Below are 72,089 nucleotides of genomic sequence, written 5' to 3' on the forward strand. Positions count from 1 at the left end.
ACATATGAATCAAGCAGCTCACGACTTCCGGTCTTTGACCAAGTATCCTCTGGGTGTCCTAAGAACATCCTTTTGAAGGCGAGCTAAAGTGAGAAGGCGAAACATCCCCTCCGCAGGCTTTCGCGCTGGGTTTGGGACGCGCTACGAAGGAAGATGAAGACCTCCACTCCGTTGGAAGGACTAAGTGGAGAAGGACCTGGCTCCGCTTGGGATATCCAATTGGCGTCACGTAGCGAAAAGAAGAAACGACTGGCGCGCTGTTGTTAACTCGACCATAATCGCGTAAGCGGTGTCTACGTCAGTAAAGAAGAAGAAATATATTATAAATACATAAATACATATAAACACATTATTTAGTCATTTATTCGTTAACAGATCTAGGGAATTATATTACCCTACACAATAAGCTTAAAATTCATTCTCAAAACTGATCTCCAGTGTTTAAGCTGTTTTCCAAGAATTTTTGCTCTTTCCTTTGATTCCTTATACACATTACACACACTATACTACTGTGGGTATCACAAAAAGCCGGAAAATAAAGCGTGAAAAATACCGTTATACACCGCTTAGATCCGGTTAAATGTTAAAGTTAGAGGATTTCTCATTCTCTGCTTACCTTGGCAGCTTGAAATTGCTGCATGGATGTCTGAGTAAGGCACAACGGCACTCTTCGAGTCTAACGTTACCAACCGGTGTGTATTATACTGAAATGGCCGCAAATGTTGCCAGTCGCTGGCACTCTGCCGCGTTTGTTTAATTGCCGCGAGCCCGGAAGTGAGCGAGCGCTCCACTTTTTTTCTTTCTTTCGGCGTTTATTCAGCTCAAAGTTACCACTTGCGCTCACATGAAAGCAGCTGCAGAAAAATGAAAATAACGGGTACATAAGTTTTTGTTTCCATACCCTGAACAGGGTATATTGAGCTCTCCCCGAAGTTTGTAACACCCACAAGGAAATGACGGATGCTCTATAACATAGTTAAGGGGTGATCCAAAGAAAGGTATTCTTTTTTTGACAGATCACGCGTGAGACGTGTCAAGCTGTCATGTTATTTTTATTCAGATTTGTTTGCCATTTCATCATAAAAAGACTTTCGCCTGAACAACTTTTCATATTGTTCAATTTTATTATGAAAATTCACGTTCTTTAACCCTTTCAGCCCCGAAGTTGCTTATAAGCAACTTCTATATATGTTTGACATCGTTTAAAAAGTCCTTTGGGGCTGAAAGGGTTAATAAATGAGTTTCGCTCGACTTATGGCAACATAATCGCCTTATTGCGCGTACTATTCTAAATATCATTACCTATCTTGAGACCAAGCATTCATTATTGGATAATATTCGACCGAATAGACCACGTTGCAGCCGTAGCTGAGAGCTGTACGCGAAGACTGACTCCATTTGGCGCCGTTCGCAGCAACTCGGACTGACGTACGAGTATGTCAAGCTCTTAAATTGAAAGCGACAAAATACAGCTTGCGCAAGACCTGAAGCCGCTCAACCTTCCCAAGCTCTGAAACGAAGAAGATACGACGTTTTCGAGCCAAATTTTGTTCAGCGATGAGGCCCATTTCTGTCTCAATCTGTACGAGGTTTGACAATTAAGTAATGAGACTGATTTTATTGCCGCGCTTGTGGTAAACTTGTGACCTTGAAATTCCCTTTCTTTATCTTTTTTAGTTTGCCTGCTGCGTCAAGTTGAGTAGACGTGTGTTTGTAGTGCTCGTCCCGAAAATGGAAAACCGAAATCAAGAGCAACGCGACGCGATAAAATTTTGCGCCAGATTGGGCGAAACAGCTTCGGAAACGTACGCTAAAAATGTAAAAGGGTATGGTGAACCTGAACTATAAAACGCCAAAGCTCACAATGGTTGTCCCCGCGCGCCCCCCGCCCGAAAAAAGCTCGCATGAGCAAGTCGAAGGCGAAAACGATGATTATTGCCTTTTTTGATAGCCGTGGAATCGTCCACAAAGAATTCGTTCCACCGGGGAAAACTGTGAATCCAGTCTATTATTGTCAAGTACTCGAAAGATTGCAAAAACGAGTCAACAGGATGCGCTCAGACATTGCTCGTAACTAGATCCTTCATCACGACAACGCGCCGTGCCACACCGCTCTTAGCGTGACCCAGTATTTGGCCTCTAAAGGGATGGCCGTGTTGCAACAGCCGCCTTATTCGCCCGACATGTCACCCTGTGACTTTTTTGTTTCCTAAAACAAAATCGGTGTTCAAGGGAACCCATTTTGAGTCGATTACGGACATTCAGGCGGCCGTGACGAGGGTGCTCGCGGACATCCCAGTCGAAGCGTTCCAGAAATGTTACGAAGCATGGAAAACGCGCTGAAATCGCTGTATAGCTGTCCAAGGGGACTACTTTGAAGGGGATGGCAGAGTTGTAGAATCATTTTCAAATATACGTTTTTTATGGAATCAGTCTCATTACTTAATTGTCAGACCTCGTATATATGCGAACTGTTCCCAGTTCTGTTCATTTGTCGGAACAGTTGATATCGGCTTACTATAGCGTATAGTTGCCATACAAACGAACATGGAACGATCGAAATAAACTTTTATGAAAATATTTGTAAATGTGAAGGGTATTATAGCGTGCTTCTTGTACTTTTTTTATTTCTGAGCTGCGGCATAACCACCCCCATCACCGTTAATTTTTAAAGAAACACGTCAATCTGCTCGGCAATTGCTTGACTTTGCTTAATATAGAACAATAGGCGTAATACATACACCGGTGAGTAGTTGGTGTAGGTGGCGGCAAATTGAGTTTGGGTGTGTATCGGTGGCGCGCTTGAGGTGCGTTCTTCTTTGGAGATGGTGGTAAACGTCTCAGTGAGGCAGAAATAAAGAAAATACAAAACCCACTGCCATTGCCATTGTCATGGTAAATCAAAAGGCGTTTGTTGTTCTTGTTGCTGTTGTTTTGTTATTGCTCTTTCTCCAACTGCCACACTTTTTTTTAACTTTCTATACTGTTTTGTTGTTTTGCAACGCTCACCTTGTTTTCAGTTTTTTTGAATGGTGTTGTTATTGTTGTTTGTGTTATATATGTTTTTGTTGTTTCATGTGTTTTTGTTGTTTCATGTGTTTTTGTTGTTTCATGTGTTTTTGTTGTTTGCGGAATGTCTCCCCAAGGATAATTCAAGCGTGAAATTACAATCGAAGTACCATCTAACAGCTGCCAAAGCGGCAGACAGCCAGCCAGCGCAGCATATGAAGCTCATAACCCTCCCCTCGCCCGCTTGCTCACTACAGGGGTTGTAGCAGGTTGCACGCCTTCTCATAAAAAAGCGCCAGCGCCAACACCAGCATGATAGCAGCATCACACCTTTTCATCAACACCAAAAGCGAAACTAAATACGGTGCAATACCTGTGAATGTAGTTGGTATATGTATGTGTATGTGTATATATATGCATATATTAATATCTGTGTGTGTGCTGTGCAAATAGTATATCATTTCCACCTTTTATTATTGCGCTCTCGGAAAATTGCGCTGCTGTGAAAACTCATCGTTCGAAAGAAATAACCGAATGACTCCTTCCAGTTGGGCGCGCCATTGAGGAGATGAAAAACTTCCGGAAGCAAAGTTTGCGTGTACAACAACAACAACAATGGTAGTAAAAACAGCACATTCAGAGTAAGAACAAAAATAATTTATGTGCATATTTGCATGCTACACATATGCGATGGGAATTTTATAATAATTTAAAGCAGTGGGTTTCCTTAGCACACATATGGCAGCACACACATGCATACAGTCATACACATACACGCGTATAAAATGTTATACATTTTTTTGTTGTTTATTTAGCATATTCTTGTGATTTCTATTTTATGCTGCACTTGGTAGCACTAAATTAATTAATTTTTTAAACCGAAATTTTTCATAGCAACTGGCAACGCCGTTAACTTTTTGCCGAATATTATCGTTTTCGCTTTTCCCTATTTCTGGTTTTTAGCGATCGCTATGAATTCATGAAAAATTTAATATAATCAATGAAGATATGGTAGAGCATATTGAAAATGTCTCAAAATATTCAATATATGTATGTATGTATGTATGAAACATAGGAAAGAACTTCGAATTAGAATTTCGAAAAACCATAAACCTTGCCTTGTAATGTATCTAAAGAAACAATTTGTTCAAAAATTGCAATAAAAATAATAAAACAAGCCTGTTCTGTATCCATAAATTAATTATAATTTTGAAATATGTGGCAACACTGTCACAACAATTTTATTTTTACTATACATTCGTAACCAGCACTCGTAACTCATCCCACATTGCATATATGGCCTTAAAAAAATTTTAAAATTTAATTAAGGTGGCAACCTTTTTTTTAAAAAGATTATTTTAATAGTTTATTTCAAAGATGCCATAAAAATAATAAAACAATCCTTTTTTATTTTCATTAAATTAATTATTATTTCGAAATATGTGGCAACACTGTCAAAATATTTTTAGTTTTACTATGCATGATTAACCAGTTTTAATAGCTCATCTCATATTGCATATTTTTGCTTAAAAAATATTTTTAAATTTAATAAAGGTGGCAACCTTTTTAAAAATTATTATTTTCATAGTTTATTTCAAAAATGCAATTAAAATAATAAAACAAGTCTTCTTCATTTTCAGTAAACTAATTATTATTTCGAAATATGTGGCAACACTGTCAAAATATTTTTAGTTTTACTATACATGCTTAACCAGCTTTAATAACTCATCTCATATTGCATATTTCGTCTTAAAAATAATTTTTAATTTAATAAAGGTGGCAACCTTTTTAAAAATAGACTCAAAAAAACGTGCTTAAACATTGTATGTAACTGTGTTGTACAAATATGCTCTCTGTACATAACGGAAGTGCCTTTTTTGTATTGTTTTTATATATGTACAAGAAGTGTGGCAACCCTTTAAAAAAAATGAATACAATTGCACGCAAGCTCTAGTATGCGTACATGATATATATATGTACTTCTTAGAATTTAGCTGCATTAAAAATTTTGGGTCTCTCTGTCTGTGGTATATTTATAAAAAAAATATTAATGTCCGAATGGCAACCCTGTAAAATACGTATACATATATAATCCTTATTAAAATAAATTTGTTTTGAATAGTTTTATTGAATTCTTTTTTATTATTAAAGTTTTTTATAAATTTATTTTCGAACGATGTGGCAACCTTTCGAAAACATTTTCATTTTCAGAATAAATTTTAAATTAGTATATATCTATATATATGTGTATCTAGCATTTTTCATGTTAAAATTTAATATGTTTACTGCTTTAAAAGAGTGGCAACACTAACTATATTTTTAAAAAATTTATTAAAATTCGAATAGAAACCATATACTTGTAAAATATATTTTGATAAACGCTTTTAAAAAAACTATGTTTTGAGAATTGAACTCTTGTCATCTCCGCCAGCTGGAAAGAATTTAACAGCAAAAGCAAAAACGTCCGAATTGAACCCCACTATTTAAGGGGTAGACTACTGCATTCTCGAACTCTAAGCCGAACTCGAAACCTAAGCTAGACAGAAAACACTGAATACAGAGCTTCCAAAGTATTTCGAATCTGGAACTTCTGTAGAAGAGTTTATTGTGTATCATCACATGGGTATATCATTAAATTCAGTTATTTTCAAACTTTCAATGTTTATTAAAAAATATGCGCCATAGGACTATTCAAAAGTATTTTTTATCTGAACAATAATATTTTCCAATTTTTCTGGCAACTTGCGAACTTCAACTCAAAAGTACTGCGCCGGCTTTTCGGCTAAGAATGAATCAAGCCAATTTTTAATACTTGGTACTGATGTGAACCGTATTCCAGTAACGCTGTTCCTCTTCACCCTGAACAAATGTTAGTCATAAGGGGCAAGGCCTGGACTATATGGCGGATTTAACAAAACTTCCCAGCCGCTATTTTCCAAAAAGTTTCTCGACGGTCTTGCAATATGAGATGGGATGTTGTCATGGAGTAAAGTTATTTGTTCGTGTCTAATCGCAAAATCTGGACACTTTTCGATAAACGCTCGATTCAATATAACAAGCTATTTTCAGGAGCATTTTCCAATTATGGTTTGACCCAGTTTAAGAAGCTCGAAATACAGCGGATCCTTCTGATCCCACCAAATACAGAATATTACCTTAGCGGTATAGGTATACGGCTTTGGTCATGTTTTGTATGGTTTCAAAAATGATATTTTTCGTATAGGATTATCGTAATGAATCCATTTTTCAACACCAGTCAAAATCGGAAGAAAAAACGATAAATGTTCGTGACGAGAAAACCAAACTGGAGAGTCTGTGACTTCTTGGATACCAATTTATTGCTATCAGGTGTCTCATCTTGCTCAATGCATCTCTGCATTCCGCCGAATCCACTAATCCAATTTTCTGTAGATGTAATCTTAAGGGCTGAAACCCCTTCTGTGTATAGATTACTACAGATGAACTCCACTCCTGTTCGAACATATATATCCGTGTTCTCTGGCTTTCAGCGGAAGCATGTGTGATTGAGGCCTTGGGAGAATGGGATTGTTACGAAATAAATAACAATAGAATATATTTATCTGTTCTCCAGTTTCTACATAGTAAGCTTCGAAAATCAAAAGTTGTATAACCACTAAACTAATTTATTAACTGCAAATAAGTTTATTGTCTATACATTCCAAATTCCTATCTATTTCCAACTTATAATTACACTTTAACACAAATTCTTGAATTTACCTAACCTCGAAGTCAAAATCAGCTTTTAAGGGTGGAAAAATGTAATTACCCAAACTGTTTTTTTGAACTATCAAAGGAATTTTGTGGTTATTGTTTTGTCGAACGCCCCAGGAAATCCTTAAGTAAATCTGCAATTATTTGGCTTGGCTTCAGAGCAGCAACAACTGTAGACACCTCAACAGCCGCTCAGGCGCATAATAATACCTTCCTACTTGCAGTGGGACACACAAGCACGAAATGTAATCTTACTTTTACACTCCTGCGCTCCCGGTGAGTGAGTCAACTGGCAAATAATATCCTCTTCTGTGCAACCGAGTTGCCAATGAGCTGTTTTGGCTTTTTGTGCCGCCTTTAATTAGCTGAACCCAACGAAGCGTCTAAACTCGTCGAACAAGCAGCAGTCGAACAGCTGCGCAACAACACTTACCGCCGCTTGGACGGGCAAGCGCTTTGAAAAAGTCGGTGATTTTTCATTAATTGCTACAAAGTATTTTCCACGCAGAAATGCCAACACGCTGTTTGAAGTGAAATCGGAAGTGCGGTGGAGAGCGACAGTAATGAGTTGGTGTCACGTGACAAGCTACAAGCTTGTGTGCAACAACTTGACAGTTTTGTCAAACACTTCATGCGAAGCTTTGACGTTCTGCGCAACTTTGCTTTTCTTTTTGAAGCACAGAAGTGTGCGGTCGCTGTGTAAGAATGTTGTTCAATGAAGATAGGAATGCTAGAGGCGAAAGCAAGGTAGTGACAGTGGGAAACTCGAGCGACAGTTGGAATTCGTTTGCATGACAATTAGCGACCGCAGTGGAATGTTCCAAATTAAAGCTTGACATGCCGTGGCTGTCTAAATGTAAAGAAGTGAAAGGTGTTTGCAAAGCTGTTTCTTAAAATTTAATGTACTAATGGCTTTTCTACGTGGATGTACTAAGCGTATTAGTTAAGATTCGCGGGAAAGAAGAAAGGGATCAAGATAATTTCAAGCCACCTCGCTTATTTTCTGTCATGCTGTTGGTAAGGCTAATCAGCTGCGGAACCTGCACAACTCTCCAAATGGTAGTAAATCACTCAATCGCCTAGTAGAAAAGCTTTCTACAGACTCAGCTTTTTTAAGAATACTACAATATAATTTAGTTACAAATTTTACAAAAAACCCTATTTCCTCATATGTTTGCAGTCAAATTTGAAGCATAAGCGCTATGAGGACTATACAGACCAAACTCTGTCTATTAGAATTCAGAGTTGGTGAAGAAATGGTTTGAAACGTTTTTTCCTCCACGGACAGCTAATTGAAGAGAAAGATTTTGATGCATGGAGAATCCTGTTTGGACTTTAATTTTGTGGCCGCAATATATACTTTGAAAAAGTAAGAGGCTATAGAAATAGATTGCTTTCGGGAACTTCTACTACCGTCTAATCGGATATCGACATCATCCTCGTATAACAGAACGACTGTCTTTTATTCAATTTTCAAGCATTAAATTGGAGAAATCAATCGGCTTGATGGCTTGAAGAAGTCATTCCCAATTTTGACTGCGCTTCTAGTATTGTTTAAAGTAGAAGTTTGGTTAGGTTACCGAATTCAGGCATGGCTGCATAGATGCAGCTCCTTTTCGTGATATCGAAGGCAGCGTTAAAATCGATCAAGGGGTGATATTTATCGATTCTTTTCTCCCGGGTATTTTACAAATTTGGCGCATGGCGAATATATGGTTAAAGATGGATTTACCCACACTGATAAGGTCCAATCAGTACGTAGACAGTGATCGGATGTTAAGAACTTTATCCCACAATAATTGGTACAAGCTGGTTTTCCTTTTTAAAAGTTTTTAGAGCACACATAAGTACCAATCGTTGGACATACGAGGTTTGACAATTAAGTAATGAGACTGATTTTATTGCCGCGTTTGTGGTAAACTTGTGACCTTGAAAATCCCTTTTCTTTTCCGGCATCTCTCGCCGATAAATTTTGAGCCAGATTGGACGAAGCAGCTTCGGAAACGTAAGCTAAAATTGTAAGAGTGTAAGGTGATAGTTCTTAGTCGTGTCCAGGCTCAGAATGGTTGTCTCCGCGCGCCCCCCGCCAGAAAAAAGCTCACATGAGCAAGTCGAAGGTGAAAACGATGATTATTGCCTTTTTTGATAGCCGTGGAATAGTCCACAAAGAATTTGCTCCACCGGGGAAAACTGTGAATCAAGTCTACTATTGCCAAGTACTCGAAAGATTGCGAAAACGAGTCAACAGGGTGCGCCCAGACATCGCTCGTAACTGGATCCTTCATCACGACAACGCGCCGTGCCACACCGCCCTCAGCGTGTCCCAGTATTTGGCCTCTAAAGAGATCGCCGTGTTGCAACAGCCGCCTTGTTCGCCCGACATGTCACCCTGTGACTTTTTTTGTTTCCTAAAACAAAATCGGTGGTCAAAGGAACCCATTTTGAGTCGATTACGGACATCCAGGCGGCCGTGACGAGGGTACTCGCGGACATCCCAGTCGAAGCGTTCCAGAAATGTTACGAAGCACGGAAAACGCAGTGGAATCGCTGCAGCTGCCCAAGGGAAGTATTTTGAAGTGGATGGCGGAGTTGTGGAATAATTTTCAAATATACGGTTTTTATGGAATCAGTCTCATTACTTAATTGTCATACCTCATACATTCTTCTACCATATTCTGTAAAGACGCTGATGCATACATTTTACCAGTTCTTCGAACAGTTTCTTCTTTGAATAGCTCGGTCGTGCCTACCGCCGCTTTGCTACTTGTTAAGTGGCCAATCTCGTTGCGGACTTCACATCGTCGTGTATTGGAATGCCTCGCTCATAATCGCTTAATATATTAATTGAAGATCAGCTCTTTTCACTGGACATTCCACAATTTGCAGAATTTTGCATAGCTTAAACAGTTTTGATTCGTCTGAGTCAGACATTTAGTGGGTTTTTCTCAGAAATTTAATTCGGTCTTGGAAACTTACAGTTTTTGTGAACTATTTGCAATGGTCATTCAAAGCCACAAACGCAATAAAAGGAACACGATAAAGCTCTTGAAGTTCGAACTGCGACAATTTTTCTTGTCTGTGCCTGTACTCAATTGGAGCATACTTTCCTCTTTATTACTTGTTTTTCCTTATGTGTCCCCAACTATACTTGCTAAAATACAAAACCGCCGTTAATGAATATTTCAATGCATTTTTAATTCCGCTTTTCAATAAACTTGACATGTAATAGTCCTTTTACAACTCAAAAGCCACAAACGCGCTACCCAAAAGAAGTCCATGTAATGCAAAGAACTCGACAATAAGCTGACATGTGTCCACTACGTGCACGGCATGCAAAAATATAGGTCGGACGCAGAAAAATATACTAAGTGACAAGCAGCGAATGTCACTTCATTAGTACCAAACAGCGGCTTGGGTGGGTCGACGCATTCTAAAAATCAAATTCACTTAACGCAAGGGTGTCAAAGGCCTATACTACCAACATCCAAAATGTCACTCGATTAAGTCTTTTGTGAGCGTCTGTGAGTGAAATTTTCAATGAATTTAGTTGCAAGAAAATTTAAAAAAATATTTCCTCGAGCAACAACAAAGTCCAGAGATCAATAGACGCCAATGAAGTAGGCAAACCCAAAGACGCACACACCCACATCATTAGAGGGTATGTGTGTGCACCACTTGCCACTAATCCACGCCACTTCGTTCTAATTTTACTCCAGACCATTTCATTTCGGTATGCAAACAGTATTTTCTCTATTTCGTAGGCACTGAAGTGTAGCAACTTGAGATTTGTAAATTTCATTCGTCAAGATTTCATTGCGAAACGCTTGTCCACACCCTCCTCAGCCTCTGAGCATTAGCATTGAGTAATTTTCTATTTGTGTCCACAGCCATGCGTTAGTGACGCCTATTTCTTTCCACATGCTTTCGTATGCAAATTCTAAGTTGTTTCCCTTTTTTCAATTTATTTGTAGCGCAAATCTCAGGCCGTGGGGTAAGTCGCTAAGCCAGTTTATTGAAATTAAGTGGTGAATTGTGTGTTGTCAAAGAAATATTGCACTTATTTCGTGAGTTCATTTGTGGCCTATTCTTTTCCAAAAATTTATTGAGCCAAAATGGGCCATGATACTTTGATATTGTTCGCAAGAAAGTAGAGCGCGTTGCATCAACCACTTAAAATTTTGCTAAAAATACTATATGTGGCCCTAAATTTTAGTGAAAGGGACCAAAGATTTGATTTGAAGAGATATTTTATACTTTCAGATTTCCAAGAAGTCTTCTTCTTTTGCTCTTTTCTCTCTTCATTGTGTATAAAGACTCAGCGGGTCCAACTACCACGTCTTTTAAGGGTCCACTAAACACGCAAGTAAGCCGCTTCCTAGTTCCGCTAATTTACTCCCCAAATAAGCATTTGGTCAATCAATACGCTAAGTCTTTAGTCCTAAAACTAATGTAGAACGAGCTCCACTGCGCCTACAAAGACCAACTCTCAAATATACAATAATCCTCTGTTGTTGTTTGGGTTGATCGTTTTACTACAGTTCAAACCAGTTTTGCCAGCCAATGCTTTCACTTTCCTAGGTTTTCTTAAGTGCCTACAATTTATAGTTTCATCTCATGCCGAACACCCTCCTAACCGCATACTCCAATCACCAATACGTCCGCGTTATATCAGATGGTGACTTTAAGACTGAAGTAGAACAATTTTTCATCGGTTGATTTGGACTCCGAGTTGATTGGGTTTTCAGTGTGGCAAGAAAGATGAGGCTCATAAACGTCAAGATTTGTTCCGTCATTCTGCATCTTCAATACTCACATTCTTTTCGATGCTGGATTAATAAAATCTCAGGAACAACCGTGAACGACTAAAAAACTTTAGGTTCGCGGAAGCTGACGATGTGGCACTCATGGTCTAGGGAAAGTTTCTGAGTATACGTACGAGTTGACGAAAGTCTATCTCAGGGTGGTAACTAATCAGGCTGGTGAAAACATCCTTTCTATTAAACCAAATAAAACTGAGTTGGTTTTTTTTATTAAAAGATACAACATCCCGGAGGCATCACTGTCCCGAATGGAAAGCATGACTCTGCTGCCAGCAGAGTCTACAATATTTAGGTCTCACGCTTGATAGAAAGCTTCATATCGAGAAGAGAGCAAGAAAGGCATTAATTGTCCTTTAATGCTGCAGAAGAACCATTGGCAAATATCGCTCTACGGCACCATAATTGAAACCATTATATTCTATGCAAGGAAGCTCGAAAGCGTTCAACAAGCCGCACTCTTCAGCATGATTAGCAAATTTCCCACCGCTTAACGAATACCATATAGCCGAAAGATGTATGGTCGCGAAAGTTGTTGTCAAACACAGAGAAACTTTCTAAATGAATATGTGTTTGAATATTTGAAAAACCTCGCATGCTTAGATTTTATAACAGATCATCTAGGTAATGGCGATGACCAACAAAACTCTAGCGGCATTTTCTTTGTCTTTATAGCTGCGAATATATGTAGACGAGTACAGGTTCTTCGAGGAGAGTGACAGTGAGCTTCTTTACAGATGCATCAAAGATTGAGGGAAAGGTTGATGAAGGGATATATTGTTAGTAAATTTCCATCAACTTCAGTTTCTTGCTTGGGGTTGCTGCTGTTAAGGCAGTGGTATACTTGATGCTCTTCCAACCTACAACCTCCATCAGAGAAGTATCTATCGAATCTGATGTCAATATAATTGGCCTATCGACCTCCATACTGTAAGGTTGAGAATCTTGCTGGGTGCCAGTGGCAGAAGCTATATGAATAAAGCCAACGCAGAAACATCTCAACACTTTCTTATTAACTTCCAACTGTTCCGCCTTTGCGAGTTCAAAGTTTAAACGCTTGGGAGCTTACCTCTCTCGACGAACAAAAGCCAAACTCTATAAGTCGCTCATAATTTCCGTCCTGCTATATGTTGCAGAGGCTTGGATGATGTCAACAACTGATGAGTCGACGTTGAGAGTTTTCGAAATAAAAGTTCTGCGAAAGATTTATGGTCCTTTCCGCATTGGCCACGGCGAATATCGCATTCGATGGAATGGTGAACTGTACGAGATATACGACGACATTGACATAGTTCAGCGAATTAAAAGACAGCGGCTACGCTGGCTAGGTCATGTTGTCCGGATGGACGAAAACACTCCAGCTCTGAAAGTATTCGACGCAGTACCCGCCGGATGAAGCAGAGGAAGACCTCCACTCCGTTGGAAGGACCAAGTGGAGAAGGACCAGGATCCCGCTTGGAATATCCAATTGCCGCCGAGTAGCGAAAAGAAGAAACGACTGGCGTAAAGTTGATAACTCGACTATAATCGCGTAAGCGGTGTCTACGCCAGTAAAGAAGAAGATGAACTAATTTTAAGCTAAGATTGAACCATGAATGAATTCCGAGAGCAAGTCCCATATATTCAACAAGACGTGATGAGAAAAACAGATTCGTTTCTATTCATATTTTGATTTACTCGTGACGCGCTTATTTCTACGTACCATAACTTTTATATTCAATACAATTTAATACTGTTCACAATTAAATGTGAAAATAAATACTTATGCAGGTATTTTTAGCACAAGCCTTAATAGCCACTATTATGTATGAACTATCCATCTCCATTAACCTTAGAATTACCTCAACTATTAGTGTATACATATCTTCTTATATGTGTATGCGGTGATTCCCTACCATTTGCACTACATTCAAAGTACATTTGCGGTTTTTATGCTTAATCATCTTAAGAGTAAATAAAATATGAACCCAAGCCACGAAGATTGTAAGACATGTAATGGAGGGCACACATGCATGTACGAATACAACTACCGTTGAATATAACTGTACAAATGCATGCATAAAAGCAGCAGACATCTTTACCCCACCACTACTCACGTACTGCTGCAATTTATATGTCTAATATAGATGAACATATAATATATATGAAAGGCTCTCTAAGAAATGTGCAGTATGTTAGTTAAAATATATAAAGTAATGGTAATGGTAATGGTAATGGTATTGAAAAGGTAATGATGGTAATAAAAAAATATTAGTAAATGTAAAAATAATGTAAAACATAATAGTAATAGAAATATTAATAATAACGATATTGGTAATGGTAATGGTAGTGGTAATGGTATTGGTAATGCTAAGATTGTTGGTATTTGTAATCGCAATTCATGTAGGAAGAAAATAATTGTAATGGTAATAATGATATTGGTACTGGTATTCTTAAAGATAAAAATATTGGTAATTGTAATGATAACAGTGTTGGTATTTGTAATGGTAATAAAATAAAGGATAGTTATAGTAATGCTAATGATTGTCTGATTATACTATTATCAAGTAAGTATTATTATCAATAAAAATAGTACCGTTGATTTTTTGGAGAGCGCAAATGGTAATGATAATAGTAATGGTAGTGGTAATGCTATTATTTTATTAATAAAAATGTATTATTAATAATAAAAACAACGGTTATTTCTTGAAAAGCGCAAAGAGTAATGATAATAGTATTGGTAATGGTAATGCTAATGATTACTTGAATATTTTATTATTAAATAAGTATTATTAATAATAGAAGCAATGGCAGTTATTTTTTGAAGAGCGCATAGAGTAATCATAATAGTATTGGTAATGATAATGCTAATGATTACTTGACTATTTTATTATTAATCAATAAAAAGGATCGTTTATCTCTTAGAGTGCACAGAGAGTATTAATAGTAGTAATGGTGCATGTAATGGTAATGGTAATGCTAATTATTCTGTTATACAATATTAATTATCAATGAAAACAACATTTTTATTTCTTACAGGGCACAAAGTAACACTCTTGCAACAATTTGTACGCGAAAATTTGTTGCATGCCACACCCCATATATGGAAAAGCATTTACGCATGCCACACACGTCAACTTTTTTCATAAAATTGCATTACAACACATTATTTTGGTCACAAAAGGAAAATAACAAAAAAAAAGCAACCACGTACGACATTGAGACAATGGATGCAAGGCACAGGCGTAACGGTTTGTTGGTAAATAAAAATAAAATAAAAGCACCCACAAGTCCATTTCCCAAATGCGCATAAATTGTAACTCATAACGGTTAGATACAAGTGCTGCCAACTGCCGTTGCTGCTGGAGTATTTCACTGTTATTTAACGTATATTTCATTTTATAGTATATTCAGTTTACAGCTACATGCATGCATTGCACGAGTAGCGCGTTATGCGCGCCAGCGCCTAAAAGCGTGCTTTCACTTTCTTAAGCCTGCTGACTCTGTGGCGTTGGTTGATGGTTTCATTTAAAAATTCACTGCACGTACACTTTCGTTGCAAGGAATACAAATAGTACAACAAAAAAAAATAAAAATTGCTATAAAGCAGCGATAGCAGCTAAAAATAGAGCGTAGCAACAGCTGGCGCAAAAACATTGAAAACAACAACAATATTTGTGTCGCCTCTTCAGCGCTTCTCATAAAAATGTTGCTGGGCGATGTATTCGCTATCTTACATTGACTGCGCCAGTGCATAGAAAAAAAGTCATTGCGCCCTTAAGTATGCATTACTACCGTAGCTGTAAATCAGTTGCCATTTTGTACATAGTATTTCTGACTGAAGTTAAGTACTGAACTTATTTTAACAATACTCGAGCGTCAATTTTACTACTAACTTAATAGATATTACTAATATAAGCATGATTTAGGTATGAATATATTGAGTGTCTAAAACTAGGATAATATCGTACTACATTATTTCGAATAGAAGTTGTTAAGAGGTCTATTGAGAGACAGACAACCTCAATAGTAAATACCATAAGTAAAACAAATCTCTATAGAGAAAGTTAATTCATCTAAACTTTTCAAGACTGCCACAGTTATGCTTGGTTCGCTCGAACCTTAGCCCTAGTCGCTAGATTGTGAGACAGATTGCAGTAACGCAACTTTACCTCTAACTCCGCAGAGGTAGAGAGTTTCAATGGAAGCCAGACGCGAACGATTGGCAATAGGGAAATATTCGCTTTTGCCAAAGTCTCTAGTCTAGCTCCCTTCCACACACCCTACCCTAGGCACCGCTTCATTATACTTTTGGATAGACAGTCCGGACCCGCACTCTTATACCTAGAAGGTAGTCCAAGATGATAACCACGGATATAGTTACCACGACCCGCTTCTACTCCTCTTTGGGAATGGTCATATCTTCCTTACTACGATCAGACACCCTTAGCTAAGACAGTGAGCTTGTTTAGCGATCTCGCTGTACATTAGTGCTGCTCTCAAGCGAGGCTTCTTACCGAGGGACGATTGCCCTACATACGACCTCTGCCGCTTAACTATAAGTTGGGACTCAATTGAGCCTGCTATTCCACCGCCCTTAACGCTCCAGTCTGCCGGCTACCGTACTGAGCTACATATTGTTTTTGCTGTCATGTCTGACTTCTACATAATTGCTGCCGTCTCCTTCTTTGTACCGGGGCTTTTAACATTGCCTGTGGTCCACGAACCTTTAATGAACCTTCTTTTTATTTTCAATTTTCATAACTATTGTCTCACTCAGAGCTGTTGTCTAACTTTTGGGAGAGAGGCCGCCCTGTTAAGAGGCCACAGCAAAGTCTGAACCAAGCCTTTATGAGAAAATCCCGACCACCACAAAATTTAGTTCTCTCAACCTACGTATACCGAGACCTATCAAGGTGGTAAGTAGTTTCAGAATTAAACCTCCAGCCATTCCTTCAGAGTGTCACTCTTATACACTCAGGTGACATAATATCCAGGTTTCCATCCAAACAAGCTTCTATCCTTCAATCATAGTCCGAGTCAAATCCGAGGTGAAGTTCTTTTTCGAAGCCATTGTTATATTTTTTATGCATTCATATATGGATTTAATAATGCTCAAAGAAATTGGAAAATAATCATTCCAACCCAACTTTCTAAAATTATCAACAGTAAATAAAGATTTTCTAAACATTGCTATTCCCTTTGCGGTGTTCCAAAGCAGCTCATAACCAATTCATAAAAAAATGAATATATTTTCATCACATCTGAACTTTCGCCATCAAGGGGTTAGACTTGCTCAAAGATAAGAAAATTTATACTTAAACAAAAAACAAAACAAACAGCGCACCGGCCGAACACTCTGGTACAATTTATTTATACCTAATCCAATAAAAGCAACCCTGAAGTAACCTTACATATTTAAAATTCAACCCAACGCGCTGCAGACGGGGCAACAAATTAACGCAGAGGTAATTAAAGAAAAACTTAACAACAATAAAAAGCATATCAAATTTATATTAAAGAGGAGAATGAAAAAGAAGCACGGCAGAAGAGAGTGTACTTTAAGTCTGGGGAAACGTTGAGCGCTCTTGAGAGAAGACGGTGCGGGCAGTTAATCGGAAAAGTTTTCAGCTCCAGGCGACTGTCAAACGAAAAACCCAAAATGACATTGGAATACAAAACACGCGCTAACACAAAAAACTCTGACAAGCAGGTGGACAGGCAAACGTTGTTGAAGTTGTTAAGAGCAGCAGGCGGGTTGACAGGTGCTCCCGCGCTGTGTCGGGCTGTTATTATCACCCAGCTGAGTAATTGAACTACATAATTCAACGTGGTATATGAAATTTGGTAATGAGTACAATAAGCGTAAAAAAGAGCGTGCGTACTACAAGCAAATGAAAGTGAAGTCAACGACCGGTAAATTGCTTGGTGTAAATAAAAATATAATAAAAGTGAACGTAAAGCAAAATAAGAAATAGTTTATGAGTCCGCTATACATCATTTTGCCTTCACTCTGTATGAAATTTTGTGCTTTTTCGTTGCCCCATATTTGCGGAAATGGTGTTTACCAGCTGTAACTGATGACTGTTGGTGCAAGTAAATGAAAAAAATCGAATTCGCATTTAAAGTCTTGCAGGGGTGGGAGTAATTAAATAAATACAAGCAACAGAGAGCGTCTTGGTGGAGCTTTCAAATTTTCAAATTATATGAGATTTCGCATAAATGTGGATGGCGCCACGATTTTGAACCGATTCGTATGCAAATATTTGTGCTAACTGAGTTGGCACAGAACAACAAAAACCAACATACATAGTTGGAGAGAACACCTTGAGAGCAGGGCTTCCAATACGCTTCGAATACATATTCAACTGAAGTTTGATGCAATGCTTACTGCCAGCCGGTTCATGATTTTAGGTATTTGAATAAGCTATGGTCTATAAATCTGCAAAAGATATAGTACCTTGGAAAATGACAATCCACCGAAGAGCTCCTGTATTTAAAGCGGACTTGGTTTAATATTACTAACGACTTTACCAAACATGCTTTAAAAACTATTTATTCTTTGATTGCATCAACAAACAAGAGTTTTTATTGCTTACTGAACATATAGATTCGAGACCACTAATACTTCTTTGAAAACCAGTTTCTTTCTTCGGCCTCTTCGGTTACTTAAATAATTATACTCGTAAATTCTAGATGTAAGTGAGGTTACGTAGATCTTGGGGCAAACAAACTGAACTGTGGCAGCTGCAACGGTAAAATATTTGTTTGCGTGGGCATGAGGCTAGGCACAGATCCAATGGAAAGCGGCAACACTGCTTGTTGCGATAAAATGTTAGATTGAACGGGTATTATGCTCGACATAGAACCAAAGGAAAATGGTAGCACTGCTTGTTGCGGTAAAATATTTGGTTGTATGGGCATCATAATCGGTGCAGAAGCAAAAGAAAATGGTGCAGTTTGTTGTGCCGATGAAAGAATTGATTGCGCTGATATCATGCCTGCTTGAAGTCCACAATTCTGGCTTTGAGGAGCCACAGGAATAGGAAACAAATATGGGATGGGCTGGAAAGGCATATACGGCATACTTGGATAGTATGGAGAACAGTTTTGTTGAGTAGTTGGTGGATTAGGTAAGCAAAGTGGTGTGGTTGTCGGAAGGTTGCAACAATTACATGCTGGTGGTGGGCAAGTGGGAGAACTTGGAGCGGGGGTATCAGGCAAAGTTGGCGGCAATGTTGTAACAGTAATTGGAGACATCGTTGTCGGCTGCGTCGTAGTTAGTGTTGTTGGCAAATTGTCTATAATTATATTCGCTGGTACTATAGGTTGCGTTGTTGGTAGTGTCGTTGGAACTGTTGGTGGATCAGTTGTTGTAGACTGTGTTGTTGGTACAGTCGTTGGATCTGTTGGTGATACGGTCGTTGTTGTTACAGTTGTTGTGGGTTGTGTTGTTGGTACAGTCGTTGGATCCGTTGGTGAATCAGTCGTTGGTGCTAAAGTTGTTGTTGGCTGTGTTGTTGGTACAGTCGTTGGATCTGTTGGTGATCCAGTCGTTGGTGCTAAAGTTGTTGTGGGTTGTGGTGTTGGTACAGTCGTTGGCTCTGTTGGTGATCCAGTCGTTGGTGCTACAGTTATGGTAGGCTGTGTTGTTGGTACAGTCGTTGGATCTGTTGGTGAATCAGTCGTTGGTGCTAAAGTTGTTGTGGGCTGTGCTGTTGGTACAGTCGTTGGATTTGTTGGTGCTACAGTCGTTGGTGCTAAAGTTGTTGTGGGCTGTGTTGTTGGTTCAGTCGTTGGATCTGTTAGTGCTGAAGTTGTTGTGGGCTGTGTTGTTGGCACAGTCGTTGGATCCGTTGGTGCTACAGTTGTGGGAGGCTGTGTTGTTGGTACAGTCGTTGGATCTGTTGGTGCTACAGTCGTTGATGCTACAGTTGTTGTGGGCTGTGTTGTTGGTACAGTCGTTGGATCTGTTGGTGATCCAGTCGTTGGTGCTACAGTTGTTGTGGGCTGTGTTGTTGATACAGTCGTTGGATCTGTTGGTGATCCAGTCGTTGGTGCTACAGTTGTTGTGGGCTGTGTTGTTGGCACAGTCGTTGGATCCGTTGGTGCTACAGTTGTGGGAGGCTGTGTTGTTGGTACAGTCGTTGGATCTGTGGGTGCTAAAGTTGTTGTGGGCTGTGTTGTTGTTACAGTCGTTGGATCTGTGGGTGCTACAGTCGTTGGTGCTACAGTTGTTGTAGTCTGTGTTGTTGGCACAGTCGTTGGATCTGTGGGTGCTACAGTCGTTGTTGCTAAAGTTGTGGTAGGCTGTGTTGTTGGCACAGTCGTTGGATCTGTAGGTGCTACAGTCGTTGGTGCTACAGTTGTTGTGGGCTGTGTTGTTGATACAGTCGTTGGATCTGTTGGTGATCCAGTCGTTGGTGCTACAGTTGTGGTAGGCTGTGTTGTTGGCACAGTCGTTGGATCTGTGGGTGCTAAAGTTGTTGTGGGCTGTGTTGTTGGTACAGTCGTTGGATCTGTTGGTGATCCAGTCGTTGGTGCTAAAGTTGTTGTGGGCTGTGTTGTTGGTATCGTCGTTGGATCTGTAGGTGCTACAGTCGTTGGTGCTAAAGTTGTTGTGGGCTGTGTTGTTGGTACAGTCGTTGGATCTGTTGGTGCTACAGTTGTTGTGGGCTGTGTTGTTGGCACAGTCGTTGGATCTGTGGGTGCTACAGTCGTTGGTGCTAAAGTTGTTGTGGGTTGTGGTGTTGGATCTGTTGGTGCTACAGTTGTTGTGGGCTGTGTTGTTGGCACAGTCGTTGGATCTGTTGGTGCTACAGTCGTTGATTCTACAGTTGTTGTGGGCTGTGTTGTTGGTACAGTCGTTGGATCTGTTGGTGCTACAGTCGTTGGTGCTAAAGTTGTGGTAGGCTGTGTCGTTGGTGCCGTTGGTGCTACTGTCGTTGGATCTGTTGGTGTTCCAGTCGTTGGTGCTACAGTTGTTGCTGGCTGTGTTGTTGGTAGAGTCGTTGGATCTGTTGGTGATACAGTTGTTGTTGGCTGTGTTGTTGGCACAGTAGTTGGATCTGTTGGTGCTACAGTCGTTGATGGTTGTTGTGGGTTTGTTGGTTCAGTCGTTGGATCTGTGGGTGATCCAGTCGTTGGTGCTACAGTTGTTGTGGGCTGTGTTGTTGATACAGTCGTTGGATCTGTTGGTGATCCAGTCGTTGGTGCTACAGTTGTTGTGGGCTGTGTTGTTGATACAGTCGTTGGATCTGTTGGTGATCCAGTCGTTGGTGCTACAGTTGTTGTGGGCTGTGTTGTTGATACAGTCGTTGGATCTGTTGGTGATCCAGTCGTTGGTGCTAAAGTTGTTGTAGGCTGTGTTGTTGGTACAGTAGTTGGATCCGTTGGTGCTACTGTCGTTGGATCTGTTGGTGCTAAAGTTGTTGTGGGCTGTGTTGTTGAAGCTGTCGTTGGATCTGTTGGTGCTACAGTCGTTGGTGCTACAGTTGTTGTAGGCAGTGTTGTTGGCACAGTCGTTGGATCTGTTGGTGATCCAGTCGTTGGTGCTACAGTTGTTGTGGGCTGTGTTGTTGGCACAGTCGTTGGATCTGTTGGTGCTACAGTCGTTGGTGCTACAGTTGTTGTAGGCAGTGTTGTTGGCACAGTCGTTGGATCTGTTGGTGATCCAGTCGTTGGTGCTACAGTTGTTGTGGGCTGTGTTGTTGATACAGTCGTTGGATCTGTTGGTGATCCAGTCGTTGGTGCTACAGTTGTTGTGGGCTGTGTTGTTGATACAGTCGTTGGATCTGTTGGTGATCCAGTCGTTGGTGCTACAGTTGTTGTGGGCTGTGTTGTTGGTACAGTCGTTCGATCTGTTGGTGATACAGTCGTTGGTGCTACAGTTGTTGTGGGCTGTGTTGTTGGTTCAGTCGTTGGATCTGTTGGTGATCCAGTCGTTGGTGCTACAGTTGTTGTGGGCTGTGTTGTTGGCACAGTCGTTGGATCTGTGGGTGCTACAGTCGTTGGTGCTAAAGTTGTTGTGGGCTGTGTTGTTGGTACAGTCGTTGGATCTGTTGGTGCTACAGTCGTTGGTGCTAAAGTTGTTGTGGGCTGTGTTGTTGGTTCAGTCGTTGGATCCGTTGGTGCTACAGTCGTTGGATGTGTTGGTGCTAAAGTTGTTGTGGGCTGTGTTGTTGGAGCTGTCGTTGGATCTGTTGGTGATCCAGTCGTTGGATCTGTGGGTGCTACAGTCGTTGTTGTAGGCTGTGTTGTTGGTACAGTCGTTGGATCCGTTGGTGCTACTGTCGTTGGATCTGTTGGTGCTAAAGTTGTTGTGGGCTGTGTTGTTGGAGCTGTCGTTGGATCTGTGGGTGCTACAGTCGTTGATGCTACAGTTGTTGTGGGCTGTGTTGTTGGTACAGTCGTTGGATCCGTTGGTGAATCAGTCGTTGGTGCTAAAGTTGTTGTGGGCTGTGTTGTTGAAGCTGTCGTTGGATCTGTTGGTGCTATAGTCGTTGGTGCTACAGTTGTTGTAGGCAGTGTTGTTGGCACAGTCGTTGGATCTGTTGGTGCTACAGTCGTTGGTGCTAAAGTTGTTGTGGGCTGTGTTATTGGTACAGTCGTTGGATCTGTTGGTGCTACAGTCGTTCGTGCTAAAGTTGTTGTGGGCTGTGTTGTTGGAGCTGTCGTTGGATCTGTTGGTGATCCAGTCGTTGGTGCTAAGGTTGTGGTAGGCTGTGTTGTTGGCACAGTCGTTGGATCTGTTGGTGCTACAGTCGTTGGTGCTAAAGTTGTGGTAGGCTGTGTTGTTGGTGCAGTCGTTGGATCCGTTGGTGCTACAGTCGTTGTTGCTAAAGTTGTTGTTGGCTGTGTTGTTGGTACAGTCGTTGGATCCGTTGGTGCTACTGTCGTTGGATCTGTTGGTGCTAAAGTTGTTGTGGGCTGTGTTGTTGGAGCTGTCGTTGGATCTATTGGTGCTACAGTCGTTGGTGCTAAAGTTGTTGTAGGCTGTGTTGTTGGTACAGTAGTTGGATCCGTTGGTGCTACTGTCGTTGGATCTGTTGGTGCTAAAGTTGTTGTGGGCTGTGTTGTTGGAGCTGTCGTTGGATCTGTTGGTGATCCAGTCGTGGGTGCTACAGTTGTGGTAGGCTGTGTTGTTGGCACAGTCGTTGGATCTGTAGGTGCTACAGTCGTTGGTGCTAAAGTTGTTGTTGGCTGTGTTGTTGGAGCTGTCGTTGGATCTGTTGGTGCTACAGTCGTTGGCGCTAAAGTTGTTGTGGGTTGTGTTGGTGCTACTGTCGTTGGATCTGTTGTTGCTACAGTCGTCGTTGTTGTTGGATCTGTGATTCCTAAATCCGCATCCGGAGCCACCGAAGGTATAACGAATATCTGAACTTTATTTCCTTTAATACATAATTTGTGTTTGAGAAAATATAAAATTAGAATAATTATTTCTGGGTTGTTTAAGTTCTGTTTTTACTTACGTCCACTAGTAGCTCTTGCTCTGCGTATAGCATTTCCAGCTTGTGTCAATGACTGTAAAGAACTCCAGAAAGGACTGAGGTGCAAGAAACTTTTGTCGCTTCCGACATCTCCTGAAGAATTATAGATAGCGCTTGTGGTATTACCATAATAACTAACAAATTAGTGTATAACGTAATACGTACTGACATTTTTCCTGACACTGGTTTGCAGCATTCTGCTCAAGGGCCGATTAGGTTTGACATCAAATTCACTGGTAGCCAAATTTTTACTGCTGGTGACATGAGGTTCATAAAGCGCTGAAAAATTGTTTTTTGATTTATAAATTAATAATTTATGAAACTAAAATTGAGGAGTATATGATCTTCACGCTTACAAATCTGCTTTGTTCGGAATGGATGTGCTTCACTGGAATGTAAAAGGGCGAATGTTGCCACCAACAGTCTTGCAGTGGCGGATGCCATCACAGTTCTTACTTTTTAGAAGTGATATGTCTGAAAATATATGAAAACAGCTTGATATGAAAAGTATTTATGCTTGCTTGAAACACTAGATTTTAGAAACCTCAGGACTATCGTGTAAATAAGATAACTATCGTGCACTGAGTGGATAATTTTGTTCCTATACTGGTCCCAATACTGGACTTAGTTCATATACTTGTATTACTGGTTTTTCTGCTTCGATCCTTTGCTGTCACAAATGACGCCTTCAAACTTGGATCAAACTTGGAAGCGCTCTATATTTTAGCCTCTATTATTTAAACTAGCTCCACCAAATATTAACTGCCAGTGAGACGATTTAACCGTCTGTATTTATAGATGAGCGTACCCCTGCAAAGCTTTGAAATATGTGCGTACGTGCGACGTACGTGCTTATATTGTTACACATAACTGTGGAATAATAAAAGCCCGTGCGCTAAACTATTTTATTAAACAATTAACAAACAAATTACATGTGTTAAGTGGAGAAAACACATTTTTTGGTGAAACTCGAAATTTATAAAGAAACACTCATACTTATGAAGATACAAGTATGAAAAATTCTTGACGAGAACTTAATTGTTTATACTATTAATTTATTAATATATATATCCACCTTCCACTCCCCAAAATATTACAGTTCTAGGGTAGGTTCATTTTTCTGAAGGGTGATCCATTTCGAGGGTGCCTTCATTTTTAAAGGAAAAACACATAAATTTCATATTTAATGGGGTATATTTATTATCATTCGAAAGAAGATACTTTGGCATTTATTTTTTCAAGATTATCTCTTTCAGAAGTTGGACACGGGTGTGTCTCAGATGTTCCATCCATTGAGCCCAATTTTCCATGACTCGTTCGAGCATTTCGACTGGTAACTGACGAATGTTACATATGTGTTTTGCTTGAATCGAAGCGGGCTTGTCCGCTTAGACTTTAGATCCCCACAGTAAGAGCCTAACAGTGTGATATTATACGATCTTGGTGGCCAATCGATCGTCCCAAAATGGGAAATTATCTGCTCACTGTAAGAGTTTCTCAATAAATCCATAGATTGATGTGATGTGTGAGAAATGGCGCGGCCTTTTTGAAATCAAATGTCGGGAGATCACGAGCTGCACTTTCAGGCATCAAATATTCGGCTAGCATGACGCGATAGCGGTCGCCATTGACGGTTACGTTCTCACCGGTATCATTTTTGAAGAAATACGTCCCACAAACCACACCAAACCGTTTTTTTCTGGAAGAAATGGGAATTTTTGAATCTTTTCAGGTTGTTCTTTGATCCAATCCAGTAATTCTGTTTGTTTACATACACAATGAACCAGAAATGTGCCTCAGCGCTGGGAAAAAATATGTTCGAAGTCGTAGGATCTTCTTGGAACTATTCCAAAGCCAATAGATCAATCGCTTGGGAAGATCGAATGGATTCAGTTCTTGCACAAGCTGTATTTTGTAACCTTTCAATTTAAGATCTCGACGTAAAATACGTAGGATCTCCTTGGAATTGTTCAAAGCCCTTAGATCAATCGCTTGGGAAGTTCGAGGGGCTTCAGTTCTTTCACAAACTGTATTTTGTACGCTTTCAATTTAAAATCTCGACGTAAAATACGCCAAGTCGTTCCATACGTCAGTCCGAGTTTACTGCGAACGTCGCCGAATCGACTCTCCACGGTCTTCGTGTACACTCTCAGCTACGGCTGCTATAATTTCTTTACTGCCTGCTGGACGTGGTCTATTCTGTTGAATATTATCCAATACTGAATTCTGGATCTCAAGATGGTTGATGGTGTTGCGAATTGTATGCTCAGCAGGCCGATTATATTGACCACAAGTTGGGCGAAGGCTGCGAAACATATTACTAAGAGATCTAGAATTTTCGTAATAAAGTTAAACGATTTGTAAACGTTTACATGCGCAAGACTTTCCGTGATAAAATGCCAAGCAATACTGAAGAAAAATAACATGACAGCTAGACACGAATATTCTGTTCGACGACGTCAATCGTCCTGGGCTTGTCAGTGTAGAAAAGCGACTTCACATAACCCCCCAAAAATATGGTCTTGGATGTTACGCCATATGCCCACGACACGATATGATGCAGTCACCGAATGTTTCCTTTGATACATAAATTAATCAGAGACTGTTTTCTTCTTTTCAATAGGAGTATCTTTTACGTGGAGGGTGCCACTTCTTCTGACTTTAGCTGGCCTTCAAACGTTCTCACTTCAACTCGCCTTCAAACGGATGTTTTTTTTGGATACCCAGAAGATGCTTTGTCTAAGACCGGAAGTCGTAAGCCGCTTGAGCCATATGCAAGAGAATCGTTTCTGGCCACCTCCAAGTAAATGGCGCTAAGAGAACTTTCCTCAGCTGTCCATAGAGCACGATGGCGTCTCAGCAATGGCTTCTAGGTTATCTTTACTCTAAATGAAACATTTGTTTATTAATATACCCATGTCATCAAAGGTGAGCTTAATCGGTTAACTCCAGCTTCAGGAGCTTCAACTGTTGCGCGCGATGGCGGATGGACTCATTAGGGTCTTCTTCGCTACTCTGCTTGACAGCAGCAATAGCGTCTTCGTTGCGCACTTGCGGCACCTCTGAGGATGAGCACTATCCACTTGAGTAAACTCAGTGCTAAACCGATCCATAACTACCCGAATTACAGCCTCTGCTGGCCAGTTATGTCCACCGAATATGGAACGCAACGTGCAATGAGTCGCAGGAACTGAAACTTTAATTTGTTAATAACTTTGCACGATTTGCAAAAGTTCTTCCGAATTTAGTCTATTCATAATAATAAAATGGACACCAAGCCGAGTATCTGGAGCATATTAAAGTTTTACATATCCAGGCATGCGACTGAGAAACCAGGAGCGGACAATACTCGACAGATTTTAATATACAAATATTTTCGAGACCACTAAAGAATTAAACAGTGTATGTGTTGCTGTTTTGTGGGTTCTGTGTTTACAGAAAAATAAATTCTTTTCCAATATACATGGGAATATGGTCGGCAACTTTTTTTGTGAATATTTTACTTTTGATACTGTCTAATGGGACGGCCGACGATTGAAAAAACTTTCTCGACACATGCATTACCCGAAGGTGAGCACATATTAGCGATATAATCATTTCGTAATAATACTATATATCGGTAGAGAGGTAAATATTCAGGATCAATAGGGCTATGAAGCCGAAACTCTGTGCTGATCTAAGTTATATATATTAAGAAGTCCGGTAACTCGTTAAATATTTCCGAATTTTTGTAAGTTATGAGCGGATGTGATCTAAACCTGAACAATGTTTTGAGTTTTGCTGTCAATCGTTCTATCTGAAGTGAGTTCTAAGTTCCCATCAAAATCTAAAATGTGGTTTCTTATAACTGTACTCCTCGTCATGAGACAGTCCAACGTTATTCTTTAAATCTAACAGATACCTTAAAAATTCTCAGTTCAGAAAAGGGGTAAGGAAGTTTAAAAAATATCTAGAAAATTTTCTAAAGATTTTGATAAATTAATATCTTTATTTTTATTTAAAAAATACACTTAAAATTCACTAAAAGAAATTAAACTTATTTACTATAAAATACGTTATAATAAGCCGTGATGAAGGTACCCAATTATCCATAGTTTATTGGCCGTCTAACTGGTGCACGCGATAAGAATCTTCGGCTTGGTGCTGGATAATACACTGGCTTTCTGGCATAAACATTACTTCCAATGCAGCAACCATTTCGTTGAGGTGTTTCTCCTCTATTGCAACGACGACCATTGCAACGCCGCGCTGCGTAAGGTACTGGAAGTGGTTGCGGGGGCTGAACTATTCGCGGTCTTACAATCCTTGCGGGCGCTGCTTGCAGCGGAAAGCAGACAATCCGAGTACTTCCTCTTCTTCCAGCTGGCCCATTATCGGTTATTCTCATACAATTACTAGGTGCTGAAGCTCTGGGGTAATTTCGCACCGATGGATAACTATGAGGAACTTTAGGTCGGGAGTAAACATACGAAGAACGTAGAGGAGCAGGACGATATGGAGGGATCTTTACGTAGGGTGAGTGAGGTGGACATGGAACAGCAGTTGGGCGTACAGTTGGCGGCAAAGTAGGTACAGCAGTAGGAGCAGAGGTTGGTGCTGCTGTAGGTGGCACAGTAGTTGGTGGTACAGTAGTTGGTGGTACAGTAGTTGGTGGTACAGTAGTTGGTGGCACAGTAGTTGGTGGTACAGTAGTTGGTGGTACAGTTGTTGGTTCAGTAGGTGCTGAAGTTGGTGCTGCAGTAGATGCAGCGGTTGGTGCCGCAGTAGGTGGTACAGTAGTTGGTGGTACAGTAGTTGGTGGTACAGTAGTTGGTGGCACAGTCGTTGGTGGTACAGTTGTTGGTTCAGTAGGTGCTGAAGTTGGTGCTGCAGTAGATGCAGCGGTTGGTGCCGCAGTAGGTGGCACAGTAGTTGGTGGTACAGTAGTTGGTGGTACAGTAGTTGGTGGTACAGTAGTTGGTGGTACAGTCGTTGGTGGTACAGTAGTTGGTGGTACAGTTGTTGGTTCAGTAGGTGCCGAAGTTGGTGCTGCAGTAGATGCAGCGGTTGGTGCCGCAGTAGGTGGTACAGTAGTTGGTGGTACAGTAGTTGGTGGTACAGTTGTTGGTTCAGTAGGTGCCGAAGTTGGTGCTGCAGTAGGTGCAGCGGTTGGTGCCGCAGTAGGTGGCACAGTAGTTGGTGGTACAGTTGTTGGTTCAGTAGGGGCTGAAGTTGGTGCTGCAGTAGATGCAGCGGTTGGTGCCGCAGTAGGTGGTACAGTAGTTGATGGTACAGTAGTTGGTGGTACAGTTGTTGGTTCAGTAGGTGCCGAAGTTGGTGCTGCAGTAGATGCAGCGGTTGGTGCCGCAGTAGGTGGTACAGTAGTTGGTGGTACAGTTGTTGGTGGTACAGTCGTTGGTGGTACAGTTGTTGGTTCAGTAGGTGCCGAAGTTGGTGCTGCAGTAGATGCAGCGGTTGGTGTCGCAGTAGGTGGTACAGTAGTTGGTGGTACAGTAGTTGGAGGTACAGTCGTTGGTTCAGTAGGGGCTGAAGTTGGTGCCGCAGTAGATGCCGCGGTTGGTGCCGAAGTAGGTGGTACAGTAGTTGGTGGTACAGTAGGGGCTGAAGTTGGTGCTGCAGTAGATGCAGCGGTTGGTGCCGCAGTAGGTGGTACAGTAGTTGGTGGTACAGTTGTTGGTTCAGTAGGTGCCGAAGTTGGTGCTGCAGTAGATGCAGCGGTTGGTGCCGCAGTAGGTGGTACAGTAGTTGGTGGTACAGTTGTTGGTTCAGTAGGTGCCGAAGTTGGTGCTGCAGTAGATGCAGCGGTTGGTGCCGCAGTAGGTGGTACAGTAGTTGGTGGTACAGTAGTTGGTGGTACAGTTGTTGGTGGTACAGTAGGGGCTGAAGTTGGTGCTGCAGTAGATGCAGGGGTTGGTGCCGCAGTAGGTGGTACAGTAGTTGGTGGTACAGTAGTTGGTGGTACAGTTGTTGGTGGAACAGTCGTTGGTGGTACAGTTGTTGGTTCAGTAGGTGCCGAAGTTGGTGCTGCAGTAGATGCAGGGGTTGGTGCCGCAGTAGGTGGTACAGTAGTTGGTGGTACAGTAGTTGGAGGTACAGTCGTTGGTGGTACAGTAGTTGGTGGTACAGTAGTTGGTGGTACAGTTGTTGGTGGTACGGTTGTTGGTTCAGTAGGTGCCGAAGTTGGTGCTGCAGTAGATGCAGCGGTTGGTGCCGCAGTAGGTGGTACAGTAGTTGGTGGTACAGTTGTTGGTAGTACAGTCGTTGGTGGTACAGTCGTTGGTGGTACAGTAGTTGGTGGTACAGTTGTTGGTTCAGTAGGTGCCGAAGTTGGTGCTGCAGTAGATGCAGCGGTTGGTGCCGCAGTAGGTGGTACAGTAGTTGGTGGTACAGTTGTTGGTAGTACAGTCGTTGGTGGTACAGTAGTTGGTGGTACAGTTGTTGGTTCAGTAGGTGCCGAAGTTGGTGCTGCAGTAGATGCAGCGGTTGGTGCCGCAGTAGGTGGCACAGTAGTTGGTGGTACAGTAGTTGGTGGTACAGTAGTTGGTGGTACAGTAGTTGGTGGTACAGTAGTTGGTGGTACAGTAGTTGGTGGTACAGTTGTTGGTTCAGTAGGTGCCGAAGTTGGTGCTGCAGTAGATGCAGCGGTTGGTGCCGCAGTAGGTGGTACAGTAGTTGGTGGTACAGTTGTTGGTAGTACAGTCGTTGGTGGTACAGTAGTTGGTGGTACAGTAGTTGGTGGTACAGTAGTTGGTGGTACAGTTGTTGGTTCAGTAGGTGCTGAAGTTGGTGCTGCAGTAGATGCAGCGGTTGGTGCCGCAGTAGGTGGCACAGTAGTTGGTGGTACAGTAGTTGGTGGTACAGTTGTTGGTTCAGTAGGTGCCGAAGTTGGTGCTGCAGTAGGTGCAGCGGTTGGTGCCGCAGTAGGTGGCACAGTAGTTGGTGGTACAGTCGTTAGTGTTACAGTCGTTGGTGGTACAGTAGTTGGTGGTAGAGTAGTTGGTGGTATAGTTGTTGGTTCAGTAGATGCAGCGGTTGGTGCCGCAGTAGGTGGCACAGTAGTTGGTGGTACAGTAGTTGGTGGTACAGTAGTTGGTGGCGCAGTCGTTGGTGGTACAGTCGTTGGTGGTACAGTTGTTGGTTCAGTAGGTGCTGAAGTTGGTGCTGCAGTAGATGCAGCGGTTGGTGCCGCAGTAGGTGGTACAGTAGTTGGTGGTACAGTTGTTGGTGGAAAAGTCGTTGGTGGTACAGTAGTTGGTGGTACAGTAAGTGGAGGTACAGTCGTTGGTGGCACAGTAGTTGGTGGTACAGTAGTTGGTGGTACAGTAGTTGGTGGCACAGTAGTTGGTGGTACAGTTGTTGGTTCAGTAGGTGCCGAAGTTGGTGCTGCAGTAGATGCAGCGGTTGGCGCCGCAGTAGGTGGCACAGTAGTTGGTGGTACAGTAGTTGGTGGTACAGTCGTTGGTGGTACAGTAGTTGGTGGTAGAGTAGTTGGTGGTATAGTTGTTGGTTCAGTAGGTGCAGCGGTTGGAGCCGCAGTAGTTGGCACAGTAGTTGGTGGTACAGTAGTTGTTGGTACAGTCGTTGGTGGAACAGTCGTTGGTGGTACAGTAGTTGGTGGTACAGTATTTGGTGGTACAGTTGTTGGTTCAGTAGGTGCAGCGGTTGGTGCCGCATTAGGTGACACAGTAGTTGGTGGCACAGTCGTTGGTGGTACAGTAGTTGGTGGCACAGTCGTTGCTGGTACAGTCGTTGGTGGTACAGTAGTTGGTGGTACAGTAGTTGGTGGTACAGTTGTTGGTTCAGTAGGTGCAGCGGTTGGTGCCGCAGTAGGTGGCACAGTAGTTGGTGGTACAGTAGTTGGTGGTACAGTAGGGGCTGAAGTTGGTGCTGCAGTAGATGCAGCGGTTGGTGCCGCAGTAGGTGGTACAGTAGTTGGTGGCACAGTCGTTGGTGTTACAGTCGTTGGTGGTACAGTAGTTGGTGGTACAGTAGTTGGTGGTAAGTTGGTGGTACAGTTGTAGGTGCTGAAATTGGTGCTGCATTAGGTGGCACAGTAGTTGGTGGCACAGTCGTTGGTGGTTCAGTCGTTGGTGGTACAGTAGTTGGTGGTACAGTTGTTGGTACAGTTGTAGGTGCTGAAGTTGGTGCTGCAGTAGATGCAGCGGTTGGTGCCGCAGTAGGTGGCACAGTAGTTGGTGGTACAGTTGTTGATTCAGTATGTGCTGAAGTTGGTGCTGCAGTAGAGGCAGCGGTTGGTACAGTAGTTGGTGGTACAGTAGTTGGTGGTACAGTCGTTGATGGTACAGTAGTTGGTGGTACAGTAGTTTGTGGTAAAGTAGTTGGTGGTACAGTTGTAGGTGCTGCAATTGGTGCTGCATTAGGTGGTACAGTAGTTGGTGGCACAGTAGTTGGTGGTACAGTAGTTGGTGGTACAGTCGTTGATTCAGTAGGTGCTGAAGTTGGTGGTGAAGTAGCCGTTGATGTTAGTGATTCAGGTATTGGTTGAATAGCTGGTGCAGTTGGTGCTGCAGTAGGTGTCACAGTAGTTGTAATTATCGGTGATGTGTTAGATGATGCAGTTGACGATACCGTTTGTGGTGCACATGGTGGCATAGTTGGGGGAGTCGCGGTTGTTGCGGTGGTCGTCGTTTCATATGGTAATATAGCTTCTTCAGTGGGCGCCTCAGGAATAATGAAGATTTGACCGTCTCTTCTTCTTGTCTGATGGCCTTTGTAGTGAGGAGGAAGTTGACGATATCTTTAATCAAAACTCGTTATGTAATGTAAATTTTCAAATACCGACCTATTTGTGGAATTTCCGTACCATTTGCTATATCATTTACAGATCTTATCGTTCGTTTGCCAGTTAAAGGCTGGAATGCTACCTTTATATGAGACTTATATGTCTCGAGTTTAGGAATAATACTGGGAAAGTGTTCGAAAAGGTCGCTTCTATCTTTTGTCAATTTAAGTACTGCAAATTTTATACAAACAATTATTTGTAGCCTTGAGGTTTCAATAATTACTTCGGTTTGATATATTATACTTACGTCTCTGGATTATGCGGCTTTTACTGGTTTTGAATCGAAGTGCTGTAAAATTCGTTTTATTTTGTAATCTTTTACCAAAAATATCATTATTTGATTTAGTTTTAATTGTCAATTTTGGCAATCTTTCTTCAGCTTCAACGAGTTTGCTGCCATACCAGACCAATACCGCTATGACCATTAGCCGCCAACAGGCTACGGACCTCATAGTTTTGTTGTTTAATTTCTGATTTTACGCTTAACGCTATAATTTTATAGAAAAACGATATCAAAACTTTTAAAATATGTCTAGGCCTTATTAGTTAGAAAATATTAGTTTTCAATTTTTCTCTTCCCGCTCCTTATATACAGGAAATGTCGCTGTTCGTCTTTTCCTTAATAGCTACCTTCGGTGTTGGTTAATTTTTACTAATATTTTTAAATAGCCTTGGCGTGTTTTGGTATTAGTAGCTCTTGTAGTAGATCTAAAACTACCTTACTAAATTGATCAGGGTTCCACTTAATTCTAGCACTCTTTGATTCAACTAATTATGTGTGTCCAATCGAAAGATCAACTAGTACAATGCAACCAATTTGACATATTGAAATGTAGTTATTATAGAATGAATTATGATGTACCCAGCTAATTTTAATAATGAATGATCTGGATTACTAACTATTGCTTTCTCTGTTGAGAAAAGTGTTGCACTCAGATGCCACCTGGTTCCATGTGATACCAAGAAAAACCTAACAAGGAACCAAACCCTCAAGTGTCAACAAAACGGCTTGAGAATGTCACAAGTCACTAAGCTGAGGTGACTAGTTTCGATGACAGCTAGTTCGTCTGGTTGATTGAAGCTCCAAGATAATCCTAGGTACGATACAATACGTGACCAAAAATGTCTTAAGGATGTCTCCTTCTTCGACAGGAAATTTTCACCACAAGAAGACACGACAAATATAGAAGAAATACCTTTATTTTTCAAAAATTCTACACAATCCTCTAAGGACCAAAAAAAAACTAGTTTCGAATGCCACTTAACATCTCATTTGAGCTACTATTTCTTATTATTTTTGTAGTCATAGATCGTTAAAGAATTGTGTTAGAAAACTTGGTTCTTTCAACACTAAAATTCTGTGATTTAAAGTATTGTATTGGAAAACCTGGATCGTTGGACACTGAAATTTTGTGATTTTGTTCTCTGTAAAAAGTCCTAGATATGTCTTGTTCTACAAAATCATTTTTTTACACTTTTTGATTATTTTTTTTTATTCGAAATCATGCTTTCTATCACTAAAACCTCGTTTGTACCAAATATCTGCCAGACGTGCCGCCTAGCAATTCTCGCTTTGTTTGCTCGGTTCAAAAGTATCACTTCAACTTTATTTCGGCACAAAGAAAACATCAGCGCGTTTTCAAAAGTGTTCGCTTCTAATACTTTTTAGTCACTTACGTGTGTACACCGCTCGACTGCGTGCATAACTGTTAACTGAATTTTCATAATTTCAAATAAATGTTTATATTTGCTATCGTGCGTTTTTTGTTTCTTTATTTTTATTTTTATTTTTAATTTTATTTTTAATTTTTTTTTTGCGATTCGAAATATTTGCGTATTTGTGAGCTGCGAACGTGCTATTGAAAAAATATTTTTGCATATTTTACAAAGTCTATAAAGCATCGCATGCGTTATTAAATAATAGAAAGCAAATAACAGTATAAAATGTAGGCAACACATAGAATTTGTTTAGCTTGAATTTGAGTCTAGCGTAGGTGAAGCAGGTGTTTATTTTTGAAAATTTTTCGTTCGTGTGAGCAAAATAATATATTTTTTTTTAAGTAGTTTTTTGACGTCTAATAATAAAAAAAATCTGAAAGTGTCTCGAGCCTGGAGAAGACTTGGACTAATTATCCTTCTATATATTTTCAGCAGATTTTTATTTTAGTAGGATATATACCGAAAACAGCTTCAAAGTCTCAATATATCTTACCTAAATCATGTATTCTTCATAGAAGAACTTGAAATTATAGAAAAACTTCTTACTAACTCTAAACGTTTCTAGTTAGATAACACCAATACAAAAAAATATCATGAAAGACGCAATACTGTGAAGATCTCTGATAAAAACCTTTTCAGAAATAGCTATGTACGTTTTCTTTGCTAAATAGATTATCTCAAACAAAATTTAATAACTTTTTTCGCAGATTGTATTTTGATATATTTTTATCTCTTTCTATTAGGTCTACAACTTTACTTCCGCCGTTTTCCAATAGATGTCTCTAGGGTCAAGAACTAGTAAAGGGTGATTTTTTAAGAGCTTGATAACTTTTTAAAAAAAAAAACGCATAAAATTTGCAAAATCTCATCGGTTCTTTATTTGAAACGTTAGATTGGTTCATGACATTTACTTTTTGAAGATAATTTCATTTAAATGTTGACCGCGGCTGCGTCTTAGGTGGTCCATTCGGAAAGTCCAATTTTGGGCAACTTTTTCGAGCATTTCGGCCGGAATAGCCCGAATTTCTTCGGAAATGTTGTCTTCCAAAGCTGGAATAGTTGCTGGCTTATTTCTGTAGACTTTAGACTTGACGTAGCCCCACAAAAAATAGTCTAAAGGCGTTAAATCGCATGATCTTGCTGGCCAACTTACGGGTCCATTTCTTGAGATGAATTGTTGTCCGAAGTTTTCCCTCAAAATGGCCATAGAATCGCGAGCTGTGTGGCATGTAGCGCCATCTTGTTGAAACCACATGTCAACCAAGTTCAGTTCTTCCATTTTTGGCAACAAAAAGTTTGTTAGCATCGAACGATAGCGATCGCCATTCACCGTAACGTTGCGTCCAACAGCATCTTTGAAAAAATACGGTCCAATGATTCCACCAGCGTACAAACCACACCAAACAGTGCATTTTTCGGGATGCATGGGCAGTTCTTGAACGGCTTCTGGTTGCTCTTCACCCCAAAATAGGCAATTTTGATTATTTACGTAGCCATTCAACCAGAAATGAGCCTCATCGCTGAACAAAATTTGTCGATAAACACATTTCGAACCGAACACTGATTTTGGTAATAAAATTCAATGATTTGCAAGCGTTGCTCGTTAGTAAGTCTATTCATGATGAAATGTCAAAGCATACTGAGCATCTTTCTCTTTGACACCATGTCTGAAATCCCACGTGATCTGTCAAATACTAATGCATGAAAATCCTAACCTCAAAAAAATCACCCGTTAGATTAAATCGATTAAATCATTTTATATCGATCTTGGACCTTTGTGTCAACATTAACCGTATATACATATGTTATAATATATCTGAAAACGTTTAGTTCCACATTTGATTTCTCTTACTTTCCTCTAACTTTCAAAAAGCGGCTTTCAAATTCCCGACTACAATACTTTTCGAACTCTACACTCGTGCACTCGTGTATATTTCCGACAGGTACTTTGCTGCGAAGGTCGCTCTTAAGCTCAAAGCCGGACATATGAAGGGATCCAAACAGGAAAACGCTGAAATTCTCGCGTTCTTCAATTGTGTCCGTGACAACTTAGACCATTGCGTCCCTGAAACTACTCCGGCGGTTTTTGTCCGCTCATATATAGACGAGGAATATGTGTACAGGGATAAGTCGCTGAAGAAGAGAGGCAGTGAGCCTTAGCACGAAGTTTGGAGGAGAAGTTTGCTACTGTGGTGTCTTTCAGACATAAGTAGCTACTATTAAGGTCGCCGTAGACTTACTGCTCGCGGCTTCTTTTAGAAGTGTGAGATGCGCAAAAAGTTGGTCAAGGAATGTCTAATCTCACTTTATATATCATCAGTCTACTTCATTATCAGATTCGTTTGGGTGTGAAATACCTGCAAAACCAACGACCTAGACAGATTGATGATCCCTATACCGCTTTTATCGGAAGGGGAGTTCGATATCCATTGGCATCTTCTGCTCTTACACTGGAGCATTGGACTAGCGTGCGCTTCGCATTGTTGGTCGATAATCAGCCTCTTTGGCGACTACCAGATCCCTTAGGCGTGGAGTAGAACGTAGGAGATCTCCTGTGCAAGGCTAAAAATCCAGTCAGACGCAAACTTTCTAACTGGTGCAGCAGAAGGTTAGGTAGAAACCCTACTACTTACCTGTACCCATTCCTCCATTAGTCAGCTTTTCCCAGACTAAGGTTGAAACCACTCGCCGGTCATACCTTCGACGAACCATGAGACTTAGTCGAAACTGTCGTAAGCCACATAAAAAAATTGTAATCGATTCAAAACGCTTCGTCGATTTAAGAGGGTCATCATGATCAATTTTATAGGAGTTTTACGTTGCACAACGGACCGGTATTTTAAGGTGATCTAGTGAGAATCTTGTTACGATTCTTCTCTTAATCTGATCTTACCTAACAAAATTTGCCTTTTCAGTTACTTCCATTTCTTCTCTATTCGACGTACATTAGGCTTGTTCGAATGAATTGAGCGTTTAAGGTTAAGATTAAGGGATATTTATTTGTTAGAAAATAACTTCGTAGAGGAATTCTATACTTAAAGAGATAATGAGGAAACCTTTATAATGGACGCAATATCTCTTTAAGAGAATATTGTAAATTTAGTTCGATAAAATTTGGTTAAGCCAGAGAAATTTTGTATTTTGGTCATAGGCTTGCTATTGTCTCGAAATTTCTGATTCCTACTCGTATTATACTCGGCTTTGCACCTCATTCTTCATTAGCATTTAATAAAATGAAATATAAGTTTTTATTCACAATCTGCGTGAATTTTTATTGGAGCGTGCCGAAGTATATGCATGGGGGCGTACGTGACTCCAAGAATATGCTCTTATGCAATAAAGTATAGTTTTCAATTAGTGACTGTTTAATATAGATAAATGAGGGCTTTATAATAATTTCGTTTACTTTTTTAAAATATACATCTTTTCTTTAATACCTATAATAGAATCCGGTATAAGCGTCTTAGTTTAAAAAAACTTCTTATCTGCTGAGTATGTCTAAATATCATTGACCAAAACTCTGGAACTAAGAGAACAATTGGCTTCCGAACAACTGCCGGTCTTGCTCCCAGAAAGCAACATACAATATTAATATAACAATTTTTCTTGGAAGACTGATGACTTTCTCTGTATTTTATTTAAATTTTTTGGTCCAGTCAGGATTCACAATCACGAATCATGCTTTCGCATCCAATTTTTTCGTGACGTTGTGGATGATCAGACGAAGGTTTCCAAAACGGTTCTTTATAAAAACCCGAAACCTCGGATGTTTGTTGATAATATTGTTACATCGATCGAAAAATGAGTTTTTGTTATAAAAATCAGATAGATCGCGAACAGAAAATTCTTATAAGTTGAACTCTTTGTGAGAAATTTTACCTTACAGAATTCAGCAAACTTCAGCTTTCGGAAATAATATTTACGAGAGAAGCAAGCTGTGGTTAAAGATTACATATTTCAATAAGACATTGCAGTTATCGATACTCTTAAGAATGCCTGAAATCTTACAGAGCCAACTCCGAAAAATGGCTGTATTATTCGAAGGTCATTTGAAAAATCAGATCTTCAAAGAAGTCGAACATAAAGGCAATTCAAAATTACACCTTTTGCCAATTAAAATCTTCAAGACTTTGACAGTGCAGACAGAATGACCTCAAACTCATTAAGAAACCGTAACAAAAGGTATCACTTCTTCTAGGAGCACAAGTAAAATCATATAAAATATTCCTAAGCTCTTTTAATTTTCAGTAATTTAAGAAAATTCTGTCCATTTTTTTCAGTCATCATTTATTATCAAAGAGCGTCTACATTATCGATACATTATTTTAAGGATAGAAGTGATCAAGTCTTATCTGCACAGGTTGTGCCGATTTCACGTAATCCGCTGGCTGTGATTGCTGTCGTGTATGTTGAATTGGAGTCGATGCTGGAGCAACTGGCTCAACATGATGAGGATGATTCTCATTACAACACTCCTTCTCACCATTCCTTGTGCTCCACTTGTTGCAACGCCGACGATAGCAACGTGTTCTTGGCGCTGGACGTGGTACTACTGCAGGAGGTAAGACTAATATTTGTGGTGAAGGATTCTGCGGGGAAACTGCTGGCTTCGGCACACAAACCACGCGTGTTTTTCCTGCCGTCGTGCCGTCAATATCAAAATCGGTTATTTCGAAGCAATTATTCGACGATGTTTGTGGTGGTGCATTTGGAATTGGAGCTGGCTTTGGTACTTTTGGTGCATGTGGCACATAGGATGGCAAATGTGGAGGTGGATATGTGGGATATTCTGGATATGGCGGATAAGGAGGATATATGGGATATGGTGGCAATGGCGGCAATGGAGGATAAGGTGGTAATGTTGGTGGCAAAGTTGGTGGAAGAGTTGGAGGTAAGGTCGGTGGAAGTGTTGGGGGTAGAGTTGGTGGCAAAGTTGGTGGAAGTGTTGGAGGTAAAGTTGGTGGCAAGGTTGGTGGAAGAGTTGGAGGTAAGGTCGGTGGAAGTGTTGGGGGTAGAGTTGGTGGCAAAGTTGGTGGAAGTGTTGGAGGCAAAGTTGGCGGAAGAGTTGGGGGCAAAGTTGGTGGAAGTGTTGGAGGTAAAGTTGGAGGCAAAGTTGGTGGAAGAGTTGGAGGTAAAGTTGGAGGCAAAGTTGGTGGAAGAGTTGGAGGTAAAGTTGGCGGCCATGTTGGTGGAAGTGTTGGAGGTAATGTTGGTGGGAGAGTTGGTGGAAGAGTTGGAGGTAAAGTTGGCGGCAAAGTTGGGGGAAGTGTTGGAGGTAAAGTTGGAGGCAAAGTTGGTGGAAGTGTTGGAGGTAAAGTTGGTGGAAGAGTTGGAGGTAAAGTAGGCGGCAAAGTTGGTGGAAGGGTTGGAGGTTCTGTTGGCGGCGGAGTGGTTGGCTTAACTCTTGGCTTGCAGTGTACTCTCTGCCTTACACTATTCAAGATATTCAGATCGGCATTAATTTGTGGACTTATGTCAACTCCGGTGAAGACTTCATTATTGTTGCCAACAATATCAGCACCGGATATGCCTATAAAATGTTTAAATAATAGAAGTGTTAAGAACATTTGACCTCGTTTGGAATAATACCAACAATACTTACGCTCCTGCATATTGCCGATATTGTTCTCACCACAGTCCATTTCACCATCCGAACCGGGCAACAATATATTCGTCACACTAGATGGATCTTGCAAAATGTCGCCTACAAGACCGGTAAGCTGCTCGACTTGATTGAGCACTTGCAAATTCACACCCACTTGTGGCTTAACTTTGGCCAAAGTGCTTACCTTATTGTTGTCACCACGAATAACGGTAGCATCATTGACTAAGTGGGAGTAAAATTATGAGAGATTATTGTTTATAATTAAACTTTCTAATAAAAAAAACACGTACTTTGCTGTCTACTGCCGATATTATTGCCACTGCCGCCACCACCCAGTAAGCCGCCAAGTAGTCCGCCACCGCCTCCACCTCCAGAACCGGTGTGCGTCACTGCATTGAGTAAGTCAATGTTGAGATCAAGTTGTGGTGCCACGTCGGCCAAGGTGAACACCTCATTACTGGATCCCTGAATCACCGTTCCGCTATTTTCTATAAAGCAAATGGAGAAGTTTATCAGTGATGCCACTAAAATATAAAGTAATTTCAAATAAGTAAGGTCCAAAATTACTTACGTGTTTGACTGCCACCAATATTATTGCCAGCGGCTACAGCGCTTGCTGGCCGCACAGGTCTGCCTGCTACTGCTGAAAGTACGGGAAATTTAAATAATTCTATAACAGCAGCCAAGTAAGCTTACCATTTTGCACACCACCTGCAGTACTGGTACCACCATCAATGCCGCCTTGTACGCCAGTGGCTTGCTGATTCACCACATTCAAGGCATTGACATCGGCATTCACTTGTGGATTAACATTCAGTAAGCTGCTAACGGTATTCCCACTGCCAATAATGCTGGTCCCAGTATCCACTAAAATATGAAAAAATTAGAAAAAACTCATCATAACAATTTAAAAGGTGAGACTACTTACTGACTTGCTTGCCACCGATATTGTTGGTCGCACCGCCCAAGCCGCCGAGTAAGCCCCCTAATAAGCCACCACCTGTACCGCCACCACCGCTTGCACCAGTAACTGTTTGTGTAACCGAGTTTAATAGATTCACATCAGCGTTCACTTGTGGATTCACATTCGCGAGACTGGAAACCGTATTGCGATCACCTACAATGCGAGTGCCTGCATCCACTGGAAACATCAAGGTACGAAATTTTTATACACTGAAAGTATTCTACAACACCATAAGTTCGATCACTTACTGGCTTGCCTGCCACCAATATTGTTTGCTCCACCACCGAGCCCACCAAGTACACCACCCAATAGACCACCACTTTTGCCCGCACCTCCACTGCCTGTGGCACCAGAAACGGTTTGTGTAACAGAATTGAGGAGATTTACGCCAGCATTCACTTGTGGATTCACATTGGCGAGACTCGAAACCGTATTGCCATCGCCTACAATGCGAGCTCCTGTCGATTCTGTTCGAAAGTGGAAATTAAAAAAATTTAAATATTTTATAATTATTTACCTCAAATCATTGTGACTTACGTGATTGAGTGCCGCCAATATTATTTCCAACCCCACCTGATACGGCAGTTCGACTTACACCGCCTGGCTTACCTGGCTTGCCTGCACCACCGGTTACGCCCGCTACACCAGTTGCTTCCTGTTTAACAGCATTTAGGGCATTGACATCAGCGTTCACTTGGGGATTGAGGTTCAGTAGGCTGGAAACCGTATTGCCACTACCTACAATACTGGTGCCAGTGTCCACTAAAAGTAAAAACTCAGTTACCATCAAGCTATTTTTCTTTAAACAAATTATTCTCTTACTCATTTGTTGGCCACCAATATTGTTGGTTGCACCACCAAGTCCACCTAGTACGCCGCCTAATAGTCCACCGCTTTTACCAGCACCCACACCACCCGTGGCTCCAGAAACAGTTTGCGTAACTGTGTTAAGCAGATTTACGCCTGCATTAATTTGTGGATTTACATTCGCGAGACTCGAAACCGTGTTGCCATCGCCGACTATGCGAGCTCCTGTGGATTTTACAGCAAATACGTGTGTTCAGTATTTCTATCTTACAAATCAGATGTACTCTGATATATCTGCAAACTTCGCTTTTCACTACTTACGAGCTTGACTGCCTCCAATATTATTTCCAGCACGACTTAATCCTGTTACTTTTGAGCCACCTGTTCCTGTAGCACCACTGACTCCGCCAGCAGCTCCCACACCAGTTGCTGTTTGAGTAACAGCGTTTAGCGCATTAACATCTGCGTTCACTTGGGGATTGAGATTCAAAAGACTGAAAACCTGGTTGTTACTTCCTTGTATGGTACTGCCTGTATCCACTAATAATCGAGAGTTGAGTCGGTTAGTGGTATTCTCTAAATAAAGTTGGTTATGTAATTGAATACTTACTGACTTGCCTGCCACCAATACTGTTCGTAGCACCGCCGACTCCACCAAGAACACCTTCTAAAAGTCCACCACCTGATCCCCCAGTGGCTCCAGAAACAGTTTGCGTAACTGTGCTTAGCAGATTTACACCAGCATTCACTTGCGGATTGACATTCGCGAGACTCGAGACAGTGTTACCATCGCCGACTATGCGAGCTCCAGTGGACTCTACAGCAAATTAATGTGGTCAGTATTTCTGTCTTACAAATCAGATGTTCTCTCCACGAACTTCACTTTTCACTACTTACGAACTTGACTGCCTCCGATATTATTTCCAGCACGACTTAGTCCTGCTACTTTTGAGCCACCTGTTCCTGTAGCACCACTGACTCCGCCAGCAGCACCAGTAACAGTTCCCACATCAGTTGCTTTTTGAGTAACAGCGTTTAGCGCATTAACATCTGCGTTCACTTGGGGATTGAGATTCAAAAGACTGAAAACCTGGTTGTTACTTCCTTGTATGGTACTGCCTGTATCCACTAATAATCGAGAGTTGAGTCGGTAAGTGATTTTTCATAATAAGGTAAGGTGGTTAAGCAATCCAAATAATACTTACTGACTTGCCTGCCACCAATATTGTTCGTAGCACCGCCGACTCCACCAAGAACACCTCCTAAAAGTCCACCACCTGATCCCCCAGTGGCTCCAGAAACAGTTTGCGTAACTGTGCTTAGCAGATTTACTCCAGCATTTACTTGCGGATTGACATTCGCCAGACTCGAAACCGTGTTGCCATCGCCGACTATGCGAGCTCCTGTGGATTCTACAGCAAATAAATGGGGTCAGTATTACTGTCCTACAACTCAGAAGTACTCTGATATGTTCAGGAACTTCTCTTTTCACTACTTACGAGCTTGACTGCCTCCGATATTATTTCCAGCACGACTTAATCCTGTTACTTTTGAGCCACCTGTTCCTGTAGCACCACTGACTCCGCCAGCAGCACCAGTAACAGTTCCCACACCAGTTGCTTTTTGAGTAACAGCGTTTAGCGCATTAACATCTGCGTTCACTTGGGGATTGAGATTCAAAAGACTGAAAATCTTGTTGTTACTTCCTTGTATGGTACTGCCTGTATCCACTAATAATCGAGAGTTGAGTCGGTTAGTGTTCTTCTCTAAATAAGTCGTGTCGGTTATGTAATTGAATACTTACTGACTTGCCTGCCACCAATATTGTTCGTAGCACCGCCGACTCCACTAAGAACGCCTCCTAAAAGTCCACCACCTGATCCCCCAGTGGCTCCAGAAACAGTTTGCGTAACTGTGCTTAGCAGATTTACTCCAGCATTCACTTGCGGATTGACATTCGCGAGACTCGAGACAGTATTACCATCGCCGACTATGCGAGCTCCAGTGGATTCTACAGCAAATTAATGTGGTCAGTATTTCTTTTCTGTTAAATCCTACAACTCAGAAGTACTCTGATATGTCTAGGAACTTCTCTTTTCACTACTTACGAGCTTGACTGCCTCCGATATTGTTCCCAGCACGACTTAGTCCTGTTACTTTTGAACCACCTGTTCCTGTAGCACCACTGATTCCACCAGCAGTACCAGTAACAGTTCCCACACCAGTTGTTTTTTGAGTAACAGCGTTTAGCGCATTAACGTCTGCATTCACTTGGGGATTGAGATTCAAAAGACTGAAAACCTGGTTGTTACTTCCTTGTATGGTACTGCCTGTATCCACTAATAATCGAGAGTTGAGTCGGTAAGTGGTCTTCTCAAAATAAGCCACGGTGGTTATGTAATTGAATACTTACTGACTTGTCTGCCACCAATATTGTTCGTAGCACCGCCGACTCCACCAAGAACACCTCCTAAAAGTCCACCACCCGATCCCCCAGTGGCTCCAGAAACAGTTTGCGTAACTGTGCTTAGCAGATTTACTCCAGCATTTACTTGCGGATTGACATTCGCGAGACTCGAAACCGTGTTACCATCGCCGACTATGCGAGCTCCTGAGGGTTCTATTAGGAAATAGAAATCTATAAAATTGTTTGTAAATTTGAATTTTTTACTTACGCAGTTGGCTGCCACCAATATTATTTCCAGTACCTCCAGCAAGAGGACGACTGACACCAGCAAGATTAGCTGTCTTGGCGGCACCACCGGTTACGCCAGTGACACCAGTCGCTTGCTGCTGCACAGCGCTCAGGGCATTGACATCAGCGTTCACTTGGGGATTGAGGTTCAGTAAACTGGAAACCGTATTGCCACTACCTACAATACTGGTGCCGGTGTCCACTAAAAGTCAAAACACAGTTAGCATAAAGCTAATTTTCTTTACACAAATAATTCTCTTACTCATTTGCCTGCCACCAATATTGTTGGTTGCTCCTCCGAGTCCACCCAGTACACCACCTAACAGTCCACCACTTTTACCACCACCTGCTCCACCTGTGGCTCCTGAAACGGTTTGCGTAACTGTGTTTAGCAGGTTGACACCAGCATTTACTTGCGGATTGACATTCGCGAGACTCGAAACAGTGTTGCCGTCGCCGACTATGCGAGCTCCTGTGTTTTCTATAAGGAAATGTAAATTAATCAAATTTTTGGTGTGAGTTTGAACCCTTAATTTTTGTGACTTACGTGATTGAGTGCCGCCACTATGTTGGCTCCGGTATCCACTATTAATATAGGAGATTTATACAAAAAAAAATATATATTACAAAACTATTATGACAACTTTTTGGTTGACTATATTACTTACTGACTTGCTGACCTCCAATATTATTAGAGGCCCCAACTGCGTGCCCAACACTCTTTACATTAATTGGAACGGTATGTGAGGATTGTGAGATCGCATTAATGAAGCTTACGCATGCGCTCACTTGTTGATTGTGCTGGCCGGTATTCGTCACTGTATTTCCGGGACCACGAGCAATATGGGTCACAGTGTGTTCTGCAACATTTGATAATAAAATTCGTTACAAAGCGCTAACTGTTAGAAACTTTTAATATTAATAAATTTTATAAGTCTACTTACGCCCAGACCCGACAGATCCACCAGCACCACCACCTACAGCTTCTTGTTTCACCGTATTCAAAGCATTCACATCGGCGTTCAGTTGCGGGTTTACATTTAGCAGACTGAAGACTTGATTACCACTACCCAGTATACTGGTGCCTTGGTCCACTGCAAGAAAAATAAAAAAAAACAGTTTTGATGCATTCCTAGATTCTCCTATATATCATTAAGTGTTGTAAATACTTACTGACTTGCCTGCCGCCGATATTATTGCCAGCACCTCCTGATCCGCCTAGTAATCCACCACCGCCAGCTACTTCGGATGCAGTCTGTGTAACAGCGTTCAAGAGATTTACACCAGCATTAACTTGTGGATTGACATTGGCGAGACTCGAAACTGTGTTGCCGTCACCAACAATACTAGCGCCTGCTGATTCTGGAAAAATGAGATTGTACTTATATTTAGTAAAAATTTACAAAAGACCTCTTATAACTAAAAAGCAAAAGAAAAGCTGCTAAGCGACTACGAGGTCTATTATCCAGTGCTAGAAGACAAGATGCAATGCAGATCCAACTCAGTTCCATTCCGATGTGAGCCGGCATTGAAATAAAAAACTGCTGTACCAGCTTTGAGCGGACAGTTAGCAGGCTCAGCGCTAGTATTGCGAGCTTTTGAAGTAAGCTAAAACCAAAAACACTCTTTAACAGGGAGGATCGTAGTTCGCACGAAACTCATTAGGTATTCAAAGAGAGAAGATTAAAAAATATTTCTCCCCTTCTCATTCACCCCAAACAAAATGTTGAAAAAAAGTAACATTTTTCCGTTATTTACTTACGTATCTGTCTACCTCCAATATTATTACCGGCCGAAGCAACACCTCCGGCCCCACCAGTAGCTTGTTGATTAACGGAATTCAAAGCGTTGACGTCGGCATTCACTTGAGGATTCACATTCAACAAACTGCTGACTGTGTTACCGCTGCCTTTGATGAGGGCGCCGGTGTTCACTAAATTTTTGAAAATAATGCTCTGTAGTAGTAGCAATTATTTATTTTTATAAGTCGCAAATTACTTACTAGCTTGGCCGGAGCCAATGTTATTTCTGCCTGCACCAGCTGCACCACTCGTCGTTTGAGTTACCGAGTTCAAGGCATTGACGGCCACGCCCGCCTGCGGGTTCACATTCAAAAGGCTAGTAACGGCATTATTGCTACCGGCGATTTGGGTTCCGGAGTTCACTGCGAAAAAAATATATAATATATTTGAATATGTATATAATACAGTGTTTTCCAATAAGAGTATTATGATTTCTTACAAAAAATAAAAATTAAAAAATAAAAATTGTTTTTATCAGTCAAGGAAATTCAATTGTTTTTTATTTAATGTGAAGTGCAATCGATACAATTAAGTTCTGAATATAACATCATTCAAATGGTTTCTACGACTTCTTTTGCAAAAACGAATTCGACGAACCAAATTTTCGAGCACTTTTTCTTCTAAATCAGGTCGTATGTCACAAATAGCACGTTTAGTATTGACCTCTAAAGCTGGTTTATTGCTGAAGACCAATGGCTTCAAATAATCCCAAAAGCACTTGTCTAATAGTGTTAAATCACAACTTCTTGGAGGCCATTCAATGCCACAATTTCTTCAAATACTCGAATCTAAAAACTTTTCTCGCAAGATTTGTCAAGATCCACTTCTTAAAATTGTGGCCACCGCTCTACATTGTCAGTAACAGTATTATCCGCATCAATTTGAAGGAAGTACAGACCGATGATTCCACCAGGCCAAAAACCACACCAAACTGTCAATTTATGTAATTGTAATGGAGGATGAAGGAATGTGTGGAAGTTCATGCAAGTGAGGAAAGTTATCTTAGCGCCATTCACTTGGGAGTGGTCAGAAACGATTTTTTACATATGACTCAAGCAGCTCACAACTTTCGGTCTTAGATCAAGTATCCTCTAGATAGCCAAAAAACCTCCGTTTGAAAGCGAGTTAAAGTAAGAAAGCGAAACATCTCTCCCCAGAGTTGTGCGCTGTTTTTGGAACCCGTCACGTAAAATATCATCCCCAATGAAAAGAACACAACAGCATCAGATAAGAGAACCCCTTTTTTATGACGACCACAGCAACGAATAAGAATTACAATTTAAGGGCATGCACGTCGAATATCCGGTTCCTTAATCGGGAATCGCTGACATCACCGCCATCCAAGAGTGCGATGGACGGGACAAAGACTGAGACGAGTAGGCACTAGAGGCATTCACTACAGTGGCCATAGAGAGAAGTGCAAATTCGTGGTGGAAGAGAGACTCTGTCGCTGAGTCCTTGCATTTACCCCGGTGGATGAACGTCTGACCATAATCCTGGCCGAAGCGAAATTCTTCAATTTTAGCTGATTTGCGCCCACGCCCCGGCAGAAGACAACGACAATGTGACCAAAGATGTCTTCTATGAGCGCTTGGAGCTCACCTATGAGAGATGCCCCAACCACGATGCCAAAAACGTGCTTGGCAACTTTAACGCCAGGGTGGGCAAAAAAAGTATCTTTGGCACAACGGTCGGTAAATTCAGCTTTTATGATGAAACATCCCCAAATGGATTGAAAAGCCACCAACCAGATCAATTATATTGTGATAGGTGAAGATACGTTTCCAGTGTTTTAGACGTGCGTACGCTCCAAGGTCCTAACATTACCTCGGACCACCATCTTGTTGCAGCAAAGATACACACCCATCTCTCTGCAGCAAAAAAATTAAGGTTCTACTCGAGAAGCTGCAATCACAACAGATAGCCGGACGATTTTCTGCGCGAGTTGCACTCCTGCTCTCTGAGATAACTCATGAGCAACTCGGTATAAGGGAGCTGTGGGCCGTCATTTCAAGCTCCTTACGTGCAGTTATAAAACGAAACCATTGGAGTGAAGAATCGGAGTGAAGAATCGCAGTGAAGGGAAAACAGACTACCTACCTCTTAACGTGGTAGGATGGAAACATAACACGTGCGGGATGGAATAAATACCGAGAGTTGAAGAGGGAAACGAGAAGTATTTCCAGACAAAAAAAAGAGAGATGCCGAAATTCATGAGTATGAAGAACTTGACAAGCTGCTAGAAAACGAAACGTGAATTTGGCAACTAAAAGAAGATTTCAAGAGCAGAGCATACTCTTGGCTTGTAGAAACCTGATCTAGAGATGCTCTGGTCATACTGAAATTATGGAGGGAGCACTTCTCCAGCCTGCTGCATGGTAAAAGCATAATAGCTAGAGATGGTGAACCCGACTCCTTAATCGATGACGATTGAGCAGACGTTCCATTGTCCGACCAAGAAAAAATTCGTCCTCTCTTTACCAAGATGCTGCTCGTTTGTCATTTATCGAACGACTGAAACATATAGCTGCCGTACAAACTGACTGATCAAACTCTAGTCCTTATATGCAGAGCTTTTTTATTTGTCAAGGTATTTGCATTAAATGCGACATAAACTACTTTACAAATCATCGCTGCAATCTCCGGAGAAATTGTATGGATCGGGCCGTTGTGTCATATACACAGCTGTCATACAAACTGCCCGATCAAAATAGGTTCTTATATGGAAACTGAAGGATATCACAGCTTTGGCCGAAGTTAATTTCTTTTCTTATTTTTTTATAATTTTTTGTAGAATTTATTTAAAAAAATAGAAAATATTGTAACATTTTTTTTCATTTTTTGGATATGTTTAATTAATTTTTAAAAAATTAATTTAAAAATGTTTTACTGAAAAAATTGAGAAAAATTAAAGCATTTATTTCAAAGTTTTTAGTTACTTAAATTTTTAATCTCTAATGTAATTTTTTTTTAATTCAAATTTTTTTTTAATTCAAATTTTTTATTTTATTTCTTGCATATTTCGCTTTTTTTTTTTGTTCACTCCTAATTTCTATTTATCACTCACTTATCTGCTGGGCACCAATATTACCAGCTCCAGTATGCTCTAAAAGAGCAGAGCCTGTGGCTAATAATAGCCAAAGAACGACACGTCTCATTGCAATAGTTTGAATATCCGTTAAATATTTATTTTTGTTTTATTAACAACAACTGTTTATGTATATATGTATATTCTTTTTCAGAAATAATAAAAAGTTTTTTTTTATAATATTGATTCTTCGAACAAAAACCGCACTTCCGAGCCAATGCGCGGGTCACGGCCACAATGTGGTTGAAGAGGGCTTTCTGATTGCTTTATATGCCAAAGCTAAAGCTTGGCTTGCTGCTGTGTGCTAGTGTTCTTCTGCAACTTCTTCAGCTCAAGACATTTATCAGAAACGTTGTTTGGTACATGTCTGCCAGAAGCGTTCAAGACGTGCGGCTATGCGCTGTTATCTGTTAAATGGTTATCTTAAGGTTTTTAATATTTCTATAGATAAATAGTAGTTGGAGAAGGGGGGAGTAAGTTGTAGTTTGTAGTTAATCAGATCAATGTGGGTAGAGCTATACATTGTGAGAATAAAGTACCCCGAAATTGTAATTTAAATTCTGCGGGTAAATGAAAAAAAAAATGTACTCGTATTTAGATGAGTTGTTAGGACTGTCCTTAATTACTATGCCAAATATGAGCGCGATCTATCAATCAGTTTGTTTACAGCTGCTGCCTAAGTACACCTCAGTAGAATTAAAACAGTGAAAGATATGGTACTTGAAAATCGTCAGGCATATGTTAGGGAAATGGCAAGAGAGCCCGACATCTCTCACGACTCCGTTCGGTTTTGGTGGATATGGTATGAAACGCATGCTTGCTCGACTCGTGCCGATAAAGCTGAATTTCTTTCAAAGTAGTACCGTAAACAGGTATCTTTGGACATCCTTACAAGGGTTTATCACGTGCAAACAAGTCAACAATCATCGGAATGGAGGGAAAAAACAGTCGAAATCAAAAAAGCCACTCCAAAACCGCTCAAAAATCAAGGTGATGCTCATTGTTTTTTGTTATATTCGTGGTTTGGTGCATCATAAATTTGTTCCGAAGGGACAGACGATATCGAGTTCTGAAGCTGTAACATTTGCATAACCTTCAGGAAATTTGTGAACAGAAAAAAACTGCGTATTCTAAAATATTTTTTCACCACACTTGCAACATAAGGCCGACTGTTGTAATAATGAAGAATTATTGCATGGTGTCTAGTCGAATTTTCCGGCGTCTTTCGACTATTGTTCGTTTCAATTGGATGAGTTGATGTCGGTGTTATTCTCCACTGATTTTTTCACCCGGTTTAAGAAACTTATAATACAGCACGTCCTCCCAAACCCAGCAAACCTATGACTTTTTGCATTTAGGGTTGTCATAATGGAGCTATTTTTTCATCATCGTGGTTCGATCAGTCTCAAGCAGATTCAAAATGGTATTTTAACGTCTCTGTGCTTCAGTTTACTTGTATATAGCACTAAGTTTCTTTGCTCGCAGATTTTTGAACGTTACTCAGGCAGCCATTTCAAAACTTTAAATAATGTGTTTCGCAAGCTTCGCTCAACTTATGGTCAACATAATCGGCCTACTGCCAGTGAAAACTAACATGATAACCGGCTATTTGATGCCTGAAAGTAAAGCTCGTGGTCTTGACAACAATTGCTTTCAACAGGACAGCACCACTTCTCACACACCGCATCAATTAATGGATTTAATATGAGAACACTGTGGTGAACAGATGATTTCACATTTTGGGCCAGACAATGGGCCACCAAGATGGTCTGATATGAAACTGTTAAACCTTTTCCTGTAAGAATATGTTAAGTTTAAAGTCTATGTGGACAATTCCGTTTCGATTCAGATCTTGGAGCAAAACATCACGCTTGTAATTCGTCAGTTTCCAGTCGAAATACTCGAACAAGTCATTGAAAATTGCACTCAATGGATGAACCATCTAAGACGTAGCCGCGGCCAACATAAAATTAAAGAGATAATGTTTAAAAAATAAATGCCAAAAAAAGTTCTTTCAAATGATAAAAAATACATACCACGTCTACAACAACCAGCACTCTTACGACAACAACACCATATTCTAAAACCCATATACGAGATTTGACAATTAAGTAATGAGACTGATTTTATTGCTACGCTTGTGGTAAACCAGTGATCTTGAAATTTCCTTTTTCTTTTTCCGGCATCCCTCCTCTCTCCATTGATATATGTACCATCGCTCTAGCTTGTTTAGTTCGCCTGCTGCGTCAAGTTGAGTAGACGTGCTCGGTACTCGCGGACATCCCAATCGAAGCGTTCCAGAAATGTTGCGAAGCATGGAAAACGCGCTGGAATCGCTGTATACCTGCCCAAGGAGACTATTTTGAAGGGGATGATAGTAAGCATAGCATAAATATACGGTTTTCATTGAATCAGTCTCATTACATAACCCATATAGGCTGTCTGTTCTCTGCGACAACTACGTCAATCACAACAACAACGCAGAAACCAAGAAAATGCTTTTGCTCTAAACACAACTGTTTGAATTTCAGAAATGATAAGCAATATATTTTTTAGTCTCGTACAGTAGTAAAGCGTCTTGGTTTCACAAAATTATCAAAAGCATTTCCGGCAGAAATGAGTTTCTCTTCAATGTTTCAAATCTATAAATACTTGAAGCTTTTATTTCATTTAGAATTTTCTTCATACATGCTCATACATAGCTTCTTAAATACCTCATACAACCGTTAACCCAGTTAATTGCCGCTTAAGCGTTGCTCTGGCGCGTGTCTCTTCAACATTTTTATGCATGGTCTTGCTGAAATCATTTCAGCTGAACTTATGTGTATGTCTGTATATATATTTTTTTGTTTATTTCTTTATTTTTATTAACATATGTACAATTTGGTTTAAATAACATTTGATAGAACAACACAACATGCATGACATAGCATTTTTATTGGTAATGAAAATATTTGCAACCATTGCATTTCCATAGTTATTAGGGAGGTATGAAATATGATTATACAATTTTACCGAATTGCTACTCAATTTCCATATCTTTTAGTGTCAGTCCAATAATTTTAAATCACAAGTTTGCCTTGACCACATAACGAGCTAAAAACAAATTCGTTTTTCTTCAGAGACAAGGTATTGCTACTCATCTACAGGTACTCCAGCACAAGCTTTCTCAGTCTCCATATTGTTACAACATGCGCAAGTTTATAAAGTTGAAAGATTAAGCCGAGTTTTAGTACTTAGTGTCCTGAAAGCACCACCATAAGAAGAGACTTTTTCTTAGGAGTGTATCCTCTTGCCTAAATTGGATGAAATTAGGACTATACTTCTCCTGGTCTCCCGCATAACCTTAATATACGGGTTTTCAAATATCCGCTGGACTAAGTATAAACGAATGTGATATAGGAGAGGGCACAACAAACCATAAGTCGCAGTCTAAAACCTCAATAATTTTCTACTATTTTTTGAGAACAGGATGCCACAAACAACCTTTAAGTGAACATTATTAACGTGATTTCATGAGCTTTACGCACTTATCTGTTGCAAAAAAAATGGCTGCTCAGATAGACAGTTTGGATATAAGCGAAAAATATAATACACTCGTATAAGTTGTAGACTATGCAAGATCGTATTTTGGCTGCTATATATATTTCTGTCCTAGCAACACTAAGTTTTGCCAGGTGCAATCTGACATTTCCATTGGAAAGTTTGACATTTTATAGCAATTTTAATTGTGAATTGTTTTATTTACAGGGAATTAAAAAATTCACCTCGGCCAAAAAATGGAATTAACTCGTGAACATTTTCGTGCGATCATTTTTCACAACTTTCGACGTGGATTATCACGACAAGAGTGCATCGATGAACTAAAATCTTTGTATGGCTATGAAGCACCATCCTATAGCACTGTGAAAAACTGGTACAACGAATTCAATCGCTCGCTCAAAGACGAATTCCGCGAAGGTCGTCCAAAAACAGCCGTTGTGCCAGAAAACATCGATGCCGTACGTGAACTGATAATGCAAGACCGTCATGTAACATACCTTCAGATAGAGGCATGCCTATGCATTTCTCCCACCAGCATACATTCGATATTGCATGAACACCTGGCCGTAAAAAAGGTTTGTTCTGGTTGGATCCCAGCCAATTTAACAATCGCTCAAAAAAAAGGCTCGTGTGGATTGGTGTAAAGAAATGCTGAAAAAATACGATCGCGGTGCTTCAAAAGACGCCTATAAGATCGTCACAATGACAAAATATGGATCTATGCGTATAGCCCGAAACAAAACAGCAATCGACCGTGTGGGTCTTCCAAGACGAGCAAATCCAACGAAAGTTGTTCGTAGAAGAAGCACTTCGAAGCAAATGGTCGCCTGTTTCTTCGGCAAAACTGGTCATGTGGCGACTATTCCGCTTGAGCACGTAAGACGGTCAATTCTGAGTGGTACACCACCATTTGTTTGCCTGAAGTCTTCGGATAAATTCGAAAAACGAACAAGAGAAAACGAATCATTGTGCACCATGACAATGCGAGCTTTCACACATCGGCTCAAATCGCCGCCTTTTTGTCCGGCCAAAACGACGAATTGATGCGTCATCCGCCGTACAGCCCTGATTTGGCACCCAATGACTTCTTTTTATTCCCACACATCAAGAAAATAATGCGTGGACAACGATTTTCGTCGCCAGAAGATGCTTGAAGCATTCAAAAAACCATGTTTTAGAGGTGTCTCAATCGGAGTGGAAAAAAGTGCTGCGAAAATTGGTTTGAGCGCATGCAAAAAGTGTATAAATCTTGATGAAGAATATTTTGAAAAACAATAAAACCATTTTCGTTGCTAAATATTCCTATTTTCATTATTAGGCCAGAAATATATATAGCAGCCGTATTATAATATTAGTTACCATGCTTTTCTAGTATCAAATTGTAGACTTTGCAAGAGCTGCCTAATATGGCTCCTTAGGTTCGAAAAACTGCAAAGAAAGCAAAACTTCATTGATTGGACACGACATTACTGACACATGCAGTTCGAAGATTGGCATAACCCGAGAACAAACTTTCATTCGGTGCTACATCATTACCGCTTGCTATCACTTAGATCTGGCGAAAGATTTACCTCCGTAAATGGTTGTTACATTAGTTTCTTAAAGTTTGGTGAAAAAGGAGCGTTGTGAAAAAAGTAGGATGAAGCAAATTATCAGAACCCTCAGAAATGGTTTAGTCATCAGTGTAATTCATTTTAATAAGGAGTGTTTTTTAGACGTGTGATTTTGAATGAAAGAATCCTCTTTTCGAAGTTAGCGCTTTTGGCAGCTTTTCCTTTGATTTTTATTTAGTTTGGTTTGCCATCTCTATATGAACAAACTTACCTGGTAACAACGTTCGCACATTGTCCAAATTATTTACCGAAATATATGTTCGGTTGGCATGACTCAACGCGTGCTGTAATATTCGGCGACTTAATCGCCCAGCAGAGTTAAGTATTGAAGAAGACCCGAAGTAGTCTATCCACGACAGCACGTAACAATTGAAACTGAGCCGACTCACTTTTCGGATTTTGCGGTAGCATCTTAGTTCGCGTACTAACAGAATCCACAACGTGCAAGAATTGAAGACGAATAACCCTCAATCACGATCCCGATTTTCACTAAAAAAATTTGCCCAGTGATGTAGCTCGCATTTGGTTCAATGGGATGTTAATAAATAACGTTATCACATTTGGAGTGTTGATTATTCACAAGCCAACGTTGAGACGCTGTTACGCTTTCAATGAGGACCACTATAGAGCCACAGATCTTGTACATATTGCCCGTAGAGTTCGCCGTAAGGTGCGAAAGCTGCCATCAGACTCAGAGAGAACACATGTCTGAACACTCGGAAATCCTTACTCGCTTTGACTTCATACCGGATCACTTGTATTATGGGGTCGCCTAATCGAACTCTGGCGGCTTCTTCTCTACTCATATATCGGTGAGAGAGTTATGGGTTGGAACAAATCATTGGAGGAGAGGCCACAGCGGTATCGCAGGAAACTGTAAAGCAGATGAGCAAGTAAGAAAGGTCACCCAAGATCGGCAGAATGGAAGCGGATCGATATTTTCTAGTGTTATATTATATTGTATATTTATCTATAATGAAACGATTGGCGCCTCGAAAGAGAATATTCGGCTCACATTCGGCTCTAATTGCAGCTAAATGTGGTCGAAAATTGGGTCTGTCGGCTGGTATTTATTCTAAAGATAGCTTTTTCGAAGGCTTTAGCCTTAGATAATGTTTACTTTTTGAGTGTAATTTTAATACAAAAAAGTGTCTCATAATATTAATACGAATTATTCGGAGGTGGTTTAGAACTTGCCAGTAAAGCTTTGTGAAGAAAACAAACATTTATTGTGCTAAACCATTACATGGGTCTTAACTGCTATACCATGCTAACTAATTCACTAGCAAGAAATCTTATGTAATGCGTTGTGCTATTTTTAGTCTGTATTTAAAATTTATTGAATAACGTATTAACTATTGTAATTAATTTCATTACTTATAGGTGTCTGACAGGAATTATGCTGTCGTTCATATAATGACATAATGCAGTATTGGCACGTCCGTTATTCGCACGCACATTTTTGACGCGTTCAATTTACGCGCTTTTACAAATAAATACAAAAACACTAAGTAATGCTAATTCAGTAGAAATTAGTGAGTGACAACGCATACTAATCGTGAGTGGTGTCTTTGCTATATATTTAATATTTACATGAAAAAAGTTTAGTCTTAAAAAGTTTGTAAATTTTTTCAACTTACAAAAATTAATACAAAAAAATAATATTATTATTTATGTTTCAATTTACAGGCACGTAACAACGTTTGGTGCTACGTGTGGACCTGGTTCGAAGGATACTCAGTAAAGGCTGTAAATTAAAACAAGGTATGTTTGAGTGCAAAAGGATATTATAATGAAAAAATAGTAAGAATTTTTTCATAACTTCAAAAATTCTTAATTTATTCTTCAAAATCTAATCCGTCTTCTTCAAAATAATGTCCCTTGGCCACAATACACTTGTGTCAACGTTTTTTCCAAACCTCCAAGCAGTTGTTAAAGTCAATTTCCGGAATAGCCTTCAATACCCATAGCGATTCATGTTTAATGTGTTCAAGTGATTCAAAACGGTTTCCCCGAAGCGGTCGTTTAAGTTTGCTGAATACCCAGAAGTAATAAGAATCTATGCAATATGCGACGGATTCCTTGTTGACAGTTTGGCTGGTCGGAAGGAATTCAGAGTGCAATACACCTCGATAAGCGAAGAAAACTGGCAACATAGCATTGATTTTTGAAATTACACTGATGGATCTTCTGTTTCCGGAGTCCAATACACATTGCCAGTAATAATACGTTTCATGATATCCTTCTAGTCGGAAAGCATTGTTTCAAAGACGTTAACGTGACGCTGTTTTTCGAAAAATTTAATTTGGAACCAAGCATGGTATCACTTTTCTTAGATACAAATGACTTTTCGAAATGGTTTTCACTAACCTCTGATATTTTGTTGACGTTTTGTTCATGACTCGATGTTGATGGCCGTCCTGGTCGTAGCTCGACTCCTTTTGAATAATTTGTAGCAATCAAAACCACTTCCTCGCGACAAACAATTATTATCGAAGGGCTTTACCAACATTCTGAACTTTTCGGCTCTAGAAGTTTGATTCCGCCCAAGAATCGAATGTCAAGGGTGCGATCTAGCTGTTAGTAACTAGCCTCTTGTGTAAAGTGCCGGTTTTCAACTATCTGTAGACATAGATTAAAGTCCTTAAATCTATATATTTAAATAGGGATCTCAGCCGCTCAAAAGTACCTACCAGGACACTGGAATTTACCAATATACTTGGTCAATGTGTTTCATACAGACAGAGGGAAGGTCAAGAGCGATAGCATTGGCACACCTTCTAAAAACTTAGGAATTACGTTTGAGTAAGATACCTTATGCCAAACATGATCTCTAGAAGCTTCCACAGAATATATAAGAACACGAAACTAAAAGTCATAGAAATATTGGAAGTTTTTTAAGCTTCGAATGCCAAGGAAACCCTTTTATACCAGCCAGTTGCCATTGGAGTTTTATACAGAAAAAGCCATAACAAGAACTAGATTTTCTATCCCTACGGGTTAAGGGTTAGACTTCAAATCGCCGGTTTCAAAATACCCAAAAACAGATACCGAAAACATGAATTTTTGCATTGACGCTTTTAAAAAAACCTTGGCCGATACAACACTGGAGTCTCCACTTTTCATTCGCTTTTCTTTATTGCATTGCCGGCTTACGACCACGCTTTCAAAACATGACCCAACACCAAGTCATCATTAGGTCTTTCGTATAGAATCCTTTCCTAACTTTTAGGATTTAAATTCTATAGATTTTGCATCTAGGGATTGAATTTTGGGGCTTTGAGGCAAAATTGTGCCTTAGTTTCCTATATTAACTTTAAGGCATTTAGAATTTTATTTACTTAACACTAACCAGACTTCACTTCTTACAACAGCTGAAACAAAAATGGGCCGGGCCATCACGTGGCTCTTGGTCGCATTTATCATTGCGATCTTAGCGCCAAGCGTTGTCGGACAAACTAACAGCACAACACAAAATTCCGGCAATAATCAGACGAGTATTCTGCAATCAGTTAGTCAAACGAGGCTCTTGCAAAATCTGCTGGGAATCTTAGGGGATGTAGTCAATAATTTAGGCGGCGCACAAGCCAGTAAGTGATACACCTCAAAATCAAAGGAAACCCTCATTGAATAATACCGTATATTTAATTTGACAGCAACAAATAACACAAATAGTGAGCAAGCATCAACTGATTACGATTACTATGATGACGACGAGAAACCGGTACTAAGCGTATGCTTAAAACTTCTTAGAGCAGCCACCACAGATTCAAATACTAGCGAGCCAGGTGTACTAGGTAACCTTATACGCACCTTACGCAATTTACTGGGTGGTCTTCTTGGCGGTCAAACTGGTGAGTAATATTTTACGAGTATAGTCAAAAAGTTAAGAGTTTAATTTCTCAAACCAATATTTCAGGTGACACTACCCAAAGTTCAGGTTTATTGGATCTGGAGGTTGTAGCCGATTTGGTTGGTGATGGTAAGCAACATTACAAGATATGATATTAAGCAAGTGTATAATATATTGATTACAATTTGCACGCTATAGGGGAAACCAGTTCAAACTCCACAAACACTGATCATCTCGTAAGTGTCTGCCTGAATCTTATACTAGGCGATATACTCGGCGTCCTAGGAGACGTAATAAAAGGATGTATGTAAAAAATTGATAACACAGTTGATGAACCTTATAATATTTTTTAATTATTCAGTTAATGGCACCTTGCCATGCCCACCGGAGCCTACACAAACGCAAGCGACATTGACAACACTATTAACGACACCAATAGACCCCAGCGCTATTTCAACGTTAATATCGACCTTGCAAACAACTACAGCTGCTTTAACTGAAGCTACGACCACACTATCACCAGCAACCACAACGCAAACCTCATCACTTTCACCAATATCTACCACTTCGCAATCAACAACTGAAACGACACCAACGCCATCAACACCAGCAATTGAAACTTCCACCACACCTACTACTTCACAACCACCAAGTGAAGTTTCCACGTCACCAACAACAGAAACTTCAACCGCTCCAACCACTGAGTCTTCCACTTCACCATCAACACTAACACCAACTACGGAATCTTCCACCACACCAACCAGTTCGCAAACAACTAGCGAAGATCCCACATCACCAACAACTGAAACCTCTACCACTCCAACCACTGAATCTTCCACATCATCATCAACACTAACACCAACAACTGAAACATCCACCACACCAACCAGTTCACAATCAACTAGCGAAGATCCCACATCACCAACAACAGAAACTTCTACCACACCAACCACTGAATCTTCCACATCACCATCAACACTAAGACCAACAACTGAAACATCCACCACACCAACCAGTTCGCAATCAACTAGCGAAGATCCCACATCACCAACAACAGAAACCTCTACAACCCCAACCACTGAATCTTCCACATCATCATCAACACTAACACCAACAACTGAAACATCCACCACACCAACCAGTTCGCAATCCACTAGCGAAGATCCCATATCACCAACAACAGAAATTTCTACCACCCCAACCACTGAATCTTCCACATCACCATCAACACTAACACCAACAACTGAAAGTTCCACCACACCAACCAGTTCAGAATCAACTAGCGAAGATCTCACATCACCATCAACAGAAACTTCTACCACTCCAACCACTGAATCTTCCACATCACCATCAACACTAACACCAACAACTGAATCTTCCACCACACCAACCAGTTCGCAAACAACTAGCGAAGATCCCACATCACCAACAACAGAAACCTCTACCACTTCAACCACTGAATCTTCCACTTCACCATCAACACTAACACCAACAACTGAAACATCCACCACACCAACCAGTTCGCAATCAACTAGCGAAGATCCCACATCACCAACAACAGAAACTTCTACCACCCCAACCACTGAATCTTCCACATCACCATCAACATTAACACCAACAACTGAAACATCCACCACACCAACCAGTTCGCAATCAACTAGCGAAGATCCCACATCACCAACAACAGAAACCTCCACAACCCCTACCACTGAGTCTTCCACATCACCATCAACACTAACACCAACAACTGAATCTTCCACCACACCAACCAGTTCGCAAACAACTAGCGAAGATCCCACATCACCAACAACAGAAACCTCCACAACCCCTACCACTGAGTCTTCCACATCACCATCAACACTAACACCAACAACTGAAACATCCACCACACCAACCAGTTCGCAATCAACTAGCGAAGATCCCACATCACCAACAACAGAAACCTCTACCACTTCAACCACTGAATCTTCCACTTCACCATCAACACTAACACCAACAACTGAATCTTCAACCACACCAACCAGTTCACAATCAACTAGCGAAGATCCCACATCACCAACAACAGAAACCTCTACCACTTCAACCACTGAATCTTCCACTTCACCATCAACACTAACACCAACAACTGAAACATCCACCACACCAACCAGTTCGCAATCAACTAGCGAAGATCCCTCATCACCAACAACAGAAACTTCTACCACCCCAACCACTGAATCTTCCACATCACCATCAACACTAACACCAACAACTGAAACATCCACCACACCAACCAGTTCGCAATCAACTAGCGAAGATCCCACATCACCAACAACTGAAACCTCTACCACTCCAACCACTGAATCTTCCACATCACCATCAACACTAACACCAACAACTGAATCTTCAACCACACCAACCAGTTCACAATCAACTAGCGAAGATCCCACATCACCAACAACAGAAACCTCCACAACCCCTACCACTGAGTCTTCCACATCACCATCAACACTAACACCAACAACTGAATCTTCCACCACACCAACCAGTTCGCAAACAACTAGCGAAGATCCCACATCACCAACAACAGAAACCTCCACAACCCCTACCACTGAGTCTTCCACATCACCATCAACACTAACACCAACAACTGAAACATCCACCACACCAACCAGTTCGCAATCAACTAGCGAAGATCCCACATCACCAACAACTGAAACCTCTACCACTCCAACCACTGAATCTTCCACATCACCATCAACACTAACACCAACAACTGAAACATCCACCACACCAACCAGTTCGCAAACAACTAGCGAAGATCCCACATCACCAACAACAGAAACCTCCACAACCCCTACCACTGAATCTTCCACATCACCATCAAAACTAACATCAACAACTGAAACATCCACCACACCAACCAGTTCGCAAACAACTAGCGAAGATCCCACATCACCAACAACAGAAACCTCCACAACCCCTACCACTGAGTCTTCCACATCACCATCAACACTAACACCAACAACTGAATCTTCAACCACACCAACCAGTTCACAATCAACTAGCGAAGATCCCACATCACCAACAACAGAAACCTCCACAACCCCTACCACTGAATCTTCCACATCACCATCAAAACTAACATCAACAACTGAAACATCCACCACACCAACCAGTTCAGAATCAACAAGTGAAACTTCCACATCACCAACAACAGAAACCTCAACCACTCCAACCACTGAATCTTCCACATCACCATCACCACTAACACCAATAACTGAAACATCCACCACACCAACCAGTTCGCAATCAACTAGCGAAGATCCCACATCACCAACAACTGAAACCTCTACCACTCCCACTACTGAATCTTCCACATCACCATCAACACTAACACCAACAACTGAAACATCCACCACACCAACCAGTTCGCAATCAACTAGCGAAGATCCCACATCACCAACAACAGAAATTTCTACCACCCCAACCACTGAATCTTACACATCACCATCAACACTAACACCAACAACTGAAACATCCACCACACCAACCAGTTCGCAATCAACTAGCGAAGATCCCACATCACCAACAACAGAAATTTCTACCACCCCAACCACTGAATCTATCACATCACCATCAACACTAACACCAACAACTGAAAGTTCCACCACACCAACCAGTTCACAATCAACTAGCGAAGACCCCACATCACCAACAACAGAAACCTCTACCGCTCCAACCACTGAATCTTCCACGTCACCATCAACACTAACACCAACAACTGAAACTTCCACCACACCAACCAGTTCAGAATCAACAAGTGAAACTTCCACATCACCAGCAACTGAAACCTCTACCACTCCAACCACTGAATCTTCCACATCACCATCAACACTAACACCAACAACTGAAACTTCCACCACACCAACCAGTTCGCAATCAACTAGCGAAGATCCCACATCACCAACAACAGAAACCTCTACCGCTCCAACCTCTGAATCTTCCACGTCACCATCAACACTAACACCAACAACTGAAACTTCCACCACACCAACCAGTTCGCAATCAACTAGCGAAGATCCCACATCACCAACAACTGAAACCTCTACCACTCCAACCACTGAATCTTCCACATCACCATCAACACTAACACCAACAACTGAAACATCCACCACACCAACCAGTTCAGAATCAACAAGTGAATCTTCCACATCACCAACAACAGAAACCTCTACCGCTCCAACCTCTGAATCTTCCACGTCACCATCAACACTAACACCAACAACTGAAACTTCCACCACACCAACCAGTTCAGAATCAACAAGTGAAACTTCCACATCACCAACAACTGAAACCTCTACCACTCCAACCACTGAATCTTCCACATCATCATCAACACTAACAACAACAACTGAAACAGCCACCACACCAACCAGTTCGCAATCAACTAGCGAAGATCCCACATCACCAACAACAGAAACCTCTACCGCTCCAACCTCTGAATCTTCCACGTCACCATCAACACTAACACCAACAACTGAAACTTCCACCACACCAACCAGTTCAGAATCAACAAGTGAAACTTCCACATCACCAACAACGGAATCTTCTACCGCTCCAACCACTGAGTCTTCCACTTCACCGTCAACACTAACACCAACAACTGAAACTTCCACCACACCAACAAGTTCAGAATCAACAAGTGAAACTTCCACATCACCAACAACGGAAGCTTCTACCGCTCCAACCACTGAATCTTCCACATCACCATCAACACTAACATCAACAACTGAAACATCCACCACACCAACCAGTTCGCAATCAACTAGCGAAGATCCCACATCACCAACAACTGAAACCTCTACCACTCCAACCACTGAATCTTCCACATCACCATCAACACTAACACCAACAACTGAAACATCCACCACACCAACCAGTTCAGAATCAACAAGTGAATCTTCCACATCACCAACAACAGAAACCTCTACCGCTCCAACCTCTGAATCTTCCACGTCACCATCAACACTAACACCAACAACTGAAACTTCCACCACACCAACCAGTTCAGAATCAACAAGTGAAACTTCCACATCACCAACAACGGAATCTTCTACCGCTCCAACCACTGAATCTTCCACGTCACCATCAACACTAACACCAACAACTGAAACTTCCACCACACCAACCAGTTCAGAATCAACAAGTGAAACTTCCACATCACCAACAACGGAATCTTCTACCGCTCCAACCACTGAGTCTTCCACTTCACCGTCAACACTAACACCAACAACTGAAACTTCCACCACACCAACCAGTTCAGAATCAACAAGTGAAACTTCCACATCACCAACAACTGAAACCTCTACCACTCCAACCACTGAATCTTCCACATCACCATCAACACTAACACCAACAACTGAAACTTCCACCACACCAACAAGTTCAGAATCAACAATTGAAACTTCCACATTACCAACAACGGAAACTTCTACCGCTCCAACCACTGAATCTTCCACGTCACCATCAACACTAACACCAACAACTGAAACTTCCACCACACCAACCAGTTCAGAATCAACAAGTGAAACTTCCACATCACCAGCAACTGAAACCTCTACCACTCCAACCACTGAATCTTCCACATCACCATCAACACTAACACCAACAACTGAAACTTCCACCACAACAACCAGTTCACAATCAACTACCGAAGACATCACATCACCAACAACCGACACTTCTACCACTCCAACCACTGAATCTTCCACATCACCATCAACACTAACACCAACAACTGAAACTTCCACCACACCAACCAGTTCAGAATCAACAAGTGAAACTTCCACATCATCAACAACGGAAACTTCTACCGCTCCAACCACTGAATCTTCCACATCACCATCAACACTAACACCAACAACTGAAACATCCACCACACCAACCAGTTCAGAATCAACAAGTGAAACTTCCACATCACCAACAACGGAAAATTCTACCGCTCCAACCACTGAATCTTCCACTTCACCATCAACACTAACACCAACAACTGAAACTTCCACCACACCAACCAGTTCAGAATCAACAAGTGAAACTTCCACATCACCAACAACTGAAACCTCTACCACTCCAACCACTGAATCTTCCACATCACCATCAACACTAACACCAACAACTGAAACATCCACCACACCAAACAGTTCAGAATCAACAAGTGAAACTTCCACATCACCAACAACGGAAACTTCTACCGCTCCAACCACTGAATCTTCCACTTCACCATCAACACTAACACCAACAACTGAAACTTCCACCACACCAACCAGTTCAGAATCAACAAGTGAAACTTCCACATCACCAACAACGGAAACTTCTACCGCTCCAACCACTGAATCTTCCACTTCACCATCAACACTAACACCAACAACTGAAACTTCCACCACACCAACCAGTTCAGAATCAACAAGTGAAACTTCCACATCACCAACAACCGAAAATTCTACCGCTCCAACCACTGAATCTTCCACTTCACCATCAACACTAACACCAACAACTGAAACTTCCACCACACCAACCAGTTCAGAATCAACAAGTGAAACTTCCACATCACCAACAACTGAAACCTCTACCACTCCAACCACTGAATCTTCCACATCACCATCAACACTAACACCAACAACTGAAACTTCCACCACACCAACCAGTTCAGAATCAACAAGTGAAACTTCCACATCACCAACAACGGAAACTTCTACCACCCCAACCACTCAATCTATCACATCACCATCAACCATAACACCAACAACTGAAACTTCCACCACACCAACCAGTTCAGAATCAACAAGTGAAACTTCCACATCACCAACAACCGACACTTCTACCACTCCAACCACTGAATCTTCCACATCACCATCAACACTAACACCAACAACTGAAACTTCCACCACACCAACCAGTTCAGAATCAACAAGTGAAACTTCCACATCACCAACAACGGAATCTTCTACCGCTCCAACCACTGAGTCTTCCACTTCACCGTCAACACTAACACCAACAACTGAAACTTCCACCACACCAACCAGTTCAGAATCAACAAGTGAAACTTCCACATCACCAACAACTGAAACCTCTACCACTCCAACCACTGAATCTTCCACATCACCATCAACACTAACACCAACAACTGAAACTTCCACCACACCAACCAGTTCAGAATCAACAAGTGAAACTTCCACATCACCAACAACTGAAACCTCTACCACTCCAACCACTGAATCGTCCACATCACCATCAACACTAACACCAACAACTGAAACTTCCACCACACCAACCAGTTCAGAATCAACAAGTGAAACTTCCACATCACCAACAACGGAATCTTCTACCGCTCCAACCACTGAATCGTCCACATCACCATCAACACTAACACCAACAACTGAAACATCCACCACACCAACCAGTTCAGAATCAACAAGTGAAACTTCCACATCACCAACAACTGAAACCTCTACCACTCCAACCACTGAATCTTCCACATCACCATCAACACTAACACCAACAACTGAAACATCCACCACACCAACCAGTTCAGAATCAACAAGTGAAACTTCCACATCACCAACAACTGAAACCTCTACCACTCCAACCACTGAATCTTCCACGTCACCATCAACACTAACACCAACAACTGAAACTTCCACCACACCAACAAGTTCAGAATCAACAATTGAAACTTCCACATTACCAACAACGGAAACTTCTACCGCTCCAACCACTGAATCTTCCACGTCACCATCAACACTAACACCAACAACGGAAACTTCTACCACATCAACCAGTTCAGACTCAACAAGTGAAACTTCCACATCACCAACAACGGAAACTTCTACCACCCCAACCACTGACTCCTCTACTGCACCATCAACACTAACACCAACAACTGAAACTTCCACCACACCAAACAGTTCAGAATCAACAAGTGAAACTTCCACATCACCAACAGCGGAAACTTCTACCACCCCAACCGCTGACTCTTCCACTGCACCATCAACACTAACACCAACAACTGAAACTTCCACCATCAACACTAACACCAACAACTGAAACTTCCACCACACCAACCAGTTCAGAATCAACAAGTGAAACTTCCACATCACCAACAACTGAAACCTCTACCACTCCAACCACTGAATCTTCCACATCACCATCAACACTAACACCAACAACTGAAACTTCCACCACACCAAACAGTTCAGAATCAACAAGTGAAACTTCCACATCACCAACAGCGGAAACTTCTACCACCCCAACCGCTGACTCTTCCACGTCACCATCAACACTAACACCAACAACTGAAACTTCCACCACACCAAACAGTTCAGAATCAACAAGTGAAACTTCCACATCACCAACAACGGAAACTTCTACCACCCCAACCACTGACTCCTCTACTGCACCATCAACACTAACACCAACAACTGAAACTTCCACCACACCAAACAGTTCAGAATCAACAAGTGAAACTTCCACATCACCAACAACGGAAACTTCTACCACATCAACCAGTGACTCTTCCACTGCACCATCAACACTAACACCAACAACGGAAACTTCTACCACATCAACCAGTTCAGAATCAACAAGTGAAACTTCCACATCACCAACAACGGAAACTTCTACCACCCCAACCACTGACTCTTCCACTGCACCATCAACACTAACACCAACAACTGAAACTTCCACCACACCAAACAGTTCAGAATCAACAAGTCAAATTTCTGCATCACCAACAACAGAAACTTCTACCACCCCAACCACTCAATCTATCACATCACCATCAACCATAACATCAATTACTGATTCTTCGACTACACCTTCAACAATAACACCAACAACAAACGCACCTACTACTCAAACTGCTGCACTACCAGCATCAGATTTTCCACCATCTTCATCGACTTCCACCACATCAACCAGCTCACAACCAACAAGTGAAGTTTCCACGTCATCAACAACGGAAACTTCCACCACTCCATCCACTGAATCTTCCACATCACCATCAACACTAACACCAACAACTGAATCTACCACCACACCAACCAGTTCAGATTCAACAAGTGAAACTTCCACATTACCAACAACAGAAACTTCTACCACACCAACCACTGAAACCTCTACCACTCCAACCACTGAATCTTCCACATCATCATCAACACTAACATCAACCACAGAAACTTCTACCGTACCAACACTCCCTACAACTGGACCTACAACTATATTGTCCACCCTAATTACGTCGTCTACAACAACTGAAGCGACAACGCAACCAACTACGGCTACTTCGACAATATTAACAACGCTTTCGACTACTGCAACAGTGCCTTCGACTTTGCCACCAGTAACATCAACTCTGTCAACGAGTGTTCCGTGTGCGCCATCAACTTCATCAACGAGTGCACCTTGTGCGACGCAGACCACTAATGAACCCACGGAAACGACGACACTACCTACACCGACCCCCGCACCGACCCCGGCGCCAATACCTTTCTTGCCCATGCCCATGTTGAATCCATATCCGTGGTTCTACCCAGTCTATCCTTTCCCCTTCCCCTTCTTATTCTTTGATTGCTTCCAAGTGCAAGACAACACTGCTGGATTACCAAGTGGCGCTACGCGTATGCTTTGTGTACCAAGACTAACGTTCCCACCAACACAACAACTGGTAACCGCTAGATAACCGATGTGGGTATTTTCTTCAACACTTAGCTTACTTACTTAATGTTATTATATAGTATAGTATAGTTTAATTTTTTAGTAATTTTTTTATGCTATTGGTTCTTGTCATAGATCCCTTGCAGGTGCGATGAACAGAAGTGGTTACTTTAAAATGATTTTTTATATTAATTTTACATCTAGTATAATTTCTAATAAAATTATAAAGAATAAATACTTATGAATAAAATCGATTTTCAAAAACGTTCCGATTTTCAACGATTTTCAAAACTCCGTTCATATTTTCATATGTGATATTCAGGCCGCCGAGAGCCTCACATGGTTCTGCAGCATAGCTTTCCCAAGATTAATGTTTGTATGACATTGCTGTCGATTGACAACAGACTGCCAAATTATAAACGACCAGCCTAAGAGTCTTTATGAAGTCAACTACAAAACTTAGTGTTGCCTTACATATGTTTATGTTTTCAAAATTGATCTACTTCCTTAAAATTTTTCTAAAAACTGAACGACAAACCCCAACACAAGTGATTTTTTTGCTACTTAATTTTAAGACTAAGCTTTATCAACGGCCATATCAACCTTTCCGACACCTGAAATATGGCCGACAGTTAATTTACCATCTTAAGCTTCAATTTTCCCTTTATAAGTTATAACAAGGTGGGTTTAATGAAAGTATACTATTCATCAATTTTCTTCCATAAGTTCTAGGAAGTCCAAGTGTCTTGCCAGCTCATAAGTAGGCTCTTTCTTTTTCGTACCTTAACCAACTGCTACTCCTTCAAGATCCTTAAAAACTATAGGTTTAGAGTTCATTTATAAAAACTCTCTATAAATTTTCACGCTCCTTTGCCATCTAAAGCGACGAATGGACCTACAGGCCTATATTTTGCGGGTTCAAACCGAATTTTTTGAATATTTGGAAACATTTTAATTTGCTTTGACGGTATAAGCACCAACAGAAAAATCTGAACTAAGGCATAATCTCAGAAGATTTATTTGCTCATTCGAGAACGGGGTCCGTCTAACTATTAGGAACCATCTCATTACCGATTTCAAAACCTGAGTTTCAATAAAAGTCATTAAACAATGAACTTTCTTAATTCAGATAGATAGACCCAAAATATAGGAGGTTTCGCACTGCTACCTAAGGTCTATTTGCCCTCTTCTATATCACATTTGGTCACAAAGGTGTAGCACTCTGAATAATTCCAAAAGCTTGCGGTGCGAGACTGAAATGATGTGACAGCGACAGTTTGCGCAAGAGGCTATGCCCATGTTGGACAAGTGCTTCCTGGGACTGCAGTGCAGTATATAGAGCGCGATAAGGCGACGGAATTTGTCTTGAGAGATGTTGATAATATCTCTAAACCTCTCCTCCATGTTGTTTCCTTAAATATATTTACCCTGAACCCTTTATTAAGTTTGGCACAAAGTTTTTTATTAAAGTCTCTGTTCGTCTAAGTCCGTATGTTTATGGGCAAACTAATTCCTCGGTTTTTGAGATTTTTCTGAAAGTGTGCACACTTTTCTTTCTCCCCAAAAAACTTCTTTGTCGAAACAAACTGAACGATCAAAATCTTGTATGGATTTGGGAAACAATTGCCAAGTGGTATGGATGGTCAAATTAGGTTTCATGATAGTTGGACAACATTTATGTAAATCTATATATTTGAGAACCTAATTCAACAGTTGTGAAACTACCCAGAGCTTTCGTTAACATTAAAGTAATAAATAACAGCTTTCTGTCTTCGCTTTTTTATATTGATATATATTTCTAAAAATATAGAGTAAACATGCTCGAGTATTACAAATTATATCAAGAGTGATAGATTTTTATTTTTCCCATACAAAAAATACATTACAGCTTGGCTTTGGCTCAGTTAAGCAACAGGTATCCGTTGTTCTTCCATATGCTTATAAGTAGACCTTCCATTACAGCACCACTACTCGAACATCACAAAGGGTTTCATCAGGATCCAAGTTCTGTAAGCCTTTGTAGAAGAGAAAGTTAATAAAAGAGTAAAAAATAGGTGTAGTTTAGATATATATGAATTTGGTGATCAGATCACATTTATAGGCAATAAGTTATATGGAGTATCATAGAGCTTAGCAAGTATTGGCTTCGATATCAGCTTTTTTAAGTAAGTATTTTTTTTAAGTATTTTAATATAACATTCTTTGATTAACCCAATTTAGTTCTTCAAAATAAAGCCGTGCTTTTAAAGTTCTATGACGCTAGTTTATAATTACTCAGAGATATCTGTCGTTGCAGCCCTAACTCGTGCTCCATATAACGGGGTAGACAGCAAACGACGACTTATTTTTTCCCGCTCTTTTGACATTTCTCTTCATCTCTCGTTTGCCATTTTGTCATAGAAGAGAATACGATTCAACAACGAGTCGTAATTATTAAAATTTACTACCGAAATTCGGAGTCAGTGCCTCAACTTTGAGAGCGCTACATCCAATTTATGGTCATCATAATGCCCGTAGTGTCGAGAATATTGCTGCTGCTAGCGCATTAATTGAAGAAGACCCATATCAGTCTCTCATACGTCGTTCTCAATTGTTGGGCATCTCTCGACGTCGTTTTGGCGAATTTTGCGAAAAGATCGTGGCCTACATCTTTACAAGATCTCATTTACGCAAGAACTGAAACCGTTTGACTTCCAGAACCGTCGTGTGTTCATGAATTGAGCTGAGTAACAATTTGAAAATAATCCAAATTTTCATCGAAAAGTCCCGAATGTCGAATATAATACATTTTCGAATCGAGATTCAGAATAGGACTAGGCTTCGTCAATAAGAAAAATATGCGTTATTGGTCAGGCAGCAATCTACACATACTCCATGAGTTACCATTGCACCACGAAAAAATTATGGTTTGGTGCGGTTTATGGGCCGGCGGCGTCATTGGGTCGTACTTCTTCCGTGATGATCAAGAACGGCACGTTACTGCGAATGAGAATCCTTGCAGCTCAATGATAACCGAACACTTTTGGTTCGAATTGGATGATATGGACTTGGGCCACATGTGGTTCCAACAAGACGACACCACAAGCCTCACAGCAAATGTTACAATCTTTTTATTGAAAACCAAGTTAGGGGAACGTGAAATGGCTCAGTCAACTGGCCGCCTCCGTCGTGCGATTTGACCCCGTTAAGGTCTATTGGTCACGGTATTAGAAAGCATACTTATAAGTAGTACTATAGTGAAACTGTTGAACACGTAATTTGTCTGAGCGTTTTTGATTTTATTTGATTTGATTTGATACCATGAATCATAGTCATAAAATCGCCAGATCAATCAAGTCTAGCTAAACGAAACATACTCGCATTAAAGTCCTGCCAAGGACTGTGATTTAGGCTATATTTCACAACCAAAGGTCTAGCCCGCTAAAACCTTTCTTTCAATAAAATTTTTTTCTCCTAATCGGACCTGCTTACCCTGCATAGTCTTTCAATATTTCTACCATTATGTTTGTTTACCTTTTCCTGTATTTACTGAACGCAGATTTCTGATCACCGTGTTCTCTGGCAAAATCGCCTTGATGTCTTCCAAAGTGGGACTTCTGTGCTTCGCTGTAAGCAAAATCATAGTTTAGTACTGTACTGAAAAACAGGATACATAAGTATATAATAAATGACTCACCAATAGCTGCCAACTGTTCAATTAGCGCTTCCTGAGATGTTGCTAAAGCGAAAATGACGCATAATGTGAAGAGATGCAGTATGAGACGCATTTTGTTACTTAAATATTTACTTTTAATAACAAATTTCTTCTAACGGTATTGTGTTTTGAAATATTCAAAATAAATTACAATAACTCATGCACAATTGCACGCTTCAAAACAAAATATTCCATTTATAAAAGTAATCGGGTATTTATAGCGATTTGTATGTACATAAGTGTGTACCCACATAAAATTATTTTCATAGCTTGAATTAAGGGCTGGGGAAAAAATATACGTGACCAAGTTAATTACATGACTTACTTTTGAAGCTTGTCAGCAATAGGGGGCGTTCGAAAATATTTCTTTGTTCTAAGTTGAAATATATACAAAAATATATACAGACAATTATATACATATGTAGTTATTTACAAACATATTATATATTTTACATATAGACGAAAGTTTGAAAATATGTGTGTAGTATGAAACAAGCTATATTTTGGACCATTGAAACATATTTTTCTAGTACGGTCTCGGTGTGGAAGATATCGCATCTCTGCCGACTGAAAGCTGGGCTCTCATCTTCCTCCGTCCTTGCTCTCCGCCACTTCTGCAATTTTCTGAAGTTGGGATCGTACGGGTAGGTCTCTTGCGATGATCAATACAATATTACTAAGTTCCCCTTTGAGTAGAAGCTATTTGATCTGTTCACCAGCAACACTACTCCAAAGAAACTTTGTGGTATGCTCTGTCTCGCTGCTGTTCCAAAACACGAAGAACCCTAGGGTTCATTTCTTCATGCAACCCTTGAAGCAGCTCAATGGTCTGACGCAGCTTAGAAGAATTGTGTTCCCAGCTGCCAGCAAGCGGAACAACTGCTCTGCTTCTATTCCTATAAGGCTGGTTACCTAGATATTATTAAACGAGTTACCTACTAAGAGTATAGTTATTCTCCGCTTATGTCACTTAACGAATTACTATAGAATAAGCCCACTACTATTCCTATTTCACCCTTTGATCTGTCGGTGTATACAAGAATGTAGACTTCGCCATTGTGACTGTCAAACTATTGACCATCTGTGCCTATGGAATAGTTTCATGATGCACTCCATTCCGATGATTGCTGACTGGTTTGCATGTCAAACTTATAAACCCATGTCCAATCGGCAGTTTTAATACT

The 72,089-nt window shown here is 40.8% G+C and overlaps 4 protein-coding genes across 4 annotated transcripts; 1 reads left to right on the forward strand and 3 right to left on the reverse strand.

Annotated features, from left to right (window-relative positions):
• Positions 1-18,121: 18,121 nt before the first annotated feature.
• LOC125778232 (hepatitis A virus cellular receptor 1-like) lies at positions 18,122-19,103 on the reverse strand (the record flags this gene model as incomplete). The annotated part of the gene is made up of 1 exon (XM_049454875.1): positions 18,122-19,103. A coding segment is annotated over one exon (858 nt), but the record flags the coding sequence as incomplete, so codon positions are not given.
• Positions 19,104-27,110: 8,007 nt separating this feature from the next.
• Positions 27,111-31,639, reverse strand: LOC115066408 (mucin-2). The gene is made up of 2 exons (XM_049454876.1): positions 31,092-31,639; positions 27,111-31,050 (listed from the first exon to the last, which is right to left on the reverse strand). Exons 1-2 carry the CDS (start codon positions 31,637-31,639, stop codon positions 27,111-27,113), a joined length of 4,488 nt encoding a protein of 1,495 aa, XP_049310833.1.
• A 6,191-nt stretch (positions 31,640-37,830) lies between these two features.
• On the reverse strand, positions 37,831-45,130 carry LOC105223397 (uncharacterized PE-PGRS family protein PE_PGRS46). The gene is made up of 21 exons (XM_049454877.1): positions 45,121-45,130; positions 44,793-44,981; positions 44,564-44,713; positions 44,288-44,479; positions 43,882-44,100; positions 43,600-43,821; positions 43,338-43,544; positions 43,226-43,263; positions 42,424-42,616; positions 41,535-41,741; positions 41,246-41,464; positions 40,940-41,158; positions 40,655-40,879; positions 40,366-40,584; positions 40,082-40,294; positions 39,850-40,020; positions 39,725-39,793; positions 39,513-39,641; positions 39,151-39,375; positions 38,941-39,078; positions 37,831-38,640 (listed from the first exon to the last, which is right to left on the reverse strand). Exons 1-21 carry the CDS (start codon positions 45,128-45,130, stop codon positions 37,874-37,876), a joined length of 4,221 nt encoding a protein of 1,406 aa, XP_049310834.1. The 3' UTR covers positions 37,831-37,873.
• Positions 45,131-57,050: 11,920 nt separating this feature from the next.
• Positions 57,051-67,356, forward strand: LOC105223406 (mucin-2). The gene is made up of 6 exons (XM_049454878.1): positions 57,051-57,255; positions 57,322-57,519; positions 57,585-57,647; positions 57,717-57,821; positions 57,880-65,478; positions 65,630-67,356. Exons 1-6 carry the CDS (start codon positions 57,051-57,053, stop codon positions 67,234-67,236), a joined length of 9,777 nt encoding a protein of 3,258 aa, XP_049310835.1. The 3' UTR covers positions 67,237-67,356.
• The last annotated feature ends 4,733 nt before the right edge of the window (positions 67,357-72,089 follow it).

This window comes from Bactrocera dorsalis, chromosome 4 (assembly GCF_023373825.1).
Source record: "Bactrocera dorsalis isolate Fly_Bdor chromosome 4, ASM2337382v1, whole genome shotgun sequence".
In the NCBI taxonomy this organism is placed as follows: domain Eukaryota; kingdom Metazoa; phylum Arthropoda; class Insecta; order Diptera; family Tephritidae; genus Bactrocera; species Bactrocera dorsalis.

Excerpts from the sequence above, each read along its gene's own strand:
- LOC115066408 (XM_049454876.1), bottom strand. The coding sequence starts at position 31,639 with ATGCCACCATGTGCACCACAAACGGTATCGTCAACTGCATCATCTAAC. Across the intron at positions 31,051-31,091 it reads ACTGAACCACCAACGACTGT|CACCTACAACTGTACCACCA; the intron begins GCCACCAACTAC and ends CACCAATTTCAG.
- LOC105223397 (XM_049454877.1), bottom strand. Across the intron at positions 40,295-40,365 it reads TATTGGTGGCAGGCAAGCCA|TGGATGCAGGCACTCGCATT; the intron begins GTAAGTGATCGA and ends TGATGTTTCCAG. Across the intron at positions 39,642-39,724 it reads TATTGGTGGCAGTCAAACAC|AAAATAGCGGAACGGTGATT; the intron begins GTAAGTAATTTT and ends TTTGCTTTATAG.
- LOC105223406 (XM_049454878.1), top strand. The coding sequence starts at position 57,051 with ATGGGCCGGGCCATCACGTGGCTCTTGGTCGCATTTATCATTGCGATC. Across the intron at positions 57,256-57,321 it reads TTTAGGCGGCGCACAAGCCA|CAACAAATAACACAAATAGT; the intron begins GTAAGTGATACA and ends TTAATTTGACAG. Across the intron at positions 57,520-57,584 it reads TCTTCTTGGCGGTCAAACTG|GTGACACTACCCAAAGTTCA; the intron begins GTGAGTAATATT and ends CCAATATTTCAG.